Genomic DNA, 72,089 nt, shown 5'->3' on the forward strand with positions numbered 1-72,089 from the left:
GCGGTTTTCTGTAAGGTGGAGGCACTTCCCCAGTTGGGCGCTGCTCTAGATCTGGAATGACATTCGCTGTGCTGTGCCCTACCACACAAAGCGAGATGACATTCACAGTGCCCATACCTCTCTTTTGGACGTAGTTTAAGGACATACCCGGGTGCAAAAGGATACGTTCGAATTGGACTGTAAGCATAGTATTTATTCTAACTATTGGAATAAATAACAGTACTACCTACCTACCGAACAGAAAGGAAACTTGCTACAAAACCAAAGTTTGACAGCGATTCAGGGCCGAATCATGTTGTTCCTTTCTAATATATGGAACTATCTCTTTTAGGCTATTTAGGGTTGTCAAAATTCAGGCAATTATCTTATCTGTGGTTGTGCACGTAAAGGATCGTCAAGTTTTGCCAAATTCTAATAATCGCTCGGAGCAATGCTGAGTCGACCGCAGCCGAGAACGCCCGAACGCTCTAGTTTCCTCCCCCTACTGTAAGTCATCAATCAGCTCCCAATCTTTAAGTACCTATCCTAATCAGTACATCCTTAATTTAACTATCATCTGATTAGTTAACCGCCTCGCCCCAAAAACATGGGTGGCCATTTTGGTAACTGGGTTCCGCTTCCGGTAATTCTACGAGTATATTAAAAGAAATTGGTACGTCGTACAGATAACTAATAGTTAAATTGATTGGCGAATGGGAACAGACCAAGCTATCGCGACACCGATTTTAATTGCAGAGACTGTGCAAGTGTTATTTTAAACGTCAAACTTCCGACGGTTTTTGACGACCGGTTTGGCCTAGTGGGTAGTGACCCTGCCTACGAAGCTGATGGTCCCGGGTTCAAATCCTGGTAAGAGCATTTATTCGTGTGATGAGCATGGATATTTGTTTCTGAGTCATGGGTGTTTTCTATGTATTTAAGTATTTATAAATATTGATATATTATATTATATATATAGTTGTCTAAAGTACCCTCAACACAAGCCTTATTGAGCTTACTGTGAGACTTAGTCAATTTGTGTAATAATGTCATATAATATATATATATTAAACTTCACTATTAAAATTATGACGTAGAAAATAACACTTACCTGAGTAAGTGATCCAAGTTCAAAGTCTGTCCACGTTTTCTATGTATATAAGAGACTGCTCTGCTATCAAAATCATTCCCGAGTTAATGGAGTGGGAATGCAGTTACGCACGGTGTGTGGAACTCGCCGCTCCTTTCCCCTCTCCTGGCAAGAGGGGGGGGGGGGGGGAGAGAATTTGGCCCTACTCACTAAACCCACTCCGGCGTTTCACGCTCTTTGCCGTTTGTGAGGGCGCACTGGGATCGATGACATTCCACCACGGCGCCCTCCGGCAGCCCCGGCCTATCGCCAGGGCACCCTCATAATGGAGGGGGGAACCAGAAACGCTTGATCCTCCTCCCCGCGACGACGTCTATGGGGCGGGTGCACTACATTTTTTATAATTACTTTCCATATATAGTTTGATATATCGTTATTTTGAATAACGTAATAAATGGCATACTACCGTTATACCTAATTAACGGCAAACATAATTGGTATAATGGTCATATATTTACACTTCGTCTAATATACATTGCGATAGTTATTACATAGGTACTTAAAAGCATATTATTTGTTCTAACAAGTGACATTACATAATTATTTGTGTGGCATAATGAGTGCATGACATAAATGGGTCAGGTTAGGTTGGAACTGCAACTCAGCACAAACAAACGAATAACTGGGTTAAAATTATTTTCCACGTCTTGTTTTATGTGCCCAAAAAAGGTGACGGAATGCACCTTTTTGTATGAGATGAAATTTAGTACAGACGCTTCTCGCTCCCTCTCCGCAACTTGTGCAGACCCTATGGAAGTTTACTGATCATCCAGTAAGGCCCGATATAGTAGTAGTAGTAGTAAAACACTTTATTGTACAAAAAGAAACATAAAACAGGAAAAAACACACAACATTTGTATGTACAAAGGCGAACTTATCCTTTTCAGGGATCTCTTCCAATAAAGTTAACCTTTGAGCAATTGAGTTAGAATTGGAGAACGGTAGACATCAAAACTGTGCTGAACTGCATAAGAGAAAATATTTAATTTCCTAAAAGATAACCTACAAGTCCATTATTATACCTAATAATCATTTTTTAAATATCAGTTACTTACAATATTTTTTATGTTACTTTTTTAGGGTTCCGTAGCCAAATGGCAAAAAACGGAACCCTTATGGAATTGTCATGTCTGTCTGTCTGTCCGTCCGTGTCACAGCCACTGTTGAAACTTGGTAAGTAGATGTATTCTGTGAACCGCATTAAGATTTTCACACAAAAATAGAAAAAAAAACAATAAATTTTGGGGGTTCCCCATAGTTAGAACTGGAGGTCAATTTTTTTTCATCAACCCTATACGTGTGGCGTTAGGTCTTCAAAATTATATTGAGGTTTCTAATATAATTTTTTTCTAAACTGAATAGTTTGCGCGAGCGACACTTCCAAAGTGGTAAAATGTGTGTTCCCCTCCCCCCTGTAACTTCTAAAATAAGAGAATGATAAAACTAAAATAAATATATGATGTACATTACCATGCAAACTTCCACCGAAAATTGGCTTGAATGAGATCTAGTAAGTAGTTTTTTTTAATACGTCATAAATGGTACGGAACCCTTCATGGGCAAGTCCAACACGGACTTGGCCGCTTTTTCTAAAATTTGGTTTGTTGGTATAAAAACTAACCGTTTATGTTTTTGATGGGAGTCTTTACTTTTTGTACTAGAAGGTATGCATCGTAATTGATTGAGAAACTTAATTTAATTATTGCTAATACAAATTCGATAGGCGCTTAGAATGTAATGTAAAAAAAATACTGTTTCTCTTTCTTTGGTTTGGTTCGTAACCACACAATTACCCAGCTGGGTGCCAAATTTCAAATTGCTAGGTCATCTGGAAGTGGGTGAAGTTTTTGATGTTAGGTCAGTCAGTGAGAAAAATCCCGATTTTTAGATGTTTGTAAGGTATCTTAAGAACTGGTTGAGCTATATTCATGTGGGGTTCTAATTCTAATTATCCTTAAGGGTCTTAATAAATGAACCACATTTCATATATCATGTATTATTTTGTGTTACCTAAGGATCAAAAGGGACGCCAAATGGTTTGTGTAATATTTTAACATATAACATAAAACTATACCGGGTGTTTCCTGTAACAGGAGCAATAAATTTAACTGTAGGCTGTACTCTTCAAACTGACCAACATTTGTTCAACAACTTTGAAAAATAACTTGTGTTTTGATTTTTATTACCCATTGAAATTAATTCTAAGACGCAATGTATTGCGAATTTTGTTATGTTTAAAGCGTGACAGACAAGCAATGTCAAACACACTGATGTCAGCGTACATTGAAAATAATATTAAATTTGTATGAAAAAGTTAAAATCTAAAGATTTCATAATTTTTAAAAGTTGTTAATCAAAAGTTATATCGTTTTAGGAGTACAATATATGGTTTAATTATTTGCTCATGTTACAGGAAACACTCGATATATAACACACTCGGCAGCTGCGTCGCCAGTTCTTTTCTTTTGAACTTGGCTTGACACGTGGTCTCGTGTCTAGATATCGTGTCTAAAGTAGGTAAAGGTCGTGACAGTAAAGTATGTAGCTACGATATCAAATAATGTACTTTATTGCATTATCTGGTATCTGGGAGGATCTTACTGACATTGCCTTCGCATAGCCGTGATCTACTAAGTTTGCTAAACCAGGACAAAATGCGTGATACAATAATAATGCCAAGAACATGCAATTTTGTAAATACTGCTACTACCCAGGCTAGATAAATAGGCACCCAAAGACTACGTAGACACCTCATACCTAATCAAGCGCGTAGCCAGGCAGTAAACTATGGGAGGGGGGGGGGGGGGGAATAATTAATTCGTAAGCACAAACACAAAATATAAAATCATACAAAATAGAAAAACATAAAAAGTACAAAGTTCGAGTAAAATATGTAACATACATGTGAGCTGATTGCATTATTTGTAAATACACAAAGTTGTAGGTCATTTAGTAACTTTGTCTGTCTGTTTCCTGTTAGGTTGAAACCGCTAAACCGGTTTAGTTTTTTTTTTATTAGGATGCCGATGCAGTCTAGGATGGAACATGCTTAAAAGATGTCTATCTACTCTCGATTTAAAAAGATCCAAATTATAGTGGACTGGGAATAGATTTGCAGGAAGTGAATTCCACTCCTTAGCCGTTCGCATGATAAAGCTGGATGCGTAGCGTTTAGGCGAATCAGCGGCAGAGTAACGACGTATGGGTGAAACACAAGTACGTTTCCCTTACGTGGGACTAGTCCCACGGTGGCAGAACGGAGATGGAGGGATTAGATTATGTAATCCCATCGCACACTCCCCGAAATGTATCCTGTTGAATACCGATAAACAGGCTGCCATTCTACGGTGTTCCAGGCTCTGCAGTCTAGCCTCAACCAATCTCGTATCTCCAATAAGCTTCCTAGGAGGATTTCCGTCAAAAGACAAAATATACTCTTTGTTTTGGTTAGTAGGAAGGTGTTTGCTGCTGTTGCTTCTCTTAGGCGACTACGTAATCTCTTGCCGATCGCCACCAAAATTGCTCAATCCCTTCTTCTTCCGATCCTCGATTATGCCGACATCTCCTATCTTGATCTCACAGAAGAGCAACTGAATAAGCTCCAGCGAATACAAAATCTCTGCATCCGGTTTATATTTGGATTGCGTAAATTTGACCGCGTTTCTCATTTTTGCGTGCAACTCAAGTGGCTCCCAATCCGTTATCGTCGTAATGTTCATATTCTTTGTCTTCTTTATAGTATACTCTTTAATCCCACCACTCCCCGTTACCTAAAAGAACGCTTTAGTTATTTAAATTCCACTAGATCCGCACAAAATTTGCTTCTTTCTGTCCCTCCTTCCTCCACAAAATTTTATAATTGCTCATTCACTTTTCGGGCTGTTCGGTTATGGAACTCTCTCCCTATAAGACGCGCTCAATCCCTTGCTGTTTTCAAATCCCATCTTAAAGACTATTATCTGTCCCTTCCTTAGTTTTTCTGTCCGCGTTACTGGTTATCACTTTTGGCAAGAATTATATAGTATTGTATATATGTATATATGTAGGTATATAATTATGTAAGTAGTGTGTATGTATATGTATTGTCTTACTGTTGTAGACTTAAATTTTAAGGGTATTTTAGTTTGCTATTTAGTTTTTTTGCACCTCCTAATTAGTTAATTTAAGTTTCAGTTCTCCACTACCTAAAGGTTGTCTGGAAGAGATCGCTCTGTAGCGATAAGGCCGCCTGTTGTTTACCTCTATCTTCATGTTTTTTATGTGTTTCCATGTACATTATTTTCAGAGGTTGTGCAATAAAGAGGATTTGTATTGTATTGTATTGTACTCTTTGCATAAACTCAAAAACGGCTCAACCGATTATGTTTGTTAAAGTTTTCCATGGAAGTTTTTACTTTCACAATTATTTTGGTTGGTTCAAAAGTTAGACGGGGGAAGGGCATAATTTTTTTCTTTGAGAGCGAATATTTCCGAAAATATTATGTTTATCAAAAAATGGTTTTCAAAGACACATATTAGTTTTGAAAGACCTATCTAAAAACACGCCACACTATAGGACAGAAGCGAAAAAAAATGCATCCCCACTTTTTGTGTAGGGGAACTGCCCTAAAAAAATTGTTTCTTGTTTCAAGTTTTAAAACGAATACGGGACTTAATCGCGTAAACTTATGTTTATTGTATGGCCTGACGTTTCGAACGTGACGTTACGCTCGTGGTCACAGGCAGACTACGAGCGTAACGTCACGTTCGAAACGTCGAAAATCGTGCTGGTTTAAATCAATATATTCTTGTTTTAAGTTTACGACTTTCTTGGCGTAACTGATTCATATATCCATGCCAAATTTCAGCTTTCTAATACTAACGATCAGGGAAAAGCCGCGGACGGACAGACAGACGGACATGTCGAATACAAGGGTTCCTAGTTAACTGCGGAACCCTAAAAAGAGAGGTTTTTGAAAATAATGCAGTAAGTAAATCATTTAATAACAAAATTAATTGCGCATTAATATTAACAATGAATTGTAGAAGCGTGTCAATTCATTGTTATGATAGTAATAATATAGTATTTCTACTATTTCATCAAATTAGGTCATACTCCGAAATCTGAAACACAATGTCTTTCCCTCATTTTGTTTTACATGCAATTTTAATACTTATTGCTTTCGACTTCATTCTTAAAATGGCGTGAACTATCAATTTTCTTTTGTCACTTCGGTTCTGAACCACACAATTATCATAGTGAGTGCATATCGTATACAGATTACCTTTTATAGACTTCGCATTCTGAATAAATTCTTAAAAGCTGAAATACGCCACAATACTGACAACGGACATCGACGACGTCAAGCCTCCTTGGCGTACTTTACACTCTAAGAGGTTTTACACAGCTACATTGGTTTTAGTACGAGTAATATCTCAACAGATTCACGATCTCTGGAGGCACATTACATTTTGCGTTTGTCGATGTACGATTGCAATCTTAGCTATCCTGACGCCCGACTCGTATCAGATTTCTGAACTTATGTTCAAATATTACCTATTTGATATTTACCACTAGCGTTTCGCTATGTATGGGTAACATCGTGACGAAACCTTATTAAAAACCGTATTTAGAAATGTTTGTGAAGTCCACGAGCCTCATTGAACCAGCGCGGGGATTAAGTATAGCTCCCTCCCCGCACGAAAGAAGGCCTGTGCCCAGCTGTAAGTTGTATATAGGCTGAATTATTACATTACACACAAAATTCTCAAGTATTATTGCACACAGTTATGACAATAAATGAATCTTATTATGTACTAAATAGCTGTAGGGCCAAATTAATGATGGGCGCGAGTCGCTATCTAGCGGGTATGATCTGCGATATCGTATAACGTGTATACATATGTCAAATATTGTCAATTACTAATGATAAGTGATAACATGTGCACACGCGTAATGTCAAGTTGCAAATTATATGATAACCGCAATCATATAGACTACGGAAGGTGGAGATAAGGAACGAAATCTCCATGTACCAAAAAGTGTCATCAAAACGCTACAATACCTAGAGTACTTGAACAAAAAATCAAATCATAGACAGCGCAATTCACTCCGTCAATAACGCCTAGGTTCTTTGCTACTCTAGCGCTACTCTGGAGAGATTTGGAACTATTATTTATAGCTGACAGCTGGACACTTTTGCAACAGTTCTACCATAAGAGATGCCACTCCTCTTATTTCCACACTCCATAATATAGACATTTAATTAGGGAGAGTGGGGGAATTGGGAACACTTAATTTCAAATGCTCTAAAAAGATACATGTAGAGAACATTTTATAAAGCTTAATATCCTCACTGTGCCGTCGCTTTATATCCTCGTACTCCTAACAGATTTAATTAAGCATTTAAATAAATATGAGAGCATTACAGACAGGGAAATCAGGCTGTCGACTAGACGGAAGGATTTGAAATGCAACTTTGTCCCACGTCTTAATATCATGAAGCATGCCGCTAGCTATCAGTCAGTCTTTCTGTTTAACAAGTTACCAATCGAAATGAAATCTATTTTAAATAGCAAATTGTTTAATGCAAGGCTCAAACAGTATCTTTTGAGAAAATCCTACTACTCTATAGCAGATTTCTCATCAGACGATCAATGCTAGTGTTTTTTTTTTCTACGAGACTTGTCTACATTACTAAAAGCAATTGTTAATGTTTTATATTATTGTAATAGGAATTTATTCAGTTATTTTTAAGTAGACTGACATTTAATTTGACTTGAGATTTTCAGTTGTAATTTCTAGTAAGTGATTGTTAAATTGGAAGTGTACCTTTGAAGTTGACCTTGTAATTGTAATTATTTATAATTATGTTCAATATTTATTTTAATTTTAATTTAATGTAGATAATTTTAATCATTAAGTAATTATGTTCGACACAATAATTATTGTTGAGAATTAATAAAAAAAAAAATATATATAAAAATGTCATAAGCCGAATTAATTTTTATGCTAACCGTTAGTTTGGTTATCTGTCTATCTAATTTTAATTATAATTTAAAGTTAATGTTATCCTACTAAACGTGGGCGAAAACAAAAGCTGCCGTTCCTTTTTACCCGAAACTGTATGGGGTAATTGGAAACAGTCCGCGGGGGAAATGGAAACACTAAAGATTTCCAATTTAATATCACTTTTCAAGAAACTTTTTTTACCTCACGGTATACATAACATTTACAAAGTAAAAAAAATTGGTATGTCAATCAATATGTAGTAGGAATCATTCAGAATGGAGAATGGGGTAATTGGGAACGCTCTCGTTTCCTTAGTGCATAATTACCCCAATTGAATAATATCAATAAAACAGAGTACAGTCGCCATCAGATATATCGGAGCGGCCGAGGTACTCAAATATTTCTGAGCAGCAATAAATTTCAATAAATTCTTTACAGTAAATGAGGTCAATAACATCTGAACATCCAATTCCCCATAAATATATGAGCAGTGGTTTTTCAATTAAATCTGACCACACAACGAGACAATAATATCTGCACAGACAGGGTGATCATAAATATCTGAACATTTAGGGAAAATATACCTTAAATCACTTAGCATACAGTTTAAATGTAATCGTACAGATGTAGTGAATATTCCTTTTACAAAATAAGTAGGTATACAAAATATAAATCTGCGAAAAGCAACTTCACGGTCTTGTTACAAGAGACACATTTGAATAAAATATTTTGGCAATTCACGAAAACGGTAACATACTGTCATTGCATATGTGTGTCTCACGTTTTGATCTGTCACTACGTCATTAATTCCGTGCAAGTATCAAATGTATATATATGTAATATTGAAGCTGCCAAATTAAAATAGGTACGAATGCTTTTCAATATTTCATCTACTATTGCGTCGGTCACCATGGCCTAGCGGTTTAGTTATAAGAAATCATAATTATATACCGTTGCGTCAGGGTTCAAATCCTCAAATGTGCTTATTTTTTGTATTTTGTTAAGAATTCATGTTCTTATTTTTATTTTTATTTATTAAAAACTAAACAATCTTAACATCAAAATTTATAGAAACTCGTTACTTTTCAAAACTACAAAAAAAAACATAGTGAGTTCAAACCTCCGTACCGCTCAATTTTCATGATGAGAATAGAAAAAAAATACAAAAAGGGTCTTTCATGTTGTATTAACGGCCATACATTGCTACTTTAAAGGGTAAAAACTCAGAGCTTTTATAACAGGAGAAGGCTTATCTGTCATTTCCCGTACAAAAATAGTCTGCCGTTTTTTGCGGGGGAGGGGTATGTCAAATGTATGGCGATTCGTACGTAACGTATCAAGCTACTTCAGATAAACGTTACTTCATACAAAAATCTTGATAAATTTTCAGGATTTTCGGCAGAGGGGTAAGCTATGAAAGGCGGCTCCCGTTATGAATGCTCTAAGGGTAAAAATGTATTGATCATAGATGGCAAGTAATAAACACTTCATTATTGGGACCGTGCGAAGTGCGTGGTGGGGGTAAGTAAAGCGATCCCAGCGCGTAAGGTGGTAAACATTTGAACTAACTGCGGATAGCGTCTTTAACATTTCGTACAATTATATGGCTCGAAATGAAACTTTGATTTACGATTACTCCTGAAATATTCATTTAAATTGTATGGTGTAAGGGACCATTGTAAGCTGTATGAAATGCTTAATATAACTAACGTATTTATTTTGATAATTGTTAATAATGTATCTATGTAAATAGCTTTGCAAATGCCACATATTACGTGATCTTTTTCTAGAAGTTAAGAATGGATATAGTAAGTTATCCTTAAAAGATAGACATTTCACATCGCGAACTTTTTTGTAGACCTATGAATGAGAAACAACCCCACTATACATTGTGTTGTTATAGCTCAAACGGATTAGGCAACGTTTTCGATTAAAGCTCCAAGCCAGCGTAATTTTTTCCGACAACATCGTTATATTTCAAACAATTTACACAAAACCTTAACAAGTTATATACTTAAGCCTTCCTCAAGAATCACTCTATTGATAGATGAAAGTCGTATGAAAATCCGTTCAGTAGTTTTTAGTTTTGGAGTAGTTTTATAAGATGTAGTGAATTGACGTTTTCCCCTAGAATTGCGGACACTAGGTTGCGTGACAGTCGTGCACGCTCCCAATACACGTGCAAACTCTTTTGAAGAGCTTCACACTTCAACTAATACTAGATAATACTCGTACTTTTTTCGACGTTGACAACTATCTAGCAATTGTTATCGTCTTCATGTATCAATTGGATCGCATTGGATCTAAATTGCTATATCTACCTATTAAGTGTTAAAAAATCTTTTAAGATGATTCCCTATCGCATTGATAGTGAAATAAAAAGAAAAATCATACAACTAAAGAACGATGGTGTGCCCGTTACAGAGATCGCAAATGAAGTCGGTGTAGCGGTGAGTATATTTTATGACATTCGAAGCGGGAAAAGGAGAATGTTGATGAGTTAGTATTTTTGAATTTAACGCAATTATAATTAAAAATAAGTTTTTTATTTCAGAGAAACACTGTATATTTATGGCTGGAAAGATGGCAGGGAGAAGGAAACGTAAATAACCATGTTTCGTATGGACGTCCGCGCTGTACTGCAAGAGGGCAAGACGTCGCAATTGTGAATCAAGCTCGCGATGACAGATTTATTAACACAACACAATTTGCAAATATACACCAAGTGTCCAGCAGCACAATACGAAGACGTTTAAAAGAAGCTGGCTTGCGAAATAGAGAGCCGGCAAGGAAGCCGGCTCTCACTGCCCGACACAAAGCTGAGCGGTTACAATTCGCTGCGACTTATTTAAACTACAATTTTGACAACGTCATATTTATGGACGAAAAGGTTTTCTGCTCATCTGATAACGGCAGAGTGAGTCTATGGAGACCAGATAATACACGGTATCTCGAGCCAAATGTGGTGCCTAATCGTCAGAGCGGGCGTATCACGATTGGTTTCTGGGGCTGGATGTGTAAGAATGGTCCGGGGGAGTTGGTAGAGATAACAGGACGAATGAATGCAAACGATTACAAAGATATACTGGAAAACTCATTTCTACCAACTGCCAACGTTGTTTATCCGAATGAACACATTACATTCATGCAAGATAATAGCTCCGTGCATAATGCTAGGTTAGTACAAGCATGGATTCATGAAAACAGAGATGTGTTGACTAGAATCAAAATGCCAGCTAAGAGCCCCGACCTCAATCCCATCGAGAACTTGTGGGGAAAAATGGTCCAAGAATGGGACGAAAGCCGCTGTCGCACAAAGGAAAACTTAAGACTTCATGCTTACAACGTGTGGGAGTCGTTTATAGGCCGCACTACCTGCGAGAATCTAGTCGATTCGATGAGAAGAAGGCTGCAAGCGGTACTTAATGCAGAAGGAGGTTACACCCAATACTAACTTTTGTTACCCATGTAGTAGTGTTTATGATTTTATTATTATATTTATAACTAAGGTATATTTTCGTTTTATTAGGTACTCTCTTTTATTTTCACTACTCTTAATATTCCTAATGATATCATTCTATGAAAATAAATAGGATCATGGACTTATTTGCCGTACATTTAGCACTTAACCATATTTTATTAGTTTACGAACTGAAAATGAGAAGGCACTTGTCCCACCGCACACGGTTAGCGAGAAGCGAGCAGCGAGCAGCGTAAAGCTAATGTGTTCTGATAGCATTTTCGATTTGCCTATAAGAGGGTGTTCGATTGCGGCGGGCGTACATTCGCTTCACGACCAAGGTTGCGGCCCTGCACAAATCCGCACGCAAGACGCATGTGTTCAGCGGTATTAAAAGGAATTAAAATTATCATTGTTATGTAAACTAGATCCCAACAAAAACATAAATGTGTACAAAAAGGCCATATCTGAAAGAGTCACTGAGTCCGGGCGACTCATGCATGCCGCACGTTTCGCACAATAAGAGTAAGATAAGGACGCCATTAGTATCACGATGACGTCACGCTCTACCTCAGGCAGTGTATGTATACACCCTACATCCAGCAATCTCTTTTTAGTTTTGACATTGACAAAACCGAATGGTGGTTGTGTTGAAAATGTATTCGAGCGTAGTAGTACCTACGTTAAAGAATTTTAAATCATATGCCAAGTGACTTAAGGTATATTTTCCCTAAATGTTCAGATATTTATGATCACCCTGTCTGTGCAGATAACTTTGACGAGTTGTGTGTTCAGATATTATTGTCTCGTTGTGTGGTCAGATTTAATTGAAAAACCACTGCTCATATATTTATTGGATGTTCAGATGTTATTGACCTCATTTACTGTAAAGAATTTATTGAAATTTATTGCTGCTCAGAAATATTTGAGTACCTCGGCCGCTCCGATATATCTGATGGCGACTGTACCACTCATGATTGTAATTTTGGTGAACTTGAAACCACCTGGGGTTTGAAAGCAGGTACCACATACAAGATAATAACAAAATTTGGAGTTTCAACTCCAAAAACTACATGCTTACATCTATCATGATAAATGATAAAAATTATAACAAAAGTTTTGAGAATACTTTGTTTTTTTGCGAACATGACCTAAATTTATAAAACATTTTTTCCTTCTTTTAGCCTCAGAAATATGTGGTTTAAATCTTTCGGGTTCCTCGTGATACACCGTGTATAATATAACGGGTTAGCAGTGCTAACTATCCGACCGTAGAAACTATCCGAAACGCGTCTTAAGTGGTATGGACATGTAATGAGAAGGCCTGAAGAGCATGTGACCCGGCAAGTCCTTAACATATGTACCGGTCCGAGGAATCACGGCAGACCCTCCTTGACTTGGATATCCGTCATCAACAGTGACTTGAAGACAGCCCAAGTAAATGACTCGCCGTCCCAGAACCGACGTGTCTGGCGACTTAGGACGAGGAGAGCCGACCCAGAAGGGTTAGCAACTTAGCAGTGCTAACTTGGCACTAATTGACTAGCACGTAAAGCACGTTATTGTATTGGTAGCGTAAATTATAATCCCCTTTTGGACCCGGGTACGTCCTTAAACTACGTCCAAAAGAGAGGTATGGGTATTGTGAATGTCATCTCGCTTTGTGTGGTAGGGCACAGCACAGCAGATGTTATTCCAGATTTAGAGCAGAGCCCAACTGAGGAAGTACCTCCACCTTACAGAAAACCGCAGCCAAATAACACTAGACCACCCATAGTGTTGTGTTCCTGCCGGTGAGTAAAGTTGCAGGCGTACATAGGCTACGGAAACTGCTTACCATCAAAAAAAAGAACATATTATCAACTACGATAACGGAGTGTATACGAATTTTTACCACAGTTGGCATGCGGATACCGGTTTTAATCAACTGGGCCTAATCCTAATGTTATTATGGGATTAGTTAATCATCATCCGACCAAAATATGTCATTACACGAATCTCTAACGAACAAAAAATATAAGTATGACATTTCACCAAGCTACTAACATGTCACATATATTGAAACAGGTCACTCACGTCGAATATTGCTCGAAATACTTCGCTCCATAACGAGGAGCATAAAGGTGACAGTCCATTTCTGACCGCAGCTGCACTACTGCTCCGACATTACTGCAGCGGCCTGTACGCGTTGGTGTAATTGTCAATTTCCATAGTAAAATCAATGACAGTACCGACTGCACGTAATATGGTAATTTTAACGTATTTCCGACCGCAGCTGCACTACTGCTCCGACAGTACTGCAGCGGCCTGAATGTGTCAGTGTTATTGTCAAATTCCATAGTAAAATGATGACAAGACCGACTGCACGTAACATGGTAATTTTTAGTGTTTGGTGTACATCGGACCGCAACTGCGAACCGCACGTCAAATCTTTCACCTGTACAGAAATGTCTTTGGTGACAGATATTATTAGCTCCAATCAAAGAGGATATAACCACTACATTCTAAGGAGTTTATTACACCCGCAGATAAACAACCCCGATAGTTTTTGTGTTACGCGGTAGTTCCTCTGTGTCTTGGCGTTGCTCTTATTGTTTTTTTATGTTTCCTGATAAATTCATTAAATAAACTGTTCTTTCCTTTTTTCGTAGTTTTCCGAGAACAGCTATAAGCTCGAAAGGGCAAGAGCGATAGAGAGGCAAATATACGATTTTCAAATTAAGATTTTCATGGTAGGCAATAAGTAGATAGTAGATAACTATACGTAAGTATGTATATATAAATTATTTACATGACTGATAATTATGAAAAAACTGGAAAACTAGTTTGCCTTTGTACAGTCAGCGTCAAATACTTTGTAGCAGTCAAAGTGGCCAAATAGTTCGGTACACCATACTAAATATATGGTGTACCGAACTATTTGGCTACTTTGGTTGCTACAAAGTATTTGACGCTGACTGTACTAATGATGAGTGTTTTTTTCCTGTTTTGTTTTCATTTTTGTACAATAAAGAGTTTTACTACTACTACTACTACTACTAAATTACAGGACGCACGTATGTGTTAGAATAAGATCGATGTAGGTATGCTAACCGTTATTCATCATACAATCATGTACACACAGCATAAAAATGTTACAACATAATATTTCTATGATGAATCTAAGACTGAACGGAGTGGTCGTATGCAATTTCCTCTCTCTTTCCTCTTTCTCTCTTTTTCCAAAGTCTGACAGAGAAAATGTTTCGAATGAAATAGCTTACTCTGTATCCTCTGTATTTGTGTTAGGATACTACGATAGATTACATTTTTTTAGTGGCCACAATGGTCGCGCACTGTGCGACTTAAGAGGATTTTCCTCCCGCGGGCGCTCCGGCTTTAGTATGAGGTTTCCCTCCCTGCCGAGGTTCTTCTGAAGGTCTACAGTATGGATTCTTCAAAAAAGAAGTGTACAGGAGTTGGAGGCGTGCTTAGGATTTTCAGTGATGCTCGTATTTAACAGGATTAATTACTGAATTCTCGCTGACAGTACCGTGGCACAGTGAATTTGGAGTGATAAAATGTGAAAGTGTCGTAATAGCATATTATATACACCATGGGTTGGTAAAACCCAACAGATTTTAAGCATGCATTCCTGAGGAGCAAAAAATGTTTAGTCAAATTCGGCAAAAAAATGTTCTGCTTTATCTTTTAGCCCATACGAGTAAATAAGCCATTTTCTGCACACAACACGTTATTTCTTTCTATATCTTGGCAAAAAAAAAACTTTAAAACGAAGAAGTGAAGTTTTCTTAATTCATCTATGATCAAAATTGCGAGTGTTCTTCTTAGTTGAGTAATGTTTGTCAGAAGGTATGTCTAAACCGAGTCACATAGAGGCAGAGCCGTAGCCAAAAAGGCGTTTTTCACAAAGTTATTGCAGAAACAAATTTTCGCAAGAATTGCCATTATCTCTGAAAGAAGACCGATTACAGAAAACCTTGTAAGATATTTTAGCCTCTAAATGCGATTAAGAATACAACTTTAAAATTTATCAGGTTTTACCAGCCCATGGTGTATAATATCGTGACACTTTCTGACTTTTTCATTTCAAAGCCATTGTTTAACACCTCATTAAGCATATGGATACTCAAACGTAAGAAAGATTACAAAATTGAACCACGAGAGAAGCGACAGCGGTAAAATCGTATTATAAAGTAAAATTGTATTGACAGTTGCGGAGGCTTCAAGGCATGAGGGTTAAAAAAACTTTGCTACAGAGCACAACAGGAAATTTTTTCATCACACCATCACGAGGAAAATATTTATTATTCCAATTAATTTATTAAATATTCTTTATATCAGCCCCTTGGCTAACGTAAATAGCTTTCTTCATAAAGAATTCCTTGTCTCGCCCGTCAAGTTCTATATGGTCTAGTCATAAACTGTATCTGCCACGACCATGGGTGCCGTCGCCCATGGACACCTGCAACACAAGAGCGATTATAAGATTTAAATTTGTGCTTTAGTTTGAAATAGGAAACTGGACAATATTAAGTGTAAATTGCGCAATTATAGCTCTTACAAATCAATTTATTCGTTTATTCTTCACTGTTAGGTACCTAAAGAAAGTAAAATTGGTTTAATATGAAAACTCAGAAAGATAAATCTGTAATATTAAATTTTGCTAACACTGAACGACTGCATTGGAGAATTTATTCTCACGTGTCGCATCGCCATGACCATCTCCGAAACCCACGAATCCCTTTGCAGAAATAAAGTAAAGCCGGGATAAAAGAGCCTGGCTTTTTGAGGGGATGTTTATCGCAGACTTCTACATCCAGGCGGTACTAGGCCGCCTAAAACGGGCAGACACCGCCAGCTGGATTTGGCTGGATCACGTGATGCAGGTGGATCAAGTGCGAACACCGTATCCATCACGAGCAACATGAGTCCCGCTTTCGTCGGGTTGCTGTGTGCGGTGGTCACGCATTTAGTCAAGATGATGGGGAAGATAATTTCAAAATGTTAACTTACCTTAAGTGAAGAAATATTTCTCCTCTGCGTTAATTTAATTCGAGTAATTTGGTTGTATTTATTCAATTTGAAGTTAAATTGCTATTCATTTAATCGGCAAACAAACCATCACCATCAATATCTGATTTTTTAATAATATTGCGTAGCTGCCTTCGACTGACTGTGACTTTTGTAGAAAGGCAAACTGATCTTCGTTTTCGTGTACCATGTAGCATTATCGTCACTTACTTCTTCTGGTAAAAAATATAAATAAGTAAATTAGTAATTTTATTTATACGTCTGACAGTGACATTATTCATAACTCATTGACTTTGACAATCAATTGACGAACGCTCCCGCGACTGCACGCCGCAAGCAGCAGCAGTCGGCTGCTGCAGTAATGTCGCACCAGTAATGTCGCAACGGTAGTGCAGCTGCAGTTGGAAATGGACTGTCACCTTAAGGAGGATATTTTGTGAAATTTTTAGTATTAAATTTGATCTATGAATTATATTCATTAGTATGATATATGGAATAATAATTACAACATCAATAAATTGGTCTGGTTTTTTTTTTTTTTTTTTTTTTTTCTTTTGTTGCTAGGCCTACATGAATAAAGTATATTTGAACTGAACTGAACTGAGCTCCAACGGGAAGTTGGCGAAGACGTTGAGTGACCCGTCCCGTTTATTACATATATGTCTGTGTCATAGAAGTTTCGTTATTATTCGGACTACTAACATGATTGTATAAATAGTAATAACAAATAAATAAATATCAGGGGTACATCTTACGCAGATCAACTTAGCCCCAAACTAAGCAAAACTAGTACTATGGGTACTTACTTACTAGTTTGGCGCAATGACCCAAAATGAGTCTTGGCCTCCAAAAGAGTACGCATTTTATCCGGTCCTCCGCGGATCGGATTCACCCCAATTTTCACTAACGTCGAGCTCACGGAGATCTATTAAGGGGTACTAGACGACGATAAACATATACAGATACATACATTTAAAACACCCACGACTCAGGAACAAATGCCCTTACCGGGATTCGAAGCAAGGACCATCGGCCTCATACGCAGGTTCCCATTAGGCCAGCGGCCCATTTCTCGAACGGTATTATTAGTCTAATATTATGAGTGTTTTGTCATAGTAACCCATACGACTTGACAGTTCATGGACTAATATTATACCGTTCGAGAAACGGGCTCCTGTAGGGCTAAGATGGTCGGCTCTTTATCATTTGTCACCATGCCTGTCTCGTACTAACAAGCGCGCTATGTATGCGCGAAAGTAACGGGCATAGTGACAAGTGATAAATATAGAAACATGCTGCCACCGCAGGTCGTCAAATAATCATCCCTAATAACTTGTGAAACCTAACACGGACAAGTAGGTTGCTGTCATACAAACAGGGTAATCCAATGAAGCTAATCGGAGGCGACTGACCGATTCCTGACACCGCTATCACGGAGAAAAACACTTAAATTGATTATAGAAGTAGCCATTATGAAGGTTTATCGAGAAAGCGGGCTTTATTTCCTATTAAAAAGACTGATAAAGTACCTAATAGAAATAAGAATAAAGATACTGATTGAGTTTGCGTGATTTTTAAATGATTTAAAAAAGGAGGAGGTTCTGAAGCTACTTCACTCGGATCTATTTTGTTGTTTTTACAAGTTTTTATTTAACTTGTTAGGGTTCCGTAGTCAACTAGGAACCCTTATAGTTTCGCCATGTCCGTTTCATCCCTTGGTTAACAATTTACTATACTTTAAGCTCCAGTTTTGCTTATTGTGACGGAAGAGTAACTACGGAACCCTACCCTGAGCGTTGCCCGACATGCTCTTGGCCGGTTTTTTTTATTTAGTTATTGTCAAATCTTGTAAGTTAAATTTGACCCACTGCCCGATATCCGATTGAGCTGAAAATTTGCATACATATGTAAATTGGATGACAATGCAATATTATTTATATAAACTTAATTACACAATAAAAATAAGTACAAATGGCGGACTTAATGCCTTAAGGCATTCTCTACCAGTCAACCATAGGGCAAAATAGAAATTCTCGAATGTGGGTGCAGTGAGAAAAATAATTCAAAAGAAAAGACAACTATAAAAGTAATTTCGGGTGCCGTAGTAGATCCAAACGGGTCTCTATTATTTCTCATAAAGTTTTAAGTCATAATGTATTGTTTGTCCGCATTTTCGTTAGTCATAATTTGTTATTATCAGAAACGCGTAACTTTTCAGGATTGCCATAAAACAAACCTAACATAACTTATCTATAGAAACCTTACGAAAATCCTGAGAAGTTAACGGTTTCTGAATGATGACTAATGATAATCTGACAATCAACATTATGACTTTTAATAATTATGCCAATGTGATCCAAACATGTCGAGTGAAATTCGTCTAAATTCCGTGAGTGACCCTTTCTAGATATTATCCAAATATGATTCCTCCATTAATAAAAAATGCATAGAATGACTTTCATATCTACTAGTTATGAAATACCAGTTACAATTTAGTCAAGGGTGTTGATATATTATCAGCCAGTTAGGCATTGAATCCTGATAACGTAACCTTTTGGTGATGTCGTTGTATGACGTAATCTCTTATTTGTACTCAATACTCCTACGCTATTATGATACGTCAAGGTACAGAAGACATAACTTTTTAGTTAAGCACATATCATAAAAGGGTTAAGTGTAATCATTATTATTTACTAAAGATATTACGTAGCCCGTGACGAGTGGCCGAAGAAAGGGAAGTCGTTTGCCTAAAAGTGGGAGTGGGACACTAAACATACAAAAAAGAATAGGCTATAGAAAAAAAAGATCTTGCGTGAGTAGACAACACAATAACAAAACTTTCGTGAGACACACATATTAAATATTTTATATTAAGTAAAACGGGTCACTCACGTATTTTATGTCGAGCTATTTTGAACTTCAAATAAGTGAGTGACCCGTTTGAATATATTTTTTTCCCAAATTCATAATTTTGTTGTCTATTAAAACAATAACATGATAAATTCGTAAAAAAGATAGGTTTTCCGTTGTTGTTGTTTTTTTGAAAAAGCATTTTTATTTTTAATCTGAGCAGGTACCACGAAATAAATATTTTATGTCATCCACGATGACGCGCAGATTTGTCAAATCTAACCTTTAATAACATGGCATTACGAGTCAAGGTGTCGCGTCATCGTGAATGACACGATCTATTGAAGCCCGCAACTATACTTATACTTAATCCATAATCTTATCTTAATCTGCTACTTAGGGGAACATCTAAAATCTTATTGTCTGCAGACATTCTTTTTAAACATTTTTTATCAAACAGATTAAGTCTGCGAGCGAAACTTATATGAAAGGAAAATTGAGAACAATAAAATAAATAAATAATTAGTTTATTTTGGTTAGAACATTGTTACTGATGAATTCTCAATGTAACTTGGAATTCCGATGCCGTTAAGATTATTTTTTATACTACGTCGGAGGCAAACAACGTACGGCTCCCCTGATGGAAGCAGTCGCCGTAGCCTATATATGCCTGTAACTCCAGAAAAGTTGCCGACCTTAACACTCCGCACCCTCGTTCAGCTCTGGCAACTTACTCACCGGCAGGAACACACATAGTTTAGGGTCTAGTGTTATTTGACTGCGGTTTTCTGTAAGGTGGAGTACTTCCCCAGTTGGGCTCTGCTCTAGATCTGGAATGACATCCGCTGTGCTGTCTGTGCTGTAAGATAGAATAGAATTGTAACAAACAATTTTTTTATGCCCCGGCCTGAAATAAACGAATAATTTAATTTAATTTATGCATCTCCCTAAGGCGTGTACCACACGAAAAGGAAGGAATGTAAATTTTCGCACGCTCCTTATAGGCTTCGGTAGCTTAGATGGTTAAGAGCAATCGTACCGATATTCCGAAAGGTCAAAATTTTCCATTATTTCTCCATAATTGCTAATCTTTTATACAAGTTGGTCTTAAACTCTTAATTTGTGAACATGCGCGTTGAAAACCTACATATTACTTTATTGACGTATCCCATACCCAATGTAGTCAAAAGAAAACCTTTCAAGTCAATTTTCTATGATGAATATGAAGAAATGATATCACAGCCAAAATTTCATCAGTACAAGGTACTGAAGCTACTGAACCGGTATTTCGAAAGCCTTGGACTTGGTTCTCAGGCTGGTTCACTTTCTTACCTAATTATAAGAAGAATTCTGGTTTTTAACAGTCTGTGTAGGTATGTATGTAGTTGTGAGATGTAGTGTCGTGTGTTAAAAAAATAAGCCGGTTTTGATGAATGCCACCTGTATAGATAATATTTTCACTGATATTTTTCCTACCGCTAAAAATGTAATCAGCAAGTTAGAATCAGACCACTTAGGCCAATTAATGGTGTTTGAGGCTGTAAGGAAAAATACCTTGCGAAAACAAATAACTTTTGTACCAGTAACCTCTGACCGCGTGGAACGAATGAAACAAAGTTTAATTCAGGCGCTACCCTTTCTGTCTTCCAACATGAGTCCTAATGATATGTATAATTCATTCTTTCACACTTTTATGGAAAATTATAATGCGATATTTACTACAAAATCGGTCATGGTTAGTGATGCATCAGTTTTTAGTGAGTGGGCTACTGCAGAGTTACATCAACGAAGACGTGCATTGTATGCCTTGTATGAGGAACGGCGGTTCAATACGAGTGATGAATTTAAGGAATATGTTAAACAATATTCGAAGAAGTTTAAAATAGATTGCCATATCGCTAAGCGTAATTATTTAAGTCAAACAATAAAAACTAGCTCTGATATAATTAAAACAACGTGGAAAGTAATTAATGTGGAGACTGGTAGATCAAAGCAAAGGATGAAAGATCTTAAACTAAAAATTGATGACAAAATCGTAGATTCCAGTTTAGATGTAGCAACAGAATTTGAAAAATTCTTCACCGAGGTACCAGCTTCCACAACTAAGAACTTAAATTCATCACCCTCGTCTGCCGTTACACTGTTAGAAGAGAATGTCCCAGAATGTACTAGAAACCTTAATTTTGAACATGTGAGTGCCTCAGATATATTAAAGGCGTTTAAATCAATTAATGTAAAAAAAACTAGTGACCTTTGGGGAGTCTCCGTTCATACTGTCAAATCCTTAATAGAAGTTGTAGCGCCTGACCTGGTAGTTATATTTAATAACAGTGTTGACTGCGGTGAGTTTCCTGATCTAATGAAACATAGTAAAGTCACTCCTTTATTTAAATCAGGTAGCACATCCGACCCCACTAACTTTAGACCGATATCAGTGTTACCAACATTCAGCAAAATTTTTGAAAAAATAGTTTTGAGTCAGTTATTGAAACATTTTAACATTAATAATCTAATGCACAACAAACAATTTGGTTTTACACGGGGTCGCTCAACAACCGACGCTGGTGTTGAGCTAATTAAACAGATCTTCGATGCCTGGGAGGAGTCACAGGATGCTTTAGGTATCTTCTGTGACTTATCTAAGGCCTTCGATTGCGTCTGTCATGAAACATTGATCAGGAAACTGCACTATTATGGAGTAAGAGGCTCGGCACTGAATTTAATAAAGTCTTACTTACACGGTAGAATACAAAGGGATGATGTGAGTGGACAGCGATCACCGCGGGGTCATTGGTCTCTATGGGTGTACCGCAGGGATCAATATTGGGGCCGTTCCTGTTCCTTATCTACATTAATGACCTGCCTTACCTTGTAAAGACCCACCATGACATAGTATTGTTTGCAGACGATACCTCACTTATTTTCAAAGTCAAACGACAGCAACAAGCTTGCAGTGATGTAAACAATGCTATTTCTAAAGTAGTAAATTGGTTTAATGTTAATAATTTATTGTTAAATGAGAAAAAGACTAAGTGCATTAAGTTTGTTACAAGTCACATAAGGAATGAGCAAACAGGTGTCATTGTCAAGGATGAGGAATTGGAACTAGTAGATAGCACAGTTTTTCTTGGTATAACTTTAGATTCTAAACTACAATGGGGTCCCCATATTGCTAATCTCTCGAATAGACTGAGTTCTGCAGCTTTTGCAGTGAGCAAGATCCGTCAGTTAACAGACGTGAAAACAGCTCGATTAGTTTACTTTAGTTACTTTCATAGCATTATGTCATATGGTATTTTACTATGGGGTAGTGCTTCAGAGATAAATACCATTTTTGTTCTGCAGAAGAGGGCTATTCGTGCAATATATAAAATGTACCATAGAGACACACTTAGAGATAAGTTTAAGGACATTAACATAATGACAGTGCACTGTCAATATATTTATGAGAATATTCTGTATGTACATAAAAACATTGCCAGTTTTAAGAAAAACTGTGAAATACATAATATTAATACTAGAAATAAGCATAAGCTCGCAGTGCCCTTCACTAGGCTCCATAAAATTAAGAAATCATTCATGGGTAATTGTGTAAGATTTTACAATAAACTTCCTAATATTATAACTGAATTGTCTGTTAGTAAATTTAAAAATTATGTAAAACGTAAGCTTATCTCTAAAGCCTATTATAGCACACAAGACTACATGAATGATGAAACACCGTGGGATTAAGTGTGATTGTAAAGAATGAATTATTTATTGTTATGTTATTAATGATGAAATTGATAATTCAATGTATATATATACCGTATTTTTTGACATTTAGATTTTATTCTAGAAAGGTTCTAGACTAGTATTTTTATACAATTTTGATGTTTGACGATCTTTTTGTGAAATTCTTATTATTAAGTTTACCATATCTATAATAGTTCAATGTTTTTTTCTAGAACAATAATAACTGCATCAATAAATTGCTCTGATATTTAGATTAAGATGATATTTGTAAAATTTGACGATTTAAAAGTGCTTGTTGCTAGGCCTATTTGAATAAAGAATATTTTGACTTGACTTGACTTGACTTGAATGGACGTGTCACTCGATTCCTCTTTATGACGAAGGCGACTACCTATACTATATTGTCAGAATTTAAAAGTCGAGAATTTTTATTGCAATTATCCTCTGATAGGGTTTAGTTTACAATCAATACCGCTGTAGTAAAAAATGCAGAATTGTTTAATACTTCCATACTGCAAGAATCACATAGTATGAAAAGATTAATAACAACATATATTATCTATATACTAGTGTCACCAAAAACATATGACATTATCTACTCAATAATGACATTCATCATCACGTTTTTTGATCATTTTGCTTCATAATCTTTTGAATTGTTGAAAACATTGTCCATTGTTTGACCTTAACACATTGTATTAAGATTCACATTGGTCTGTTAACTTTGTTATTGTGTGCAGTTTAGAACCAACAACAACTTTGTTGACTTACTAAAAATAAACCTTAAGTCTTTACCATAAGGTTTATGCACAATCACTTCACATTATGAACGATGGCACGCATACCATGTGTTTTATATTTAGTACCGCGCTGTGCTCTGTGTACGATTCACGTTTCGCGCGGTTTAAGACCAGTTATCATTTTAAAAGCAGTATGGTTTGAATCGAACGGTACTTCGACAAAAATATAACCTTTTAGACTTTAAAACGGTGTGATTTTTATGCTTTGTTAAATAAAATTTGATTTATTGGTGTTGAAATGAAGAGTTAGGTTATGTACGCGTGATAAAGTACCAGTTTAAGTTATTGTTTAATAGTTACAAAAATGAAGAACTCTGAAGACCAGAAGTTGGAGGATGGACAGGAAACCAATGATATTACTTTTGAGGATGCTTTTGAACAGACAGGTAAATGTGTAAATGAAACCTGCGCTGTGGATTTATATTATAGTTTGGGTACTTTGTGTTTTAGATTTATGTATTCGTTTCATAAACGGATTAATTATTACAGTTATTACATCATTGTGTAGTCTGACAGTTTTGCCAGAAATATGTCATAAACATGACTTTTATGACAATATCTTTGGACAATATTTATTGTTTTTTTGTGTCATGTTCACATGAAACTTGCCATTAGTAACAATTTTAATGCAAATAGGTTCGTTTACGTCAAATAGTTGGTCTCGTCGATATTATCTTGGACCTTGAATGTATAATAATAAATGTAAACAATTTATTTCTCACGATTCAATGCAAAGAAACAATACGAGTTTTCATAGACAAATTAAATTATTTTGAAATACTTATAGGCATTATACTTTTTTAATACCTATAAAAGTGACCCCTCCTTGGTCACTCACGTTTTGCCAGTCTTGTGTGGCTCTCGATAAAGTTTCACGTTATGGACCGACACATGTCGAGCAATCTCCGATTTAAAAAAAACGTGAGTGACTCGTTTTAATATATTGAAAATATCTGACTTACGTACACGACATTTTTGTACCTAATATAAGTTAAGTAATGTTATATAGAAATGGCACCATTAAAAATCATACCATTTTAATTATTAATTTTAAGCCTAAAAACCCGGTAGAACACGTACCTTAAAATATTCTCCTAATTACCGTTGCATATTTTAGTTTAAAAGCGTACAAGTGCGAGTCGGACTCGCCCACCGAGGGTTCCGTACTTTTTAGTATTTGTTGTTATAGCGGCAATGGTCACGATCACGGTTCAGGAGATACAATCTGGTGACAGAATGAATGAATGAATGAAATACTTTATTGCGATAAACATGGTATACATAAAATGGTAGGTAGGTAAGGTGGGTAGATGGATGGTGGTATGGTAGGTAGACGGACGGACAGCGGAGTCTTAGTAATAGGGTCCTTTTTTACCCGCAAATATTATACATTAAGTATATCTTCACTATTGGTACCTTCATACTATAATCATATTCACCTTCATCAAATTGATTGTGTCGTAGAATTTGTTATGAGTTTGCCGTGGGTTCAGAAAGCGGAGTTTTTGAAAAATCGCACCGCTTTTTTAGATAAGTAACGTAATACGGTTGGCAAAAATTTAATTACCAATCTCGAGATTTTTTTCTAGGGACATCGCTCTATAGAATAACTCACCAACATAGTTCAAAGACTCATCATCACTGATCATTTACTGAGGATGGGTGAGGATCGAGGTGTTAAGAGAGCTTATTTGGGACAACCGACTGGTCGCCGTCCAGTGGGTCGGCCCAGATACCGCTGGAGCGACAGTGTACAGGCGGATCTGTGCCAACTCAAAGCCGACAACTGGCAGGAAGTGGCACAGGATCGGGACAGGTGGCATTCTCTCGTTTTGGAGGCCAAGACCCTCTTTGGGTCACTGCGCCACAATAGTTAGTTAGTTATAGTTCAAAGACGCACTTTAAGAATGTGTGACCGCGGCCGGCAAAACTTACCACTTTGTCGCTTAAAAAAGGAAAAAATATAATTTTTTAGTTTTTTTTATTATTAATACTTGCTATTAGTATTAGTGGGTCTCACGTGTAAAAAGTGAGAGTTTTTATGTCAACAACCTGTTAATTGCATTGTTCATTAACATGGGCATAATACTATTTGTGTTTTATGCCTCTCACCATAAGGATGCAATTACATCACCGAGTCAAACAATGGCGGTTGCCTGGCAACCGCATACATTTATTCGTCAGAATGGCCACGCAATTTCCCGAATGTTCAAGTTCAAAATGTCGGTGTATCGTGCCGAATTCCCGTGTTCTTGACAAGAATTTTCAGTAAATAAGAACTATTTCTTGGCATTAGGTCAGGTGAACGGGAGGTGAACTAATCCACTGTAATTGCACTCTTAGGGCTAGTTGCAACAACCACGTACAGATTAACGACAATCAGCAGTGAACTATTTCCCATATAATAAAATTTTGACGGTACGGTAACATAGTTTGGTGCAACCGACCCTAAGACTTTGAACTTTGTGATGCAAAGGAATGTGAAGTTTCGCCAACCCTAATAATTTCTTGTTGCAACAGTGAGCCAAACCGAGAGAGCCCGAAAGGTCCAGTGTCACCCCAGTACCGATATAGAGTTAACAGTTTTACTGTTAGAACGCATCTATTTAGGGAATGCAAAACGTAACGTTGGGAGGCTAAAGAGGGACATGATTGCCTTCCATATCGATCACAAAAACTGGGAGAGGCTCGCAGAACAGCTAGTGGACGGAGTGGCACAAACGTGTTGTGCAAGTTTTGTGATGAGACCTGGTTGGCCGCAAAGGTCGATTAAGTACCTACCTGTTCATAAAGCCATAATGCTAAAACAATATACCTACTTATGTAAAGATTAAACAGGATTTGGTACTTAACGAGACGTCAACCTAAGTACCTGGCTGCTTGTGGATTAGCAACAGTAGACGAAATTAGGTCGAAACCATAAAACGATAATATTATTAATGATTGCTAGTTCCGAACGAACTGGCAGGTTTACAACTATTACAAGGCTTAAAGTTATATAATTTAGTATTAAGACCTTGGAAATGCAGTTTTCTATTCTTAAGTACACGTCATAATCATTAACAAACAAAAAAGAACCGACTTCACAAAATTGTTTAAATGCCTTCATTTTATGGTACCTGTTAGCGGTTCCAAATAAACTTAACACTTCGTTGTCAGTAACACTCCCATCTTAAAAACCGGCAACACACCTTCAACTACTCTGGTAGTCCATGGGCGATAGTAATTGCTTACTTAGTGGGTATTGTACTTCACCTTGATGCACAGATAACCATGCAGTGTCATATTTTGTTATAATCTAACCTAAATTATCATGGTAGTGTTTAGTATGTAGATCTAGACTAGATGATCGATTAACCACGGCGTCCTTGAACCAGCGTGTTAGTTACCTGAATGTCAACAGTATTGGCTTCTGCCCGCGACCACGATTGTTTGGGATTAGAATAAATTTAAGCGGGTCACTTTCATTTTAGTCGTGACTTGACAACGTGAGTGACCCGTTTAAATATATTAAACTAAAGTTCTGTTTTCAAATTTTCTCAACTTGATTCGAATGTTACTCATTAAAAAAAACTAAATTAGTACGATAATGATGGTCAGTGTCTAAACTAGATGATCGATTAATCACGACACCCTTGAACCAGCATGTTCGTCAAGCAAATGTCAACATTGTCAACGAATCATAAATATAAGCTTACAGTTACACGATAACACTAATAACAATAAAGATTTGCTAAACATCAAACTCAGATAAATCCATCTGTCAGATTTTGCGATTTTGGTATTAAGAAAAGGTAATTTGAAGTTAAGCGACACAATATGTAGTAGATTCTGTCCGCTTCTTCGACTGCGTGGAATAAGAATATATGACGGGTCACTCACATTTTAGTTCTTGACATGGAAACGTTAGTGACCCGTTTTAATATATTTAATATGTCTGAACTTCAATAAAGTTTTAATATTAAGGTTCCCAGATTTCTCCCAATTTTTTGTCAATTTGTCAAAAAGATATAACCTAAAATATGAAGATTAACAACATTTGCATCTTCACCACTTATATAGTTGACAATCCTCAACTGTGTGTTTCTCCATAAACTTCCTGCCAGCTAAATTTATTTCAGATTAGGCCTAGTTTCAGAGATAGTTAAATGCTTTTCGAAATCATTCTTTCGCCATAAGTCGGTACAGAACACATTTTTGACTGCGGTATTGCCACTTTGAGGTCTAGTCTGGACATACCTATTGATTGACATCGAAAAATAAGAAAAAATGTATTCGAGAGGCTACCACCAAATAAAAAAAAATACTTTTTAGTTAATTTTAGGTTATGTGTTTATTAATAAAAATTACGGTTTATGTACAAAAAAAGGAAAAAAAAAAAACTTTTTTTTATCGAATTTCACAAAGGTCATATAACATTTTTTGCTTCTGTTGCCATCAGGAATGCACCGTTAAAAATGTTAAAATCCCTCGCAATGCTCATAGGCACCTTGTAGACCTTTTATTTGCGCACTATGGTACCTAGTACAACAAAATGTTCGCCGCAATTTGTACTATTGTGAATTAGGATGATGATATCATAAAAAAAGATAATAGTGTTTTGTGTCTGGACTAGATGATCGATTATCCACGATACCCTTGATTGCCAGCGTGTTCGTTACGCGAATGTCAACACGAATATTGGCTTATACGATAACACTAATAAAAACTCTGAGATCAAATCAAATTATTTATTACGTTTTGACGACCGGTTTGGCCTAGTACTAGTGACCCTGCCTACGAAGCTGATGATCTCGGGTTCAAATCCTGGTAAGGGCATATATTCGTGTGATGAGCATGGATATTTGTTCCTGAGTCATGGGTGTTTTATATGTATTTAAGTATTTATATATTATATATATCGTTGTCTAAGTACCCTCAACACAAGCCTTATTGAGCTTACTGTGGGACTTAGTCAATTTGTGTAATAATGTCCTATTATATTTATTTATTTATTTGTATGTCTTTCCCATCACGGAACAATGGTGTTCCGGACCTTTGGGAGGCGTGCGCGGAGCCGAAGCCAACACGTAGAGGTCCTTTTGACACTTTAATGAAATGTATTATTATTACATGTATAAATTTTAAGCTAAAATAGATGTCATATACTATAAAATATATGATAAAGCTCCCCAGTAGCGGATACTAGATTTATGTATGTGACAATTGTGACACCTATTTCGGTTTAAAATAAAATATTACTATTTTGTTTGTGTTTGACACCATAGTGGCAAAAGTACTGAGTCGATAAACGTAAATAAAAAGTCAATGTGTCACACAGGTGACATTGGCTTTATTTTCAACCAATTTTGAACGATAAGGGGATTTTTTTACAAAAACTACCGTCGTCGGGTTAAAGATTTTAAATTGATTTGCTTGAAGTTTGTTAAAGATAAGGTGAAAATATAAGTACCTAGTCCTCCACCAGTGAGACATATTTTAATTTAAAACATAATCTCGTAACTCAGATAGGTATATTGAAATTATTAAAATCGGTCACTTACGTTTTTATGTCGAAAATACTCGACATCATGCGCGCAATTTTCGTCTTTAAATACGTGAGTGACTCGGACGCAGATTGCATTTTATTTAAAAACGTGAGTGTCCCGTTTTATTATATTTAGTGGGACATATATTATTATGTTGACGGCATTATGTAAACTGACGAATGACGATGTGGTCGACTGATAATCGATAAATTGTGACCTTGAACTGGTGTATTTATTGCTCGATACTTGAATCGATCGATAACGGATCGATTACATCGGCTTACACGATCATTCTGGCTGATATATCGGCGTACATGATAATACGATCATAAAGATTAGAGGTAGTGACAGCTTATGTCACGTTACATGTCATTTGATAATGACTGGTTTGGTATTGTCCATTAGTTTCAGTACCTATTAATTTAAGTAAAGTAAAACAAATTGTTGTTTGTCGCAAAGTAAAAACTTTAGGTCTTAGGGCTCCTCTACATGATGGCCCAGCGTAGGCCAGCCTAAGGGACGCAGCTATGCGGTGGAATGAGATAGCAATATAACTTGCTCCCTCTAACGCATAAATGCGTCCCTTGGACTGGCCTACGCTGGGCCATCGTCTAGAGTAGCCATTAAGGTAACATTCGGATGGCAACTGCAAGAGCAGCGTTACTGCTGTCCAAGGCTCCGAAACCGGTTAAATTTCCAAACCGTTATCATGTACTTGGCGCAAAATCGTTTAATTTCGGATTCGTTCGTTAAACCGTTACTTGTAAACCGGTTTTTTGGAGAATATTTCCATAAAGTTCTTGTCAGATAAACCAGTTCAGAGCAATAAAAACTGGTTTATTCCTATGTTGGTGTTTTTGTTTACGCGACACACCACCAGGCCGACCGGCCGTCTCGTCGCTCGTCGACTAAACCGGTTTATTTAGGTTACAATAAAGTTTTTAAAACGTTCGCGTTCTTATTAAAGTTCAGAGTAAAACTAAAATAAACCGGTATATACCGATATTTATCAAACCGGTTCCAAACCTTGCTGCTGTGGCGTTGACGCGTGCTGGTGTCAAAGTCAATTTCCTTGATAAAAGGTGTGACGTATTAAGTATATACCCCATGTCATTTACCATGGCGGGATTCCACTTGAAACTGCACAAAGAGAACCATAACGATCTATTGTTTAACAATTGCTTTACGGGCTCTGCTCTTCAAAACCAGCGTGTGTTCAAATAATAACACAAAAGGATCAAGACTGGACAGTTACATGTAAGACACGACGCCGCAAAAAAGTTTGCTGGGTATCTTTTCTTGTTTATACGTTTAAATGACCGTCTCAAGTGGAATTCCGGCATGGTAAATGAAATGGGGTATAACCGCGCCCGTAATCCGTAATGGCAAAATCTGCCACGTATTTTATCAAGAAAATTCACAATGACATCACTCGCGCTAACGCGTTAGCAGTAACGTTTCGACTTTCGACAGTAATGCAGAGGGCTTACCGCGAACTACGTTCGTCGTGTTGCCTCCCTATCACACTTACGTACGAATTTACAAGAGCGACAGAGAGGCAACACATCGAACGTGGTTCGCGGTAGGTTGTCGTGTCATCGTCAACCGAACTTTACCTCAATATACGTGTAGACATATCAGTACCAGGTCAATACGTATGAACGTAGGTCATACTGAACAACGCTAACTATACGACCAACACGAAAGCTGCGAATAAAATTGGCTGTTTCAAATTGGTAATCGCTATCAGGAAAGCAAGGTCTTTCGTGCCAGTTCGTCGCACAAGATAATCTATAGAAGTCTGTTCGCAAAGGTTATTGCATTTGCAGGTGAATGCGCACGAGCGGAAATTTGAATTCTCGCAGGCGCAGACGGGTTTAGCTCTCAGGAAAACCAGTGTAACATGTAACGCGACTGCGTAATAAAAAAAAATCTTTGTAAAACGATTTACAGTCGTGTCATCCACGATGACGCGCAGATTTGTCAAACCTATGCTTTAATAACATGACAATACGAGTCAAGGCACGCGTCTTCGTGAATGACACGATCTATAATATGACGGTTCGTTTCGGTTTTCGGTTGTTTCAATGGAAAAGAATTTAAATGATAAGTTACCTAAGGGTTACCATACCTCTGTGTCTGTTTCCGACTAATATGTTAAATAGGAAGAGATACACAGAATTTAGAGCTTACAGGGGGCTTAGGTAAGATGACAATTGTTAGGAGAAAGAGCCAATAGGAACTTGTGCCACCGTATGCTCCATGTGCATACGAACCCTTTAGGCATGGAACGCTACAACTAATATATGGAATTATCACGTGACTTTTCGTAGCATCTGCCATCCTGATATTTTTTTATTTCGTTTAGCGTTTTTCGATGTACGATTGTCGTCTTGTCTAGGCCCCCAGGTGTTAATAAAGCGCGACCCAGGAGGTGTGACAGTAACATACCGTTGTAATGTTCGGCCAAGGTATGGTTGGACCGGACCGATACAGTGTTCTGTGTACGATGCTTGATTTATATAAATTATCTTTATTTAATTTACTCGTTGTGTTCTATCTAATTAACCATTTATTCATTCTATGCTATTTTATGTCTTAATTTTTGTTGTCTGTTACCCTCCGTGATTCTTCTCACTTGATGGTCTCATCGGAAGATCAGCGCTGGAAGCCACCAGCAACATGCTGAGATGAGACCATTTCGTGCCACTTTATACTTTCTATGTTTTTTTATCTTATGTAATTTGTCTTGTTTGTGTTTACGAATAAAATAATTCTATTCTATTCTAACCTTATAGTTTTACTGACTGTACCTTAAACAAAAATAGTCCCTATTAACAAGTGAGCATTATGGAACTTATTCACTGGATTGCCTTAGCCCTCATCACCATCGGAATGACTTAAGATTTGTTTTGGTTGCATACGCTGACCAGACGCGATGAGGAAGACGCAAATTGCTGACAAACATATAATTATATGTAAAATACGTTGAGATAGCATTGATTGATCAGGAACATACAAAAGAAAGGCTTATTTTTATTTTAAGTCGATTTTTTTTCGTTATATTTGGACGTGGCTGGTTTGAAGAGACGACAACCTCATTTGGGACAGTAAAAATGTATAACAGTGTTACAAAAATACCATACATTTTCGTAACTCAGTGGAAGACTTTTTGGGTCATACGGAGTAATTGCGCTTGATAGAGATTATCGATTTCCGGTTTAAAAAGTAATGAAGTATCAAACATAACAAATAAAACATACAACCGAATTGAGCACCTCCTCCTCCTCCGGTTAAAAAATCGACAGCAAAATAAAATCAACCCAAAAGATAGACATCCTAGTGCTTGTCACTGACCCATCTTGTCATCTTTAAGCTTACGCATAATCAAAGATGAGCATATCAAATAGGCCTTTCAACATCCCAACTTTTAGAATGAGTTTTAATGAGAAAACTTCTGTGAGAATTATGGAAACTTATGAAATATTATATATTAAATCGGGTCACTCACGTCGAATATTTTTATTTGAATAGACAACAACTCGAATGAAGTACTTTTTTCAATTATAGAGAGACTTTTTATTATTTCGAAAACGGAAAATATGCCGAGAAATTTTCGGGTTAAATAATGTAAGTGACCCGATTTCTTCAATCATGGAAATCATCTTTCTACGTACTGAGCCTGAATATATATTTAAATTGCAGAATGAATGTTTGTAATTTTGATTTGTTGAGTCTTTTTTTCTTCTCAACACTTCCTGTTCACTTGACGACACTTCAATTGGTTACCGAGAAATTGCAATAGCACCTCGGATTTGTTTTGGTTGCATAATGGTCAACTTATGAAGAGTACACGAGAGAAAAACAGAAATTACTTGGTTATGTAATATATGTCTGCAACGTGCACTATACATATATATATGTAAATGCATTGGCTTCTAACACTATAAAATTTATTCGTCATTAATTCGGAAAAAAGAGTCATCAAATTCAATCAAACATACACAAGCATACACAATCATATTCATAACATTTGATAAACGATATACTTTTGTTTTTTTGAAATCGGTTAATAATGAGTATAATGACATACGGGAAAAAGACGTCACAATAGTCCAGTTAAATGAGACCTCAGATTTGTTGTTGTTGTTGTATAAGTTGACCAAGCGCACAGAGGAAGATGCAAATTGCTCAGACATGTAACTAATGTACCTATAGTATGTACCGACAAGGAGTGCAGTTAAGTTCATTGATTGTTCGTCACCACATACATAACTAAACGAACTAAAGTAAGCTTTCACAGTACTATGGAATGAGACCTCGGATTTGTTTTGCTTGGATAAGCTAACCTCACAAGTCATATTTCAAATCACGCATCGTACATTTTCGTTACTTAAAAACTTATTTACTTGAATGTTTCCATATTTTTGACTAAGACTATAATATATAGTATACTTAAGGATATAATTTTTTTCGCCTTAATTCGCGTACGTTAGCATAGTTTCATATTTGTGTGTATGTTAACGGCACCGATCATGGGACATTTAAGAGAAATTTTGGAGTAAGTTTGATATTTCACCGACATCTGTAAAATTTGTACCACTTTATACTTCACTTTTACGTTCAATGTCCAATTCGTCCTTTATGTTTTCTATGTATTTAATGAAAGCTACTGCAATTGGTTTCAATATTATTAACCAATTAAAACTATGGTTTTTTGCTCCAGTCATGGGATGTATGGCGCCATTAATTTTCAAACTAACAAATATCAATGACAAATGAAACTTAAGCAGCTCTATGACTCTTGTTTATGGTAAAATGTTGCCAGCGAGTAAAAACTGATGGTAATTACTTGTTTCACAGGATTTGTCTATACCATCCCATTACTGGTGCCTGTTCCATTATAGGGGTGTTGACTATAAGGGAGTTTTATTTAACACATTTATTTAAAATCAACGAAAAAATAAACAAACAATAGGTACGTAAAAAGATATCACCCAAATATGTTTGAGATTCACTCAGAAATAATCCAAAGAAATATATCCTCCTTGCATAAATTTCCTCATTACTGAGGGTCGTGGACACTTCTAGGGAATAGCTTGTCTTTGATCGCCACCTCTTTCTGTCTGTCGCCGGATGTAGGGCACCGTGGTGGGTCACATCAAGAGCTGAGTGAATTTGGTCTTGGATTTTACCAGTGATTACCAACTTTCCAGGTTACAAAAAATATCTAGGAAGTGACAATTTGCGACAATAATTTCGCCTGTACGTTATTAAACCACTAATTTTTCTTGTTTTAGTTAGAGCTTCCAATACACGTGCACTTGCGTGCGGGTATTGCCCTCGAGGTCTCGGAACCGGTTTTAGTCCTGGCACACACCTGAACCTGACATTGGGTTCATTGCAATAAAATGAATGTTATGTCAATAACCGTTTAATGATGTAAATTTGTAATTGATATACAGACATAGATCGATAATCATATTAACAAATCAAGTTCAGATTTTAAAGTTTGAATACCGCTCGTGATATGACTCTTAAATATTACGAAAACTGTAGTTATTGGCTTAGAAAGGGAAACAATGAGAAAAATGACTTGGTGATGACAAATCGTGGCATATTTATGTACTATTTTTAGGGTTCCGTAGCCAAATGGTAAAAAACGGAACCCTTATGGATTCGTCATGTCTGTCTGTCTGTCCGTCCGTATGTCACAGTCACTTTTAGCGAAACTATAAGAACTATACTGTTGAAACTTGGTAGTAGATGTATTCTTCGAACCGCATCGAGATTTTCACACAAATAGAAAAATAACAATAAATTTTGGGGGTTCCCCATACTTCTGAAACTCAAAATTGTTTTTCATTAAACCCTATCTATGGATAGGTCTTCAAAAATGATATTGAGGTTTCTAATATCATTTTTTTTCTAAACTGAATAGTTTGCGCGAGAGACTTCCAAAGTGAAAAAATGTGTGTCCCCCCCCTGTAACTTCTAAAATAACAGAATGAAAAATCTAAAAAAAATATATGATATACATTCCCATGCAAACTTCCACCGAAAATTGGTTTGAACGAGATCTAGTAAGTAGTTTTTTTTTTTCATACGTCATAAAATTAAAAAAAAACATTTTTTTCATCAAACCCATACGTGTGGGATATCTAGGGATAGGTCTTCAAAAATGATATTTAGGTTTCTAATATCATTTTTTTCTAAACTGAATAGTTTGCGCGAGAGACACTTCCAAAGTGAAAAAATGTGTCCCCCCCCCCTGTAACTTCTAAAATAACAGAATGAAAAATCTAAAAAAAATATATGATATACATTACCATGCAAACTTCCACCGAAAATTGGTTTGGACCAGATCTAGAAAGTAGTTTTTTTTAATACATCATAAATGGTACGGAACCCTTCATGGGCGAGTCCGACTCGCACTTGGCCGCTTTTATTTAATTGCAGTTTGACTATGAAGAAGAACTTCCCGTTCTATTTTTGCTACAATAACGTCAACATTTCCGAGCACTTTGTTCGTATGCATATTTTTAGGCGTGACTTAATATTTATTTGTTTATTTGAATATAAGTTCGATAAGATACCTAAGACTGGTTGTGCTATGCTGACTGCTAAATATGTGAACGTATTGTTATTGATTAAGTAACATTATAATCATAAGTAAATAAGTATTATAATTATAACTATAAATAGCCACTTATAAATTGCAAAATGAAACCCTAACTTAACCTTAACCTTTCCCTATTCCAGGTCACGGCCGATTCAACCACTTAGTTCTCTTCACCAGCGGCCTGATCATGCTGAATGTCTCCATGGAGTCAGTCGGCATGAGCTACGTGCTCACTTCAGCTCAGTGCGAGCTGGAGCTCTCAGAACAGCATAAAGGGATGATCAACGCGGCTGCTTTCATTGGTAACCTATATATAGTCCTCAACCAGATGCTCTTCACCAGCGGCCTGATCATGCTGAACGTCTCCATGGAGTCAGTGGGCATGAGCTACGTGCTCACATCAGTTAAGTGCGAGCTGGAGCTCTCAGAACAGCATAGAGGAATGATCAACGCGGCTGCTTTCATTGGTAACTACGAGTATATATAGTCCTAAACCTGGTGTTCTTCACCAGCGGCCTGATCATGCTGAACGTCTCCATGGAGTCAGTCGGCATGAGCTACGTGATGCTCACATCAACTCATTGCGAGCTGGAGCTCTCAGGACAGCATAAAGGGTTGATCTTCCTTGTCTTGATACTCTTCACCAGCGGCATGGAGTCAGTCGGCATGATGTATGTGCTCACATCAGCTCAGTGCGAAAGCAGATATTTAGATATAAAGAGAACTTCTATTCCGATTACGTAAGCAAGAAATGCGAAAGTTTCTCTTCGTGGAACGTCGATTTACGGATAGAAATTGAAAATTAATAGGTACAATTATTTATTACCGACTATGAGCCTATCCCTATTAAACTAGTTCTAAAGCCAGAGAAATTTGAAAGCGGAATGCCTGGAATACACATAAAGCGGCGGTTACAGCTATCAACTTCGAATCTTAGATTTTCATACGTCATTGTCTGTTGTCTGACTATTCCACAATTAATGGACTGACACAAAGATGTCGACTTAAAAGGGTCCCGTCAAACAAAACGGTGAAATCATTATTATGTCTTTACCTTCTTTTTTGGTAGTGTTGTTTTTGTTTTTGTTACTATTTACTTGGTGACAACTGGCTGAGACATAACTATGTTCTATAAATTGCGCCGTGCGCGGCAGAGGCAAGCCGCGCATGCGCTGGTCAGACGACCTAGCGGCAGTCGCTGGCCCAAACTGGATAGCAACAGCTTCAGACAGAGAGCTCTGGAAAACCTTGGAGGAGGCCTATACCCTATAGAGGGGTTCTCGTACACCCTTTTATTTTTTTGTGTTCGAGAAATTAAAGGCTTTTTTATTTTTATTTATATAAATTGCGCCAGCCCACTCGAGTCTCACTATCAGGTCTGCTGGGACAGCGCGGAGTATGCCGCCAAAATGAAGCATGCCAATTACTCTGCCTTGGAACCAATATACGATTTTGTGCCAGTTGCAGTCGAGACTGCGGGACCTTGGGCTGTGGAGGCCAGGGACTTTGTGAGGGATTTGGGTCGGCCGCTGAGGGACCGACAGGGGGTGCGAGTGTAACCCGCGGTCCGGATCGTACCTGGTCCAACAGATCTCATTGACCATTCAGCGTGGTAACGCTGCCAGCGTAATGGGGACATTTGAGCCAGGTACGATTCGTGACGATTATTTAATTTAATTTAAATTATTATTTCAATAAAAATCACGAAGCCTGATGCCGATATCATCATTGGCATATTTGTGACGTAACATGTTGTATTTGTAGCCACCTGACGAAGCCTTATATAAATCATAATTTTTTCACATATCAAGTCTAGCTCGTCCGGCCACCTTTGACGAGTTTTAATGTGTAATTGTAAGTTGTGTGATTAGGAGTCTGTTGAAGTTTTTCCGTAAATATTGTCGTTTGAGGAAAAATCAGTTGACTACCTATTCTTGGAGTTAATATAGTAAGAGAGATAGGACACACAAAAGTTAAGTCGACTGTATATGTGTACCTATTTACTCATACAAAATGAAAAGGTTATTTAGTCATATTATAATAACAGAGGTACAGGTCAACACATTTTAAATATCACAGTAGCGTTAGTTTATACTCTTAACACGTTCCCTGTGTACCTAGGAACCAGAAATTGAGTCCTCACGTGCAATTTTGTGTTTTTGTAAATACCTTTTATACAGTATGTATGTTGATATTTAGGCATAAAAAAGATAGTCATGAAGACCGTTTTTCCTATTTTCCCCATTTTTCCGAGTGCCCCACATGCGATGCATACACATATGAGCTTCTAAACTGGTGCCCAAAATGTGATGCATGCACGTGCTAGCTCACTGCTCAGTGCACCACGTGTCATTCATGCACGCTTCAAGGCAATTTGACGTTTCTCTCGATTGATGTTTTGGTTTTATCAACATGCCACGATCATTAAATGGCAATGTCCACTGGATTCAGGCCAGTCATGAAACCCAAGATTGTATTAGATTACAATCGCGGCAAGAAAGGCACTGATATAGCTGATCAGCTGGCAAGCTACAATTCGCCTGTACGCAAGACTTGTTTCTGGTATAAAAAAAAATGCGGCTGATCTAATGTCCCTTGCAGTTGTTAATGCAATTTTAATCTACAAGGACATCAATGCTAACAAAAAAATGCCTCTTTTGTCAGGCCACGAGGAAATTATTAGTCATCTTCTTGGTATTAAAGATTCCGAACCTTCAGCTGGGCCATCGAATCAGTCTACCTTACCCCGCCGCCATGAACTGACCAAAATTCCACGCCGTAACAATAAAATTTTTCGAAAACGTTGCATTGGGTGCTACAAATTAATGACTGAACAGGGTAGGACGCCTACAGAAGCTCGCAAAAGGGCGAAACAAACGGACACCGAGTGTTTGATGTGCAAGAAAGCATTGTGTCTTAGATGCTTCAATGCCTGCCATTAAAAATAACAACCCCTTTGTAACTAATAACATTTTTTTGCAAATTTGTTTGATTATATCTTTATTTTAATTATCATGTGCAATAAGTGCAAATAATTTGTTTTATTTTTTTATTTCAAATAAAAAACGACAATATTTTTTTGTTTTTTTTTGTAACTGTCATAACCTGGCAACATTACATAAATGTCATCCGGACGCACGTGTTTTTTGTCAAAGGGTTCATAGCCAGTATGTGCATACAAATAAAAAAGACCTAGCTCATACGTGTAAATTTTGGCAATGGTTTAAGTTCATATGGGGTCGTGCATCATTAGTGGTGCATGCACGTATCATATGTACCCTAAAATGCTACACATATGATGCATGCACAGGGAACGTGTTAAGGTGTTGACTTAAAGAGGCTGTCAACACCCAATGTCCTTGAAATTGATGTTACTTTAACAGTTTTTTAAGAAAGACTATTTGTTTTAGTCAAGTAAGAAAAATATATGTTCATATTAATTATATTTCAAATACCGTGGTTGTACTCGATACATGATTGAACGAAACCGGCTCGATAGAAAATAATTGCAAAGATTGGTCTTAAAATCACAATTAAACGGTTCTATGTCTTTATTGTTTTGACTTATGGGTCTGCAATTAAAATCACGATTACAAAACATTTATATCTAAACCGCTGTTGAGTAAAATATTACACTAATAATCCACTTTTTTTATTTAAATATTTTTCTTATTATTCCCTTGCCCAGGCCCAGTAACATGCGACAGTGCTATCTCATTTACTCCGATACAAGTAGACAGTGTGCGCGCTTTAGGTATTGTCAGCCTCTTAAGAGTCCTTAGGTCCTCACACAAACATTTATTGTTGAAGGAAAGAAAATGGTTGTTTTACAATGGGGCAAAGTTGTTGATTAACCTCTCGTACTAATATTTGCAAGTATCAATGCACGAGGTTTAAACAAAGTTTGCCTCCGAGTGAAACACAAAAATTTTCACCACACCAACACGAGGAAACTACTAACTATGAAATATTCAAATTCAAATGAAATCAAATCCAAATGAACGTAATAAAGAAATAATCATTCAAAATGATCATTTAAAAGTCAATTCTACTAGCTAACATAAGGAAACAATTCAAAATTTGCATCTGATTACTTTGCCCCAGATGTGGATAAAATGCAACTTTCTCATTCGTTTTTGAACAACCAAGAGGGCATTTACCAGTTGGTGTGGTGAAAATTTATTTTACATGTCAAAAGTGAAACCTGTGAAAAAGCCCTTGAAGCCTACTTATAGAACATTTTTAATTTTTTTAAATTAGTTGAACCCGTTTGCACTATGTAATTTAAAGCTGATTGCGGAAATTCATAAGATCCAACAGTGAGACACTGTAGGCTCGTACACAAATAATAAAAATATCCACAACCGAATACAGAACCTCTTTCTTCTATGAAACTTAAGTCGGTTAATAAATGGATTTAAATTCCAGGTATAGTATCGACGTCATTCCTGTGGGGCTACCTCGGCGACCGCGTTGGGCGGCGAGCAGTCATGCTACCGGCCATGATAGCATCTGCTGTGTTCTCTGTGGCCTCAGCATTCGCTAGCGACGTATGGACGCTATTTTTGCTAAGGATTCTGACAGGATGTTTGTAAGTTAATCTTTGCTGCTTTAATAAGATTAAAGTGTGATATGGTTAAAGAAATATTTTGACGAGCTGCCGGCTATGATAGCATCTGCTGTATTTTCTGTGGCATCCGCCTTCGCTAGTCATGTATGGAAGCTTTTGTGCTAAGGATCCTGACAGGATGTTTGTAAGTTAATATCTTCTGCTAAATAAGATTAATATGCGAAATAAAATAAGAGTAATGAGACATTTCAGGTGTCATGGATTCTGACAAGATATCAGTCATACAATCCTGGTATAATGTTGACCGTGTTGGGTATGGCCTCAACTTTTGCCAGTGCGGGACAATCTTTGTCCTTAAGACCCAACAAGGATGCTTGTAAGAGATGAGTACATTCAAGTTAACCAAGTCGACGATCGTGAGCCATTGCCAGTCATAGTTGCCTGTTTTCTGTCGCATTACCACCTTATCCATAAAACTTTACAAGCTTTATTCCGTACTTACAAAAACATAATTCAAAATGACAGATTAAGACAATCAATTAGCGCGTTTGTGAATAACGCCATTAGCCTTCGCTAGCCTCGAACCACGTGTGGAGTGCTTGGGCGCTATTTGTTCTCAGGATCCTGTCAGGATGCTTGTAAGTGACTCTCGGTTTTTAAAGTGACAGGCGGGACTTAACCCCGCAAGGATGATTGCAAATTATATTTGACATAGCGAGTTGACATGTTTAACTAAATGCTAAAAATAACAAATACATATAAAACTCTTCAAATCGTAGCAAGTTTTAATAATTAAGATATTTTGAAAAGAAATCGACCAAAAAAACCTACTTTCTTTAATTCAATGTTGGGTCTGCATGCGTATTTACCACGCAGAGGGCGCAGCATCGCTGACAATCATGTTGACTGGCCGTTACAATCGTTAACGCTCCGTAGCGTAGCGTAGTCATATCTCTCTATCACTCTTCCATATTAGTGGGACTGTGACAGTTGCGTTTCATTCGCCACGGAGCGTGAACGATATGCACATTGGCTACGCGGGCTGCTCCTCTTTCCCCTTGAAATCCTCACTCTCCTGTAGATAATTTCCTTAATTTTCGAGCTGTTTCAATCCTGTTACAACCATGCCCGTCATCCCCTAGATGGTATTGTCAAATAAATACATATATCAGCCTATTTCAACCCATGTTTCCAATAACACTCGTATACTTAAACGAATAATGCCCTATCGTCATTTACATTGTAACAACGCAATTCCACAATTGTCATTATTTTGAATGTGTTGTTGAATGAACATTTCAGAGTGCGTTATCGACGCTGATTACTTATCTATATTATAACATAATTATTAACATGTATCATATAGAACATAGAGCTCGGACGCGAAACACGCGAGATGCGGAACGTGACAGTTGTGCTTAGCTTTACATGTATTAGAAAATTAATTAATAAATTTAATATTATTAAGCAAATATGTACCTGTACCTACGTAGAGGGAAAATTTCGCATAAAGAATATAATTAATTTGAAGTGACTTAGAACTTACTTACTATACTATACTATAATATTATATAGAAGGAATAACGCAAAATTTTAGTTTTTAAATTGAATTTTTACAATTGAATCAAGGACAAATCTCATAAAAAAATACCAAGGAAACTAAAGTATATTTAAAAGCTTATTGCCACGGCTCATGGGAGCCTGGGGTCTGCTTGGCAACTAATTCCAAAAATTGGCGTAGACACTAGTTTTTACGAAAGCGACTGCCATCTGACCTTCCAACCCAGAGGGGAAACTAGGACCTTATTGGGATTAGTCCGGTTTCCTCACGATGTTTTCCTTCACCGAAAAGCGACTGGTAAATATCGAATGATATTTCGTACATAAGTTCCGAAAAACTCCTCCGGATTGAAAATCGCACGCTCTTTACGCAGCGCTTTTTTTTAGTTTATCAAATCTTAGTTTATCTTCCTATCTCACTCTTTGCTATAGTTCAAATATTTCATACATAAGTTCCGAAAAAGTCATTGGTACGAGCCGGGTTTTGAAATACTTTGAATCCGCGACCTCAGGATTGAAAGTCGCACGCTCTTACCGCTAGGCTACCAACGCCTCAAACAGGTCGACTCCAATCAAAACGAGTATAATTTTAGTATGAAAAAAACTATTGTTATATTTGTTATAGCCGGGGGATCTGACGAGCCAAATTTTAAACAGAACAATATTTTCATGAGATAAAAGGCAAAAAAGCCGCGCAACGGCCGTATCATTCGTTGCCAGTTTCACGCGGCTCACCATATGTTGTGTTTCCTTCTAATTTCCTGGCTTTACTTTACTTTAAGATAAGACATTTGTGTTGGGCCTGTTTTGCCGTGAAATGTTTAGGATAATTACGGCAATACATACAAATTGTGAATTTCGTGAGTTTTTCTAGTGATAAAGTTTACCGAACTATTTCCTAATTATACAGCCAACAATTTTTTAATTCCAGTGTATCAGCCTCCAGTGCCACAGTATACGCCTACCTCGGTGAAATGCACGCCAACTCTCGGCGGGCGGCCGCCATCGCTTGGGGCTCAGTTTTTATCTCATTCTCCTTCATTATCTTACCTGGTAAGTCTATACCTACAGTCCGTCTAGTGTATCAGCCTCCAGTGCCACAGTATACGCCTACCTCGGTGACATGCACGCCAGCTCTAGACTGGCGGCCGCCATGACTTGGGGCTCAGTTTTTATCTCATTCTCCTTCTTTATCTTACTTGGTAAGTCTATATCTACAGCCCTTCTAGTGTGTCAGCCTCTAGTGCCACAGTATACGCCTACCTCGACGAGATGCACGCCAAATCTCGACGGGCAGCCGTCATCGCTTGGGGCTCAGTCTTTATCTCATTCTCCTTTTCTCCTTTATAATTTTGCCAGGTGAGTAGATCTAATAGGCTTGACTTGTATTTTTATGATGTGCATTGAATCACTTTCTTATAAAAATCAAATGTGTATTATGAGATCAACTGCCTTTGATGAAAATGGTCTGTTGTTGCCGCTGTGATAGTAGATCTTGCGATATGTCATTTAGATATTAGTGGTACGTCTACATTGAATGAACACTCTTGAACAAATTTCTGTATGGCTGTTTCCATCAGACCATTGTGGCATCTCATCTGTCTCCGTCAGCGAAAAGATATTCTGTAACAAATTTCGTTAGTACTTATAGCTAATATGTACAGGTACAGCTATATTTCATACATAGAGTGCAATTAGTATAAAGTTCCGAATTTCAGTAGCAAATGTTGTAATAAGTACTTCTTCTAAATCAGCTCTGACTGGACTTCGGTCTCCACGCACAACACCCGCCTGGAGAAAGATCTCTCTATCGTCCTCACTATTTCTACCCCCTATCCCGACATGAAATGAACGTGCAACCTTATCTACGCATAACACATACTCACACAATAATAACAGATTAACAGTATCCCATAATTCTGTCCACAGGTCTAGCCTGGGTAATCATCCCGGGCAAATGGTCCTTCCACCTTCTCAGCATCAGGATAAGCTCCTGGCGCGCCTTCATGTGGTCCTGGTGCGTTCCAGGGCTGGCAGCAGCAGGGATTCTGTCTGTTCTGCCTGAGAGTCCACGCTTCATACTGGCTTCTAAAGGCCCGGAGGCTGCGCTACCTGTCCTGGCTAAGATGTACTCCTGGAATCATGGGACTGGAGCTGATAACTACCCGGTACGATATTATATAATGTTTAGTTTATCATAATAATATTTAGTTATTCCGACTAAATCGAGTCAGCAAACGGCAGGAAAACCAATAAGGTAACAAAATCCTAGTGCTAGAGATATGAAAGAACTGGATACATTGCAATTAAAATCTAAAAATATGGATTCTCATATAAATGTTTTTCGTTTTTTAGATTATAATATTTTTAGCACTAGGTCTTTGGTACCTTGTTTCGGGTTTCCTGCCGTTTGCAGACTTCCAGACACGATATCAAAGATAGAGCGAAATGGAGAAATAACCTTACTCGACCACCATGTGAGATAAGTACCTATACATAATGGAAGAGAGTGAGAGGGAAAGAGAGAGAGGGAGAGAGAGAGAGAGAGAGAGACAGCGAGAGTCCATTTAATATTTCAGATAAATTGAAAGAAATTCGGTGAAGATTAGGTTCGATCATGAGAAAATCGAAATACTTAAATCTCAGTAAGGCCTAATAGTTTTACCTCTTCGAATCGGATTCACTTTCGTTAAAACCAGCCTCTAGAAATTTTTTTGTGATTGACTTGGGGTTGGAGTCCGAGTTTACACACTTGCCTAGTTTGGTATCATCCCTTGGTAAAAACCATGATAACACCACGAACAACTATTCTATCTGAACACGCCTAATACCGTCAAAGCGCTAGAGTGCGTGTTGAGATATTTTTGAACACCTCAGACGCTCCGATATATCTGATGGCTACTGGTCCAGCTATTGCTAAGCTCGCATGAAAATGAGTTTACTATTCAGAAGTAAAAAACTTTATTTAAGCCCTGAATGCGCTAGGTATTTATAAGTTTTGTCATTTTAAGTACCTACTTACATTCATAAATAATTCAGTGAAATAAGTAATGAATATAATGTATGTAGGTATATTAGTCACCAACCAGAGCATCATTGTTTATTCATTGTTCTGTTTGATTGCTTGTTGTGTTGTGCATATTATTATAATTACGTGTGTTAGTGTTAGCTACCTATTTACGTAGGTATATATTTTCTCGTTTCGATACAGTCTAATTAGTATAAGTGACATTATAAAAATATTTTTTTTATGAACGAAATAACGTTGTCTGTGGCAAAAAAAAAACATGTTCATGCGACCAGCTCACGTTCTTACCACCGCGATATAACTGGCGGAAGATTTTTTAAATTAACAATAACATCTGACAAAGTATCGCGATGGCGATGACAATTTTTTTTGTCTTACGTGTTACGGTGGCTGCCATTCCTCAACCCACCAACGGAGCGACAGCTGACGTCCACGGGGGTTCATCATGCCTAGCCTGAAAGAGAGAGAGATCTGTTCCTGGCTCGCGGTATATAAAGGTTCCGTATGTTATTCAGGTAGAGAAAATAACCACTATCGGTGACGCAGAGGCGTTCAAAGGCGGTTTCGCTGGAGCTCTGAAGAACTTTACACACATCTTCCGGCCGCCGCTGCTGCGTTGCGTCTTTATATCGCACATATCGATGTTCGCCGTATTTATGCTGTATGTACCCATTTCATTTTAAAGATACTTTAGATACCTACTACTTAGTGTGTCATAAAACATCATACAACACAAAGGAAGTGTGGACTCATAGATATCTTGGTGTTCTAAATCCTGTCAGGCCCGGGTCCCGTCTAGGCACTTAAAATTTAGGGGGGGGGGGGGGGGCTTTTCCACCTCAAACTCAAAACCATTGCCCCTGGCGATGGTTTTGGCCCGGGCCTTGTGGACCTAGGCGGAAATCCGGCTCTGAATCCGGTCCGGATTGTTGTAAGTTATCTTTATTTTAACATAGAATCTGGTTAGAATCCCGACCCTAACCCAATAAGTTTCTTGGAACTTATGGGCATTTACCAGTTAGGTCGATGAAGCAATCCTTCTGATTTTCTATATCGATTACAACGTACATTTTTCAGAGCGAGCGGCCTCTACGTGTGGGTGCCCGAAGTAATCAACAACATCCTTCAAAACGACAGTGAAAGGAGCATCTCCATCTGCGAGATCATTACGCAGAAGGCGTTAAATAAAACAGTAAGTGCCTACGAAGCTGATGGTCCCGGGTTCAAATCCTGGTAAGGGCATGTATTCGTGTGATGAGCATGGATATTTGTTCCTGAGTCATGGGTGTCTTCTATGTATTTAAGTATTTATAAATATTTATATACATAGAAGCGCCACTTGCACCGGTTAAGCGCCACTTGCACCATCCCACGAGTCCGGGGTTAACCGGTTAACCGCCACTTGCACCATCCTACGAATCCGGGGTTAACCGGTTAACCCGTTAAGCCATTTCAAATTGTACCGGTAACCATGGTAACTCCAGGTTTAACCAGTTAACCCCGGGTTAGTAGGATGGTGCAAGAATAGGAAGTATTCTATTTATTACTGTGGATTCGTTAATTACTAATACATAAATAAGTTATTAAGTTAATGAATTTTAATACACAAATTAATATTTAGTGAACCATTCTCGTCAGAACTGGATACATTTGAGGGTGAAGTCAAAATTACAACCGTCAATCGTTGTTGCCAATCGAGAAGTAAATAATAAATTGTAATTTTTTTTTTAGAAATGACCATTTTACGTTTCTTTTGCAATTCCAATTTTCGATTGGCTTCAACGTTTGCCAACTTAAGTATATTTCTCTGTAATAATAACCGTAGGTAATGCTGATCATTTTTAATAGTAAATTAATTAATTTTTAGGGGATCATCCAAAATTTTATAATTTATAAGATCTTTTGAGAAATGTATGTGCACATAGATTTTTACCTTGATTCCAGTATCTATATTAGAAGTACCTATTTTTTTTTGTTCCAGCAAGCCCTGGCTTCACATGTGGAAGCGGTATGCAACCCCAACATATCCGTGGGAGTCTTTCCAATCTCCATGGCCATGGGGGCCGTATTTGCCATCACATACCTCGCCATTGGTGTGTTCATCAATAAAATAGGAAAGAAGGCGCTATACAGTAAGTTTTCATGTTATTCTGTATATGTTTGCAACCCCAATATGTTTGTGGGAGCGCTATCATCTCCATAGCAGTACCATGCCTTTAGGGAGTTAGTACACGGTGACTTTTTGCAGCGATTCAGAAGCGATACAGTCGCGATACAGTCGCGATGCTGTCGCTGGTGATAGTTCGTATATCCTCCCACACGTATATGATTCTTCATCGCCACTACCGCGCTACTGAATGGCTGCAAAAATGCAAAAAGACGCTATGTGAATGAATAAAAGCAATGAATGATGCTTTTATTCGAAACACATACACAACAACATTAAATTAGGCTTAAATCTAGGTAAACTAGAAGTTACAGTGCTGCGGGTGGTTCCAGAAAAGGATAACACTCCGCATCAGGGCCGGATTTAGGAATGGGCCCCGGGGCCTCTACAAAAGAGGAGCCCCCACAATAGAGACTACAAGATTGTCCATTTTATTTGGAAAATGATTTGGGCCAGGGGGCCTCCACTCCTTTGTTGCCCCGAGGCCTCCAGACCTCTAAATCCGGCATTGCATGTGTCGCAGCACATCAGTAGTGTTGCGACGCTGATTTTCAGTGTAACCTACTCATTGACACGTCACACAAACACAAAACTACACGGACATAAAAACAGAACCGAAGCTTAATACAACAGAATATGCAGTTGACATTGTTAATTTATTTATAGGAAAACCGAGACATGTTAAATATATAAACTCTGAAGCACAGAAGTCGGTACAAATACAGATGCGATGGACCCGGGTACGTCCTTAAACTACGTCCACAAGAGAGGTATGGGCATTGTGAATGTCATCTCGCTTTGTGTGGTAGGGCACAGCACAGTGGATGTCATTCCAGATCTAGAGCAGAGCCCAACTGGGGAAGTACCTCCACCTTACAGAAAACCGCAGCCAAATAACACTAGACCCTACTCATAGTGTTGTGCTCCTGCTGGTGAGTAAGGTTGCCAGAGCTCAGAGGGCGGGAGGGGGTTAGGGTCGGCAACGCGCATGTAACTCCTCTGGAGTTGCAGGCGTACATAGGCTACGGATACTGCTTACCATCAGACGGGCCGTATGCTTATTTGCCACCGAGGTAGTATAAAAAAAAAGATGCGTGTAAGTATAGGTATAGGTCGGCTAGGTGGAGGTCGTTTGTTCCATGTGTGCTAATCTCCCTTGGTGTTTTCATCAATAAGATTCTCTCATCAAAAGTTCCTCCTGTTTTTACTCGTAATGCTCACCCAGCATAAGAACTTTAAGTGACGACAATCAGTTTGAACTTGAAATAAATTACTTGACAATACAGTACTTACACCATTTGGGAAACCGTTATGCATTGAGCGGTGCAGTATTTTGTTTTGTGTGCAAATCTACCACTTTCGTTTCCAACCTTTATGGCTTTGGAGGCCGTCATACGTGACAATACAATACGATTTGTTATAAAAGCTTTATTTTGAGTGATAGAACATGGGAACTTATAAAATGGTCACTAAAGTTTATTTTAAGAAGTCTTAAAAGTTGTTTTAATCTGTTCCAGACGGTATCATGTTCATCTGCGGCCTAGCGACCATAGCGGCGGCCTATGTGCCGCAAGGGGGCGCCGCTACCGGCCTGCTGATCTTAGCACTGTGCGCGGGCTGTGCGGCATCCATATTGGCTGCCATTGCTGTAGATGTGTTCCCTACTTCGCTAAGGTGAGACGTACTAGTGGTTAAAGTAGTCGCTAGATGGCGCCTAAACCTCGGAGTTGTGAAACTAGATGTCGCTATTTAGATCTTAACGGCGGCCTACATTCCTCAAGGGGGCGCTGCTACCGGTCTGCTCATCTTAGCATTATACGCGGGCTGTGCGGCATCCATATTGGCTGCAATGCTGTTGATATGTTCCTTCGCTACGGTGAGACCTAATAGTGGTCAAATTATTCGCTAGAGGGCGCTGAAACCTCGGAGCTGTGAAGCTAGATGTCGCTACAACGGTCATAGCGGCGGTATATGTGCCACAAGGATGGGCTGCAACCGGCCTACTCATCTTAGCTCTACGCGCGGACTGGGCGGCATCCATATTGGCTGCCGTTGCTGTTCATGTGTTCCCTATTTCACAAAAGTCTCTTGCCGAACTTCGTATTAGATAACTGTCTGTGAGTTTTAGAGACTATCTACGATTATTTCTGATAGTCTATAGTGTGCTGCCATAGGAGGCTTCGAATCGCTAGGGGCTCCATCCTGGCTCTTATATATGCGCATGCTCCTCTTAGAGATAAGTTTATACTTGCAAATTATCTAATATTGGATGTCAGATTAAATATTTACTGTTCACAAGAAGACTTTCAAACAAAATGGAGGGGTTAATGCCATAGGGCGCTCTCTGGCAGCTGCCTCTCTTCAGGATCATCTAAATCATCTTACATCCGATATCGAAAACATGTTATACCAGTCCAATGGCCCTTACCCTATCAACGTGATTCCTACTTCACTGAGATAAAAGTTTATGACATTCGTACGTGATACTTAGTTTGAGATTTGAGATGGCTCTTAGGGCTCCTCTACACGATGGCCCATCGTGGGCCAGTCTAAGGGACGCAGCTATGCGGCGGAATGGGATACTCGTAGCAATATCACTTGCTCCCTCTAACGTATAAATGCGTCCCTTGGACTGGCGTACGCTGGGCCATCGTGTAGAGGAGCCATTGTCCTCGAAATGTTGGGGCTGAATCGCGCTATCATTTATTTATTTATTTAACCTTTATTGCACAATACAAAAAAGTACAAATGGCGGATTTAATACCTTAAGGAATTCTCTACCAGTCAAGCATTGGGCCAAACAGAAACTTACAATTGGTGCGGAAAAGAAAATCAGTAAAGAGAGATAAAAGTAGCTATCTAAACACTACTATTATCAATAAACATGCATAAATACATAGTATTATAATACATACATATACCATACATACATACACATATAAATATATATTTGAAATATTGTACCCAGTTATGATTGTTTTCTCTAATAGAATATATAATTTACCGTTATCTTATGATATGACAGAGCTATGGCGATGTGCGTGATGTACATGGTGGGGCGACTGGGCGCCGCCGTGGGGGCGTACCTGCTGGGAGCGACGCTGCACACGCACTGCGAGTTAGCCTTCTCTGCTATGGGGGCTTTTAGTGCTGGTAAATATAAGTGTAAGGCCCGAGTGGACGCTTGAGTTGGGCGTGCAGCGGGGCGTGAGGCGTGCATTTTAAACAAATGCAAACGTATAGGAGCGGCCTTAGTGCACGCTGCTCAAATCACTTGTAAGCCCGACGCCACGCTGCACGCCCCGCCGAACGCTCCGCTTCGAGCGTCCACTCGGTCCTTACACTAAGCATTGCTGGTCCAAGATTATTTTCACCACACCAGCTGGTAAAGGCTCTCATGATACTTAAATAACAGATGAGGAAGTGGCATGTTATCCACAAATGTGGCAAAGTAATTAGATGCAAATTTTGAGATGTCATTTTAGTCGGTGGAATTGACTTTTAAGTGATGGTTTTTGGAATTTTCAATGTTTTACGGTGAGTATTTTCCTTGCGTTGGTGGGGTGATACATTTTTGCTTTCACTCGGCAAAGTTTCACATTTGCGTCTTTTGAGCGTCGGCGTCTGGTCAGCCTTATAGAAAATAGGGTCGTTGCGCAGTTGCGCTAACGTTGCGTCCAGCAGCAGCCACAGCGTTGACTAGACGCTGACGCTCGGGAGACGCAAGTGCGGGGTGGTTCTAACCCTCGTGCCTTCAAAGTCTTGCCACGTTCAAGATTCCGTTTTCGAACCACTCGCTATATATATGTATTTATTTTATTAGTATGTAGGTATGTATTATATTGTTTGCGTCTTCATTTTGTTGAATTATATGTATATCGGCACTACCCGTTCAATGTTGTAAGTTCATAGTTTCCTGCTACCCAAAGGTTGTCTGGAAGAGATCGCTTCTTAGCGATAAGACCGCCTGTTGTTACCTAACTTTTACGTGTTTTTTCATTTCCTGTCTATTTTTAACTGTATGGTGCACAATAAAGAATATTTACTTACTTACTTACTTGGCTCGGGGTTCAATTTTGGAATCCTTCGCTTGCTCGGGTATGACTTTGGCCCCTTGCATAACAAATAACTATATCGCTGTTACTTATGATAATGCTGAATTATCTTGAACATAATAATAAGAAAGGGAATACAAGAGTGAAAGGAAAATAGAATATACAAAGTGAAAATAGAGACAGTGGAAGATTCAATTATTTTTGAAGGGGTAATTTCACTAGCTGTAGCTTTTCAATATTAGAACTGTATATATTTTTTTACGTAGACACGACGTTTTTTTAGATATTGCTAATATTACAAAATTTGACTATAGATTCTTAATAGCAAAATATCGTTCCAGGATCGACACTACTTATGCTCTTCTGGCCCAACCCTCAAGCAGTTCGAGACGAAATGGAAGAAAAGGGTCTCTCGTACTAATCTACCTAGTGGTAGCAACATCGTACACTCTTGACCATTTTTCAACCCTATTGCAGCGACATTAAGGTTCATCGATGGTCAATTATGAGTGTCAGTAAAAGATTAATATAATGTTTCAATTAGATAATATTTGCCTCCGTGAGACTGAATGATAGAATGATTACAATTTTGTATTTATACGTTTTGCATTTTAATAAAACGTTAATAGAATTTAGCTACTTTTTATTTTTATGCCATCTAGCGGGAAAATGTAGCGTTACTTTGAATGTATTCAAGCGAGCCTGAAAGCGAACTGACGACGTGTGTATGTAGAAAACTACTTTCCTTAATAATTTAGTCAGTCTGCGATAGATGGCGCTATCAAGAACAGTTTGCCATTCAATCGCTAGATGTCACTTTGATCAAAAGTGATATATTTTTTTCCACGTATAGGCTATTTTTTTTATAATACCAATCTAATACCTTTTTACTTAAAACCTAAACTATAAAATATATCAATTTGTTTTAATAGGATTACGGATTAATAAAAAATATAGTATGAAATAACTCTACTTTAATTGGTAATTGATTATAGATCGTGTCATTGACGAAAACGCGTGCCTTGAGTCGTAACGTCATATTATTAAAGGTTAGATTTCACAAATCTGCGCGTCATCGTGGATGACACGAACTATAATACGATAAGTATTGTATTAGCACAGATCATATATATAATACTAGTAGTATTAGGTAAGTTCAAATGATAACTTTTATAAACTTGGTTGGATCATTGTTTTATTGTTGTTATTCTTTTGACGACCTGTCTGGCCTAGTGGGTAGTGACCCTGCCTATGAAGCCGATGGTCCCGGGTTCAAATCCTGGTAAGGGCATTTATTCGTGTGATGAGCATGGATATTTATTCCTGAGTCATGGATGTTTTCTATGTATTTAAGTATTTATAAATATGTATATATTATATATATCGTTGTCTAAGTACCCGCAACACAAGCCTTATTGAGCTTACCGTGGGCCTTAGTCAGTTTGTGTAATAATGTCCTATAATATTTATTTATATATTTATTATTTATTTATTCTGACCCTTCTTCCAGGCGACAATAATCTGTTAATGAAATGTACCGGCCATAGGTTTGGTTATAGTTATTTTAAATACCAGGCGGCCTAGCCAACATGACAAACGTTCACGCTACGACAACGAAATGCTAGTGATCTCTCTATCGCACTTATATGGATGACAGAGAGACAGCTAGCCTTTCGTTGTCGTAACCTTACTACCTAGCCAAGAAACCAGGATTTCAAGAGTGACCCAGGCGACCGTAACCATAGCAACGAGTGACAAAAAAAGTTGATCACCAGTTACGTAACGGTTCAATCATTTAAAACACGCTTTAGCCCAAATTCTTTCAAAATCATCCCTAACGAGGTCAAAAAAGGTGTCAACGCACAAACCGTATCGAGGATCATGGATCAGTTGATCGCAAAATAATGATAATAATGACACGACATTTGTCACTTCTCGCGCGACGTGTCAACCCTTTGCCACCCCTTTGGCGATAAAACTATTAAGGTTTGGTGGAAGTTGACATAAAAAACCGGCCAAGTGCGAGTCGGACTCGCGCACGAAGGGTTCCGTACCATTATCGATAAAAACGCCAAATAATCACGTTTTATGGGAGCCCCCTTAAATATTAATTGTATTGTTTGTTGGTATTAGTTGTTATAGCGGCAACAGAAATACAGCATCTGTGAAAATGTCAACTGTCTAACTATCAAGGTTCATGAGAGCAGCCTGGTGACAGACTGACAGACAGACGGACAGCAGAGTCTTAGTAATATCGTCCCGTTTTATCGTATGGGTACGGAACCCTAAAAACGGTAACAGGATTGTGGATATTTTGAGTGATTATACGGTGAATTTTGTCAAATGAGAATCGTTAAAAATATATTCGCAGGTCTAATTGCGCCTAGTTAAAAAACAAGATACATCGTAAGTATAATACCCTCCCTCCAACTAATCTAATTTGACAACATGTCTGGACTAGTGGGCAGTGACCCTGCCTATGAAGCTGATGGTCCCGGGTTCAAATCCTGGTAAGGGCATTTATTCGTGTTTTCTATGTATTTAAGTATTTATAAATATTTATAACACAAGCCTTATTGAGCTTACTGTGGGGCTTAGTCAATTTGTGTAATAATGTCCTGTAATATTTATTTATTTATTTAACTAATTAAATATCTATAGCACTCACATTACAGGAGACATTGTCGCCCTACTAACGGACCCACTGATTACCAGTTGGCTGGACGATATTGGCCTGTCAGTTATCCGCGATTGCACACACAAAACATGCACGCACTAAAATTTGGAAAAGCGCACTAAAAGAACTTGAGGTAACAATCACGGGGTCAGGCCATATATGTCCCAACCTGTCAAATGTCATTCCCGTCTTTTATTTAGCTTCACCTACTGCCAACGGCATCAACTTCCAATCACAATTCCTATAAATATTTTACGACAAAATAATAGCGGTCAGATACCGTAAAAAGCGGGTGAAAAAGGCAGGTAGAAGATTAGGGAATGTATAATGTTTCGGATTCGCCGAGATTGTGATTAGGGCGGCCGTTTAGCGGGTTTGAGCCCCGGGATTTAGACACGACATTTCGATGTTAGGGAAGCTAGTCGACACGCAGATATTATACTACTAGTCGTGAGATATTTGATATACCTATTTTATCACGATAGGAAAGCTTGCTGGACCTTCGAGTGATTAAGCCTTAGTAAAACGTACGCAAATCGTTAAGAGGCTGTCAATACCTAAAGCGCGCACACTGTCTATTTGTATCGGAGTAAATGAGATAGCACTGTCGCATGTTACTGGGCCTGGGCAAGGGAATAATAAGAAAAATATTTAAATAAAAAAAAGTGGATTATTAGTGTAATATTTTACTCAATAGCGGTTTAGATATAAATGTTTTGAAATTGTGATTTTAATTGCAGACCCGTAAGTCAAAACAATAAAGACATAGAACCGTTTAATTGTGATTTTAAGACCAATCTTTGCAATTATTTTCTATCGAGCCGATTTCGTTCAATCATGTATCGAGTACATCAATCACGGTCTTTGAAATATAATTAATATGAACATATATTTTTCTTACTTGACTAAAACAAATAGACTTTCTTAAAAAACTGTTTAAGTAACATCAATTTCAAGGACATTGGGTGTTGACAGCCTCTTAAATATTATTTATCCTAAGGAAGAATGTGTTTCCTGAACGTTTTCGATCCGTAATTAAATAAATATAACACGTTGAAAGGATGGAAACAATACAAATTGAAAGTTTTGATACGAAAGTTTGTATAGTTGCTAGAAAGCACCATATTTACCATATAGCACTGACCCCCGTACCGGCTGTGGAGTCGGTTAGGCTAATTAAAATGACCCGAGGGGTCGTAATCAAACTGACATTACCTATCATTGCACCCCTTGTATGCTGGGGGAATATTCTGATCTGAATTTCAAATAAAGGCAGGTCTCCTCAAAAGAAGTCTAATAGGCAAGCATCTCCATAAAAACCGGTTGTGCGCAGTTCTTATCCAGAATTTTCCTATCTTCACGCTTAAACCGCTGAACCGAATTAGGTGAAACGGTATGGTAGCTTGAGGTCAGGGGAAGGAATGGACATAGCATAGTTTTTATCAATCATCATTATCATTCCACGCAGATGAAGTCACGGACACAGACAGAAGCTAGTGCCATAATTGAGAATGATTCAAAATTTTGATATGATGAAAATTAGTTAAAGTTTTGGATAGGAATAGGATTGTCTACGATGCCTACCTACGACTTTTTTTTTTACTACAGATAAGTCGAGTGTAAAAGAATAACCCCGTTCCACCCTCTTGCCATATCGCGCGGTGCATCGCAGTCAACGTGTTTGTCCTTGTGTGTGACTTGCTTTGCTGACTCAGTCTCGATGACATATTGTACGACCCAGTGGTATAACTAGCTGCCTATCCTATAAATGAAAAAGTTTTTTGTAATCTGCGCGTGTGTGCGACTTTTTTGTATTTAACGTATCGATTATCGGTAAGATATGATTAATAATAGACATTATATGGAGCAATGAAGGAATAAACCCATGCCACCCTCTTGCCATATCGCGCGGTGCATTACTGTCGACATGTTTGACCTTCTGACTTGCTGACTCAGGATGGGTGACATATTGTGCAGCCCAGTGTTTAACTAGCCGCAAGGTATCCTACTAATAATTACTATAGATGTGAAAGTTTCTGTCATCTTCGCGAGTGAGCGTTATTTTTGTATAACGCGTGTAGCGACCAAAGGTAAGATAGGGTCAGTCGACATTATATCGAGCGATGACGAAATAATCCCATTCCACCCTCTTGCCATATCGCGCGGTGCGTCGCAGTCAACGTGTTTGACCTTGTGACATGTTGACTCAGGATGGGTGACATATTGTCCAACCCGGTCTTTTAGCTAACTGCTATGTAAGGTTAGTATACTTGTAATTTAACAGGTTTTATTGCAACACTGGAAACGGGAAATATGTAATACTTAATGTTTTTTTTCCACACTCATAGGCATAGTTGCCATACGAATGTGGATATTTTTGCAAGCTTTCTGTAGTATTCATGTTATTGATATAAACTGTAAGTTTAAAAAAAAAAAAACGATATTTAAAAAATAGATTTTATTCTTTGTCTTTATTTTTTACTTAACCCAAAGTGGTTTCCTTTTAAGTACCTAATGAAATAAGTTTTGCTGTTTGTTTATTCTGTTCTCAACTCTAAATATTATAGAAATTATTAAATCCATTTTCCCTTCTAAAACACCTCTAAACTTAAGAGTTTCCTATGAGCATAATGAGTTTCCTCTGAATAAAATAATTATCAAACATGAATGAAAAATAGGTAGTAAGATCCAAATATGCTTAGAAATGTTAAAATAGTATCGGTTTTTACAGTTTTTACCTGACTACCTGTTTATTATGTTTTTTAGTTTTGAAATTGTGATTTTAATTGCAGACCCATAAGTCAAAACAATAAAGACATAAAACCGTTTAATTGTGATTTTAAGACCAATCTTTGCAATTATTTTCTATCGAGCCGATTTCGTTCAATCATGTATCGAGTACAACCACGGTCTTTGAAATATAATTAATATGACCATATATTTTTCTTACTTGACTAAAACAAATAGTCTTTCTTAAAAAACTGTTTAAGTAACATCAATTTCAAGGACATTGGGTGTTGACAGCCTCTTAAGAAAGGAAAATGTGCTTAAGCTTGAATTAAGTATAAAATAAAGACACTGATTAAAGCCAATTTTTTAAATATCGAAATTTTACAATCGGTTCACAATAACACTAGTAAAACTTAAAGTTTCTATCAATGACATGAATACCAAAGAACGCTTTTAAAAATATCCACATACAATATGGCCGCTATCTACCCAAGCGTGAACGTGCTAAAATCATTAATTATTATATCGTCTATACCTATAGCCATAAACATTTAATAAAAGGGTCGGGTAGGTAATAAACTCTACAAGGGGTTTTAAAATAAGTTTAACCAACAAACAATACAATTTATGTTTATGACATACGTATGTTTATTATGTTTTTTAGTATCTTGAAATTTGATAATAATTCGTAGAGCTTTCCCAAACTTTAAAAAATACAATTCTAACTACGAATTCCAACAATAGAAGCAAAGTCGTTTTTCACATTTACCAATAAAATCCAAACAATTCTACAAAATTCTCACTGGCATGGCATCTGCAATGATAAAATGTGGCAAAGTCTAATTTCCGTCAAATTATAACGATTATAATGACACTCTCTCACTTTGTTCTGTTCAAACCGGTGCATAGTTAGACGGACTTTAGCCAAAATCGGTCTAAGTACGATTTACGAAAAAATCATAGGAAAATAAAATTGTTTTTTAATATTATTATTTATTTGCGTGGGCGCGCCGCATCCCTGGTTTGGCGGGTGCGGGACAGTCCCAACATCATCTTGAGAATGATAGCGGACAAACCAGAATGTCCCGTAATGCACCACTGTACTACATCCCCCTACAAGTGCGGCAAGGTGGTAGCTAAAATAGAATAGGTAAGTATTGTAGCTACCACTTTATTTTATCTATTGGTAATAATACTAATACTAATACTTCACGACTGGTCTGGCCTATTGGGTAGTGAACCTGCCTGTGAAGACGATGGTCCTGGGTTCGAATCCTATATATATAATATTTGTTCCTGTGTCATGGATGTTTTCTATGTATGTATTTAAGGGGCTGTCAACACCCAATGTCCTTGAAATTGATGTTACTTAAACAGTTTTTTAAGAAAGACTATTTGTTTTAGTCAAGTAAGAAAAATATATGTTCATATTACTTAATTATATTTCAAAGACCGTGGTTATACTCGATACATGATTGAACGAAATCGGCTCGATAGAAAATAATTGCAAAGATTGGTCTTAAAATCACAATTAAACGGTTCTATGTCTTTATTGTTTTGACTTATGGGTCTGCAATTAAAATCACAATTTCAAAACAAACATGGTTGAGTAAAATTTTACACTAATAATCCACTTTTTTTATTTAAATAATTTTCATATTATTCCCTTGCCCAGGCCCAGTAACATGCGACAGTGCTATCTCATTTACTCCGATACAAATAGACAGTGTGCGCGCTTTAGGTATTGACAGCCTCTTAAGTATTTGTATATTATATATATCGTTGTCCTGAGTATCAATAAGACAAGCCTTCTGGAGCTTACCGTGGGACTTAGTCAATTTGTGTAAGAATGTCCCTATATTATTTAAAATAAAATATTTAATGTTTTGTATTTCTGTGTGTAAATTACACGAAATTAATCATTTTGTAATTTGAATTTTTCAAAGGTACGATGTTGGCACTATCCTCTCATTCCGTAACATGATGGGTTTCCAACCCAATATCTCGTATTGCCAATAAAGCGGCGCCGCCCTCCGCCAGGAGTCGAACCCGTGGCATATGGCGCTGCCGTTGGCCCACGTGTCGCACCTGAGAGCACACGTGCGGCGTTTTTGTTTGTCTGTCTGTCCAGTCACCCAATAATAATGAATCTAATGATACATATAAGAGTAGAGAAATTGGGCCACGAAACACAAAGTATGTAAATGCTACAGTATGGTGGGTAGAATCGTATGAAAGTTAGGTATCAGGCTTTGCATATCTGTAGATGTAATGTTTTGAAAAGATGTGTCCCGCCGAGTTTCTTGCCGGTCCATATTGGGATACCCTCCAATTGAGGGGGGATTTAAATCTTCTCGGGTCAGAGGTGTAGGGTTAGAGCCGGTGTAGCTTTATTTGACGTTCATAAGCGCATTGTAATATGCTTACTTGAATAATAAACTAAGTATCTTTATCTTTATCTGTAAAGGATGACTCACGCTAGACAGGGCCAGATCCGGGCCGGAGCGTTCGACACGTCATTTTCTATGACGGCTGATCGGTAATCACGGTGTTTTTCATAGAAGACGAAGCGCCGGAAGGTCCAGCCTGGTCCCGGGCTGGTCCAGCTGGAGTCAGCCTTAATCAAGACGGTCGCGGAGCGGGACAATGTCTTAAAATGGGGTGAAGAAAACGATTGATTGTCTCAAAATTATATTTATTCCGCGACAAAGAGACTGTGTCTTCAAAATGTGAAGCAGAAGAATATTTTATTAAGTTGATAGATTACATATATTTCTTTTATTTATTTATAAAGTGATTTTATACCCCGAAATGTTTTGCTAATGATAACTCGGAGACCTCTGTTATTCGACAACGGTCTATCTATTGCCTGTCCGGATTAGCGAAGTCTTGCTGCTGTTGAGCTACATACATCATGATAGGCCACCAAACGAAGGAAAAATTTTACGGGAAATAATTCGTGTATAAGCGAATTTTGGCATATTTGTAGGTAAAGGTACCTTACATTACATACTGAAAGTACTGATGAATGGGGGTGGCGCTAACGGGTAGAGGGGGGTTTAAAGGTCCCTTTTTTTAGTTTTTCGTAAATAACTCGTAAACGGTGACACATAGCAAAAGTTTTTATCAACGCGAATAATATATAAAATTTTCTACAAGAAAGACTCCATAAACTTTTCGCTAGGATCAATATTTAAAATTATATTAAAGGGGGAAAGTTAATTCAAATCAAATCTATTGATGTGCCATGCCATTACAAGTTATTTAAGAAAAACTAAAAAAAAGTTGTCTGCAGTAGAGATAGTCGAATTCTGCAAGCAAATATCTATGCAGTAATGATCAACCATATTTGCAGTTGACTCTATTCTATTTTGTACTCACAAATCGAAGTAGTGTCCTCGCAGTAAGAAGTTTCTTACAAGAAGTAAGATATATATTTTGAAAACTCGACTAAATTTTCAACTGTTAGGTTAAATATTTTCAAAACGAAATTAACTTACTTGTGATACTTATGATTATAACTCGGACTTCTTATATAATAACTAGACCCTGTACAGTCGAAAGATTTAATTTGTGACCCATTTCGTACCATGACAAACAACAGACAGTCGCTAGAGACCTCATACCTCACTGTGACAAGGTACGAAATGGGTGACACATATAATTTTTTTTCTGAAACTACTTATTAGTTTCGATTGCCTTCCATGTACTGCCCCGGTAAGTTTAGAGTGATGATATAACAAAGATCGTATCGTTTTATAATTGACGAATATGTAATGTAACTTACCCCCAATATGTGCACATAAGCGTGACGGCATATTTGCATATAAACGGTATGGCACACTGTCGCTGTGGGAAATTGTCTCCAAAGGTCACGTTGAGAAAGTACCAGCCCCTTCTCTAATTTGAGAATTTTAGGTAAATATCTCCGTCGCGCTGACGGTGCGGCTCCTTAAATTAGTGCGATAAGGACAACTGCAGCTTAGGCGTAAATCCTGCGTAAAAATCTCAGAAATTGCGGTTTCCTTCTCGACATTTTCCTCCTCTAAAACATAACCAATCGTAACGAACGGGAACGGAATGAGAAAGAAATTGTCTGTGTCTGGCTAACCACCCCAGCTCGTAGGAACAGACAAACACTTGTAGGAAATCCTCAAACCCCCTTCAAAAAAAAAGCTTTGGCCCGAGCAAAATAAACGATATTCGTCTTATTCCACCTTATCTTAATACAAAGAAAACCCGAATACAAGTATTGCATACGAAACTTCGACTAGCTCTTTTCTTTGCATTACAATACCTATATTATAAAAAAATCGTTAAAAGCAAAGTATGTTGGATGAACTTCTTTCTGGCGAATTCTCCTTTTGCCCAAAAATAAACCTCTGACCCTGCGCGCGCACAAGTACACGCAGTAATTGGCTGGATCGTGGGAACCGCGCCACCTGCCCGTCTGTCCGTCCGTCTTGTTCCCATAAGCCACCGTCACACTCTGTGGACTTGACCCTGTTATATAAACCCTATATGGAATGGTATATGTATACGAAATGTAACACTTATAACCAGATGTTACTATTACAAAGTGAGCCTAGTCCCGCTCTAAGTCGCCTACAGATGTAGTGAACAATCCTTTGCCATCGTATTTTCTCAGAGACGTTCGTATCCTACTTCAGTCAACCTCAGTACTTTTTGTTTTTTTTTTTTTGTACGGAGCATTTACCACCTGGCAACTAAGAACCATGGCCCATCTGGAAGGCGATGAACTAGCTCAGGTTAGCCGTTGTAAACAGAGCGTATGGGGACTGCTTCGTGGCCACTCTATCCAATGGGCTTGCGACACTGCACTACAAACCATGGCGCAGCTGCTGGATTGCCCCGCGTGCCCGCACTCGTGCTTTGAATCTAACCTGAGAGACGCCACGGTCCGGGCTGTCCAGCAGGGTAATAAAGCACCGCTGCTTTCTGGGCATCCACTGTTCAGGGGAACCTCGACACGACAGAAAAAGGAGAAGTACTTTTGGTACTGAGACTGAAATAGCACTGTCGCATGTTACTGGGCCTGGGCAAGGGAATAATAAGAAAATTATTTAATAAAAAAATTGAGAATATTAGTGTAATATTACTCGTTAGCGGTTTAGGTATAAATGTTTGGAAATTGTGAGTTTAATTGTAGAAATTGCATAAGTAAAAAATAAAATAAAATTTCTTCCTTCATCTATTCGATTTCTTTCAATCATGTATCGATATGTTCTTTGAAATATAATCAATATTATAATTTTTTTTTGCTTTACTAAAACTAAGTTTTTCTTAAAAAATGCTTAAGTAACATCACTTTCAAGGACATTGGGTGTTGACAGCCCCTTAATAGCCTTGCTTTGAGTTTATCTCTCAGTCTGTCTTATTCCAAGATTAAACTAATTATTTGTAGGTATTACATGAAAATAATGTGACTCGATCTTCAAATTGCCCAGTTTGTGGTTTACTACCCGTCTTGTTCCCACATGCCACTACTACATTGTATGCACTGGATATAGAAATGAAAAAAAAAAACTTAAATATATAATAGGTATATATTTTGAAGGTAAAATGGCTTTCATCCGAGTTAAACTGTTTTTTTTTAACAATGAAAACAAGGAGACAATAGCTTGAAGATTCGGACACAACCCAATATGACATACATATGGGTCACGTCGCATTGTGTTTTTTTATTGTATAATTTGTATACTTTTGTTTTTATACTGATTGTTTCAAATGAATAGCTAGTCGTTTAAATCGTAGGATTCGTAGGTAGGTACCAAGTAAAAGGTACTATGACCTACAGGCATGGGTACTATTTAAACGACCAAGTATTTTTGAGTCGTAGTCATAAATATTTGTTATTTAACCCTAATATGTGACCCTTAAAAATAAAACTACACAAAATAGGTTATCTACTATATAACGTACTAAATTCTCGCCAAAACCAATAAGCTACACTCGATAACAACACCATTATAGCCACGGCTCAATTTCCTCCCAACACTTAAGGCGCGGCTCTCCCAGTTAAGGCGCTACCGACAAGTAATCGATTAAACAAACATCCGGACCGCCATAAATCAAACCTGATTGGATGCGCCAGAGATTATGAGCGCAGAGGAGTCATAAGATATACGAGTAACATCTAATTTGACTTCTTGAAAGTGTGAACATTAATATAAAGTAAGCTGCAAATATATTTCTATACAAAGGTTCAGTTATCTCTGTAGCTTATTGTGCCACCAGGTTCAAATTTGCATGGACAATTTATGAATCATTTCATTCATAACTTGTCCATGTTGTGTTAGCTTATTCTGGATAAGTTCTTCATTTTATGATGAAGTATATAAGAAACGTTCAAGAGCGTTGCCAGCTGATGGCTTAGGGGAAGGGCAGTTGATATGGTCGATGGCCTACTAATTACTGCAAATGTTATTTGAAAGACCCCTCCCTCTTCTGCACCCCCTTGGCGACGCCCTTGGAAATGTTTTTTACCAAATTAATAGGAATATTAAAACAAAAACATCACTAAGATTTTAGCAGTGGTTAACACTATATTTTTTTTTAATTTTCAGGGGTTGTGTATATTTAAAACTTAAAGCTCTATCTACCGTTTACTCAATTATAATCACGAAAATAACGCGACAAAGATTGGAACTCAATAAATCAAGGAAGTTTGCAGCTTCGAGCAACACCGGGAAGGGAGACGGCATTCGTACTATTTCCCCTCTGCCGAAACATAGGTATTACAACTTTATTTATGGCGGTGCGTGTTGTGAACTTGTGGTTCGTCCGTACGTAAAAAGAGATCGAGGTGTGCAAGATTTGTCTTTGACATGTGTCAAAAGTGCATAGACAAGCATTCTACTTCTCCAGTAACCGAAGCGTGCTGATGCTTGTAACTAGGGTACAATATGCGTTGCCGACTCTTCAATTAATTCCAAAACTTCTGATCATTTATTTTCCTGAAGCACTTCTTCACACAGTTCCTCTAGAAAACCTCGGTAGAAATCATTCCACAGCGAGATTCGCGATAGAAAATTTATCTGAGGCCTCTGAGGGCCGCGGACACCGAAGATCGCAAATTTCCCACTCTGAACAGTCTGAACCCACACAGTGCGCGACCATTTTGGTTCCAAGGTGTGAGAATGGTATCCTGTATCACTGACGTAATAGTACTAGTAACATAACATCTATCGGTAGTTTTTACGTGTGAATACGAACAATGCAGGTGGCGTATTAATCCGTCTTTGGCGTTGGAGTTTGTGTTTTTATTAAATATGTATATATATAGGGCAAGCGAAAACAATTGCTCGTTTTTAGAGCCATTACGGCTGCTTCTCACGATGATAATAGAAAACGCTAATCGCAACTCACATAATGTATGAAAATAGTCACGCGACTTTTCGTAGTGTCTAGGTTTGGCGTTTGTCGATCTACGATTATCATCATAAGATAGGTAGTTTTTTTTTAACTTATACAAAACCCATAATGTACAATACTTTCTTTAAAGCTTCGCCAAACTGCATGACAGTTTGTAGGCGAAAAGTAAATAACCACCAAGAATAATAACCGACAAGAGCAAGATTCATGTTGTCTGAGTTGTCTCCTCTGCGTCGTTACTCTATGCCGAGCGGAGACGCGCCACTCTCGCGCATCCCATTCAAATCTGCCGATCAGGTGCTATATTCCGCCATGCGTACAGAAGGGCGTAACTTTATTGCCCTTACCAGTAATATATGATCTTTTGGAATAATTGTCCTTATTTTAATCGAGACTGTAGAGTGCCGTTTCCTTCTGACGAAGTGCATTGTGTGATTGTGATGTGATGCAAAGAAAAGGTTACATTTCGGTTGCAAAAGCATTGCTGTCCACAATATTTACTATCAACCTTCAAGCAATACACTTCCGATTCGTCGAAAGGGAGGAGCCCAAGCGATATCTTTCGGTAGAAACCATTGTGCCATTTTTTGCGGGGGGAAACGTATACAAATACATACAAAATCTAATCTGTAATGATGACACAAATACATATAAAATGCCACACGTCAAAGACAAATCTTGCACACCTCGATCTCTTTTTATGTACGGACGAATCACAAGTTCACATCACGCACCTCCATAGATACAGTTGTACATACCTATGCTTCGGCAGAGGGGAAATAGTACGAATGCCGTCTCCCTTCCCGGTGTTGCTCGAGGCTGTAAACTTCCTTGATTTATTGAGTCCCAATCTTTGTCGCGTTACTGTCGTGGTTGCAATTGAGTAAACGGTAGATAGAGCCATGCGAGCCGTTTCATAGTGTTGTGTTCCTGCCGGTGAGTAAGGTTGCCAGAGCTCAACGAGGGGCGGGAGGGAGTTAGGGTCGGCAACGCGCATGTAACTCCTCTGGAGTTGCAGGCGTACATAGGCTACGGATACTGTTTACCATCAGACAGGCCGTATGCTTGTTTGCCACCGACGTAGTATAAAAAAAAAAATAGAGCTTTAAGTTTTAAATAGAAATCCCTGAAGAATTTAAAAATTATAGTGATAACCACTGCTGAAATCTTAGTGATACTTTTGGTTTAATATTCCTATTCATTTGGTAAAGAACATTTCCAAAGGCAAGGGGGGGGGGGCTTTAAAATAACATTTGCAGTAATTAGTAGGCCATCGACCATATCAACTGGCCTCCCCCTAATCCATCAGCTGGCAACGCTCTTGGACGTTTCTTTAATATTTCATCACAAAACGAAGAACTTCTCCAGGGTAAGCAAACACAACATGGCCAGTTTACACAAAATTAATTTGTGAATAAGAACATACAATATTCGATCGAAGCAGTTTACGCCTAAAATAATCCAGAGCTGTTAAACAATATGGACGAAACCTTTCAACCCTGTGATCAGGTCGAAACTGACCCGATTAAAGATTTACTCAATGTTAGATCAGATAGGTGCTTTTAGTTTTACACACTCCAACAATTAATTAAAAATTACGTAATGGTATTTTGGACGAAATTTAGGGAAAAGAATCCATTCCCAATATTTGAGCATTGTTAAAAAGCAAAGTTTTATTTTTATTCCTTCCTAAATATTTTCCTTAATGCCCCAGAACAGAAAGAAAAGAAATCTCCCCATAACATTTAATAATAATAAAAACTGTGAAAAGTTTTTTTACTTCCCAGTAGAAAGATTTTTAGGACATTGTTACGGTATTAATTGTTAACCCAGTGGGCAAATCATAAAACAAAATGAACAAAAATTATATGTTTATTTTGAAGTATCTCTTAGTGATTATGTTGTGATTTTAGTTTTATAAGTCCATGACGAAGCTATTATAATAAATGTATATAATATATACAGCTAATATACACATTTTGAGCTATTTAAGATACACAAATACACATATACAATACATACATATAATATATCAAAATGCATATTAAAAACATATTTGAAAATATATTTGGGTCATATTTATTTTTTATTTATTCTCTTGCGAATTTAAATATGTTTTATTACATGTTCAAAACCTTGTTTTTAAATGTTATATGTAGTTCTAAATGTAAGTCATGTCATGCGAGGGTACTATAAGTATATTTGTACAGAAAAATCTATCCCCTCTACTTTTCAGACAATCTACAAACTTAACGCCAAACATTTAGCGGGCGCCAAAGAGTTTTTATTATCAAAAAACTAAATTTCTCAACGCCCACTGTTGGTTTTAGATTATTACTTAATCTTCTCCGCTCCACAAAAGAAAAAATGGCGCCAAAATCTTTTTTAAGGCCGCCATGTTTTTTTATTGTTTTATTGGTGAATTTTATTGCTACTAGTCGGAAGGCAATAGGTTAGTAATCATAGGTTTTCGTAGAAACTGCCGAAAATTAGTAGCAACACAAACATTTTTATGTTTACTGTCTTCATTACTGTTTTAGGCGTTGATTATATTTGACTAGATTTAAGTCGTAGGATTCGATTGTTAATTGTTAACCAATGTAACTTTTAAATTCACACGTTTTAAGTTTGGTTCTGCTACATTTGGCGGAAAGCTTTATAAATGTATTGTCATGGTCTAGGGCCTATTTTAGATTTAAGCTAGTTATAGTAACACCACGGTATATATATCCATGGTTATTATATTGTTATATTTGACAATTTAAGGTGAAGGAATACATCGTGCGGAAACCAAACTAATCCCAATAAGACCTAGTTTCTGCTCTGGATTGGAATGTCAGATAGCAGTCACTATCGTAAAAAACTAGTGTTTACGCCAATTATTGGGATTAGTTGTCTGTCACGCGCACCCCAGGTTTCCATGGGTCGTCGAGGCTGGGGCGCGAGGAAGATGATGATATTTGACAATGATATTGTAGTTCAAACTCTCAATAAAAAGTTACAACTACTTATAGGTAAAAAACTTAAGTAAGTCACATGTTGCATGTAGTTGTGACGTGTTCGAATAGACAATAAATGTTTAAAAGACACACACAAACAAAACAAATGTCTATTCGAACACGTCACAACTACATATAACAGGTGACTCACTTAAGTTTTTTACCTATACCTTATTTTACCATCGTCGTGAAGAATACCTTCAATATTTCACCGTAGTTATAATATAGGTAGTACTATTACCTAGAAATATCTCGGGTGTGGACTAACTTGACTTTTTTTACAAAGTCCTTACAGATTCCCTTTTTTGACGCTTTTTTAAGACAAGCCGGTAGAAATAACATTTCGCCTACCAATTTCTAACAATTTACAAAACAAAGAAAATGGCTTCAAAAAAAGCAAAACAAACAAGAGCATAATTCATTATTACACGAGAGATTGGGCCAACAGCCATAAATGTCTATAATCGGGAATCGAACCCAAAGCTCGCACCCAGTAATCAGCTTTAATCACCTTGTTTGCCCAAAACGCGGAGTGTTAGAAAAAAAATGGAAATTACTTACTTAAAAAGTTTTTAATTTTTTTGTAATGTTGCAATCAAATAAATAAGTAACTAACAAATGTAAATTAATGACTTGGTATATATTGTACAATATATTGTATATATTGTATAATATTGTATGTTGGCAATGATACAATGAAATGAGGGCCCCCTTACAACATGGATGGGCGGTGTGAAAATAGGGAAGAATGGTGGAGAGCTGACCCCAAAACCCTAAGGATAAAAGCTAGGATGATGATGATGATTAAATGTATATAATATTTTAGCTGCTGTGAACGCCAAGTGAATGCAAACCTAGCGTGGTCGGAGTCCATCCTATTTGATTGTAATTATGGACGATACCTAATGAATAACTCTAACAAATGTTATTTCTTATAGAATTAAGATATCTTACAATCCATTGGAAACACTACGCCAAGCAAATAGGAACAATAGACAGGATAGGAGTAACATTATAATTTATATCATATCATCACAGAGGTCACATTGTCCCTGTTTATGCGTAATAATTGCGAAACAATAAATCTAAAAAGCCCATTGGTTCTAACCATTAAATATTGCAACAGAAAATCATGCAAATTTAAACAAAAGCTCGCAGAGCAGAAAAACAAGAAACGGTACCGAAAACTGAACTGTCACCGTCTAATTTCAATATGGATAACTAATATTTGTTATAATAACTGCGGCATTATAAAGAGCCTAATTATTGGTTTTTGTCTCGTGACAAAACAATATTTGTTTAATGAAGTGTGTGATAATTATCCGCATATATAAAACTTTATTTGCATTCAGTTTTATTATTGTCAACCTTAGATCTCGGTAATAGAGCTTAAAATCTCAGGAATGGTTTTAAATGTACAGCACCAAAATAATTGCTTAAAAATGCAAGAACAAATTTAAGTTTACCTGTTGTTTAATGACACCTAGTTCTTATTTCAAAGCTAACAAAGTTGAATTTCGAGTAAACCTAGATTCTTCACAAGCAAGTGGCTTTATTTGCATTGGTCCATTTTGCGGTTTGCGACAAAGACATTTTTTTCTTTTTTTTTCGGGGCCTATTGCGGTGGTCGGCGCCTGCGCGCTGACTTGCAAATCATATTTGCGTGACCATCTATTTGTCATAATTCGACGCGGTACCTTTTGTTTTTTTTACTGTTTATCTGTTTAATAAGACTCTAAACTACCGAGTAGATAGATTTCAAAGATTTTTGTGAACACAAACTTAAGTTATATGAAGACTAAGAAAGTAAAGTGTAGTAGATAAAGATATATAGTGCGGTCCATTTCGCACGTCAATACAACTACAATTGCCAAAAAATTAACTAATTTATACAGTTTTATACGTAATTATTATGTTTTATTTGTATATAAAATTCAAATTCATTCAGTCATTAATACATCGCGATAGTTAGTTTTGCGTGAAAGAAAGAAAATACGTTTATTTAATACAAACGAATAATATAATGTACTTATATTAGAAGTGATTTGACTTAACAAAATGTTATAAAATAATTCAGCCTATGTACGTCCCACTGCTGGGCACTAGCTCTCATGTGCGAGAGGGTTTGGGCTATAGTCCCCACGCTGGCCCAATGCGGGTTGGAGACTTCACATACATCTTTAAATTTCTTCGCGGATGTATACAGGTTTCCTCACGATGTTTTCCTTCACCGAAAAGCTAGTGATAGACACAAAATATTTTAATTAAATTACACAAAGCAACAGTAGCCCTCGCTTTTAAATTATTTTCTTTAAAAAACCTTGAACATATTAAATTTTAACATACTTTAAAATGTATAGAAAGGAGCACTGTCCTTGGTTAAAAATACGTGGGTTTTTGTACAATTGTTGTAAAAAGGCTTTTTTCAAAAGGCCCTTTCATCCGATCGCGTGACTTGGGGGCAATAAGGCAGCTCTTTTCATTAATATAATATTTATCATTACAAGGGCATTCGTACCGTTTGCCGCAAAGAATGCTTCGTTTAGAGGTCAGAGTTTTTTTCGTACGCGGAAAAGAGATAAAAAATGAGGCTTGGGATCGAATGAAAAAAATATTGAAGACTGGGAAGAGAATTTTACTTCTCTACGATAAATTGACGTTTTGCATCTACATTTACTTTATTTTATCATTAAAATTTATTAAATTTCAATTTAGAAACTAAGAAAAGATTGTTTCAGAAACTAACCAAGCAAGGGTGCTTCCTACGCACTGCTGTCTAACGGCCCGATTCGAAGAATAATTAAGGCACGTTTAACATCTCGGAAAGATCTTTAAAAGATTGAAAACGACATGTCAAAATTGACGTTTATTTCAATTCCGCTGTGATCCCAATAAGATCTATCTACGATATTTCTAACGTCAAACTGACATTGGTTGACATACAAACGATATCTAAATGAGGACTTATCTAAACCAGAACTTATCGTTATCGTATCTCATTCTTCGAATAGGGCCGTAACCTATCCGTACAAAAGTTTTTTTCAGCTCCTCTTCATTCTGGCCGGGATAAATACGTACGAAAGCAAATCTTGCCCTAAAAACTATGTAATTTTACTCAGAGTAAGATTTTTAGGACATACGTTGTTAGAGTACCTACGTTGAATTAGCGCTTTTAATGTACAAAATAGGACACTCTTTCAATTCACCAAATTTTATCGAAATCTGACGTAAAAAATTGCATCATGAAAATTGGCCCATTAGCATATATTTTTTTAATTGTATTTTGTCAATTTCTTATTCAAACTTCAATAAGCTACGAAAACTTTTTTAGGAAGTCTACTTTTAGAACATTACGATAATTTTATTTATATATATATAAGTAATATTAAGCCTCAAAATCATGCGTTTTCCAGGTAGCTCTCGTGTCTTACAAAATTATCGATTAAACTTATACAAAACTAATAAAACAACTTCCATTTAACACGTCTAAGGTTTCAGCAACTGACTACACTTTTAAGTCTCTAAACGTTTCCAATCAAGTTTGGTATAAAAACGTTTCTGCTTGAAACTAGAACGTAACGTATTTTTCCCCGTTTTGTGCGTCGAGGTGTGAATTAGGCCCACAGGGCAAAATCTACACGTTTCGATGATCGAGTTTAAATAAATAAAAATAAAAATCTGGTTTAATGTTATTATAATAATCGATCAAACACCTTTGTTTTAACTTCGATCTAATTGTATAATAACTGATTTGATTGTTATTTAATTCTATAATAGGAAGATTTTGGTGAAATAAGGGAAAGAAAGTAAAAAGTTTACTATCTGCTGTAGAAAAGTTCTTATCTTAGTTGAATATTGGTATTTTTTAAGAGAGGTATGGACATTGTAAGGAAACATAAAACCCTTGAATTTATAGAGGATGGTACTTCGAATAGGCGTCGTAGAGACCATGTTTGTGAGGTTCATAGTTTCCGCCTGGTACTAGCAGGACGGCTTTTTCACTATCTGAGCCCAAAATTATATAACAAAATAAATAGGCTACTTGGAATTTATAAATTGACATTTAGAGAATGCAAATTGAAAGTAACAAACTGGCTGGTCACTTTGACATATGAAGAAATTGAGGATCTCCTTTCAGCTCATACATACACACACACACACTCACATAACACACGTATTATAAACTAAATTAGGCATGCACACTACCCTATTTTCATCATTTTTTCTTTTTTACTCTTATGTACCTCATAAATTATCATTGTCAGTCACTTTTTTAGTGTAACTATATAATTGCAACTTGTATTTCCGGGGTGAGGGCCTGGAGATCTGTAATACAGGTCTAACCTAGTTCAGACTCCAGTCCCTCGCAAAGGTAAAAAAAAATACTTAAGTTTATTTTGTAAAATTATCTTTTGTGAGGTTAAATAAAAACATTTTATTTTTATTTAATTTTTTTATTGTGAAGGTCATCTCGCTTTGTCTGGTAGGGCACAGTACAGCGGATGCCATTCCAGATCTAGAGCAGAGCCCAACTGGGGAAGTACCACCACCTTACAGAAAACCGCAGCCAAATAACACTAGACCCTAACTCATAGTGTTGTGTTCCTGCCGATGAGTAAGGTTGCCAGAGCTCAACGAGGGGATGTAACTCCTCTGGAGTTGCAGCCGTACATAGGCTACGGAGACTGCTTACCATCAGGCGGGCCGTATGCTTGTTTGCCACCGACTAGTATAAAAAAAACTTTCTCCTTTAGTAAGT

The 72,089-nt window shown here is 37.4% G+C and overlaps 1 protein-coding gene and 1 long non-coding RNA gene across 3 annotated transcripts; one reads left to right on the forward strand and one right to left on the reverse strand.

The window, feature by feature from the left end:
- Positions 1 to 19,975: 19,975 nt before the first annotated feature.
- Positions 19,976 to 20,900, reverse strand: LOC133515776 (uncharacterized). The gene is made up of 2 exons (XR_009799067.1): positions 20,797 to 20,900; positions 19,976 to 20,323 (listed from the first exon to the last, which is right to left on the reverse strand). It is a non-coding gene; the product is annotated as an uncharacterized LOC133515776 (long non-coding RNA).
- Positions 20,901 to 24,050: 3,150 nt separating this feature from the next.
- Positions 24,051 to 52,160, forward strand: LOC133515775 (synaptic vesicle glycoprotein 2A-like). Of its 2 annotated transcripts, XM_061848359.1 has the most exons (11): positions 24,051 to 24,385; positions 36,290 to 36,451; positions 40,578 to 40,740; positions 43,211 to 43,332; positions 44,209 to 44,447; positions 45,823 to 45,968; positions 46,385 to 46,499; positions 47,289 to 47,439; positions 48,992 to 49,148; positions 50,500 to 50,627; positions 51,871 to 52,160. In XM_061848359.1, exons 1-11 carry the CDS (start codon positions 24,304 to 24,306, stop codon positions 51,948 to 51,950), a joined length of 1,545 nt encoding a protein of 514 aa, XP_061704343.1. In that variant the 5' UTR covers positions 24,051 to 24,303; the 3' UTR covers positions 51,951 to 52,160. The 2 variants fall into 2 exon arrangements, with proteins under 2 accessions (XP_061704343.1, XP_061704344.1); XM_061848360.1 differs by lacking the exons at positions 24,051 to 24,385; positions 36,290 to 36,451 and adding an exon at positions 36,487 to 36,616.
- The last annotated feature ends 19,929 nt before the right edge of the window (positions 52,161 to 72,089 follow it).

The sequence above is a fragment of the Cydia pomonella genome, chromosome 3 (genome assembly GCF_033807575.1).
Source record: "Cydia pomonella isolate Wapato2018A chromosome 3, ilCydPomo1, whole genome shotgun sequence".
NCBI lineage: Eukaryota > Metazoa > Arthropoda > Insecta > Lepidoptera > Tortricidae > Cydia > Cydia pomonella.

Coding starts and splice junctions, on each gene's coding strand:
- LOC133515775 (XM_061848359.1), top strand. CDS start 24,304: ATGAAGAACTCTGAAGACCAGAAGTTGGAGGATGGACAGGAAACCAAT. Junction 43,333..44,208: donor CTCCTTCATTATCTTACCTG/GTAAGTCTATAC, acceptor TTCTGTCCACAG/GTCTAGCCTGGGTAATCATC. Junction 45,969..46,384: donor ATGTTCGCCGTATTTATGCT/GTATGTACCCAT, acceptor TACATTTTTCAG/AGCGAGCGGCCTCTACGTGT.